Source organism: Carassius carassius, chromosome 21 (genome assembly GCF_963082965.1).
Source record: "Carassius carassius chromosome 21, fCarCar2.1, whole genome shotgun sequence".
Lineage (NCBI taxonomy): Eukaryota > Metazoa > Chordata > Actinopteri > Cypriniformes > Cyprinidae > Carassius > Carassius carassius.
In genome coordinates this window covers 12,315,107-12,366,013 of record NC_081775.1, presented here as the reverse complement: position 1 = coordinate 12,366,013, position 50,907 = coordinate 12,315,107, and the positions used below count along the sequence as shown (strand labels likewise).

The 50,907-nt window shown below is 40.3% G+C and overlaps 3 protein-coding genes across 6 annotated transcripts in view; 1 reads left to right on the top strand and 2 right to left on the bottom strand.

Annotated features, from left to right (window-relative positions):
• Positions 1–4,211: 4,211 nt before the first annotated feature.
• On the bottom strand, positions 4,212–25,023 carry LOC132097552 (calcium-binding protein 1-like). 2 transcript variants are annotated; one of them, XM_059503338.1, is made up of 7 exons: positions 24,123–25,023; positions 9,145–9,175; positions 8,817–8,960; positions 8,623–8,732; positions 8,476–8,550; positions 5,323–5,395; positions 4,212–5,220 (listed from the first exon to the last, which is right to left on the bottom strand). In XM_059503338.1, exons 1-7 carry the CDS (start codon positions 24,783–24,785, stop codon positions 5,195–5,197), a joined length of 1,122 nt encoding a protein of 373 aa, XP_059359321.1. In that variant the 5' UTR covers positions 24,786–25,023; the 3' UTR covers positions 4,212–5,194. The 2 variants fall into 2 exon arrangements, with proteins under 2 accessions (XP_059359321.1, XP_059359322.1); XM_059503339.1 differs by lacking the exon at positions 24,123–25,023 and adding an exon at positions 9,271–9,636.
• Positions 25,024–29,461: 4,438 nt separating this feature from the next.
• Positions 29,462–35,946, bottom strand: LOC132097553 (aspartate beta-hydroxylase domain-containing protein 2-like). Of its 3 annotated transcripts, none has more exons than XM_059503343.1 (4): positions 35,865–35,946; positions 33,543–34,768; positions 32,395–32,508; positions 29,462–30,649 (listed from the first exon to the last, which is right to left on the bottom strand). In XM_059503343.1, the coding sequence occupies exons 2-4, from the start codon at positions 34,435–34,437 to the stop codon at positions 30,540–30,542; spliced, it is 1,119 nt and encodes a 372-aa protein (XP_059359326.1). In that variant the 5' UTR covers positions 34,438–34,768; positions 35,865–35,946; the 3' UTR covers positions 29,462–30,539. The 3 variants fall into 3 exon arrangements, with proteins under 3 accessions (XP_059359326.1, XP_059359324.1, XP_059359325.1); XM_059503341.1 differs by lacking the exon at positions 35,865–35,946 and adding an exon at positions 35,439–35,690; XM_059503342.1 differs by lacking the exon at positions 35,865–35,946 and having other exon boundaries at positions 33,543–35,690.
• Positions 35,947–47,196: 11,250 nt separating this feature from the next.
• The window catches only part of LOC132098258 (glutathione hydrolase 5 proenzyme-like), an 11,200-nt gene continuing 7,489 nt past the window's right edge, over positions 47,197–50,907 (top strand). The window contains exon 1 of the mRNA XM_059504430.1: positions 47,197–47,201. Coding sequence (XP_059360413.1) covers positions 47,197–47,201 — 5 coding nt within the window. The remainder of the gene's footprint in view (positions 47,202–50,907) is intronic.

Sequence of the window (50,907 nt, the reverse complement as noted above, 5' to 3'; positions counted from 1 at the left end):
TTTCACAGAGCCCGGTGCAAACTCCATGCACGAAGGTGAGACAGAGAGAGCCTGTAAATCCCCAACTCTCTTGAGGGAGGATAAAGCCATGAGAAGAGGTGTCTTCAGAGTCAGGATCTTATACGATACAGTTTCCAGGGGCACAAATGGATGCCCTGACAAACCCAGTAACACAATGGATAAATCCCATGAAGGATCTCGCACAGGGCGGAAAGGTCTCAACCGTCGCGCACCCTGTATGAAGCGAGAAACCAGTGGATGACGACCCACTGAGACACCACCTATATACTCATGGTAAGCTGAGATAGCTGCCACATAAACCTTCAGGGTGGCTGGTGTCATTCCATCCGAAAAACGGTCCTGAAGAAACTCCAGTACTGAAGCCACAGGGCAGTAAACTGGATCCATATTATGAGTTTCGCACCATGTCGTAAACAGTCTCCACTTGAAAGCATATAAGCGTCTCGTAGAAACTGCTCTAGAATTTAGTATAGTCTCGGTGGTTTCAGCAGAAAGACCGGGACATATCAACTCACTCCGCTCAGAGGCCACGCCCACAGATTCCACAGATCTGGCCTCGGATGCCAGATCCGTCCCTGTGCTTGCGATAATAAATCCCGTCTGAGGGGAATCTCCCACGGAGAGCCAAACCAAGGCTGTGTGTGCCATCGCGGAGCCACCAGCAGCAGCTGTCCCACTCTGTCCCGCCGTATTCTGCATAATACTGCTGGAATCAGACGAATCGGGAGAGAAACGCATACAAACTGGTCCTGGGCCAGCTGTGAGCTAGCGCATCCAGACCCAGGGGTGATGGAGGGCATAGGGAGAACCATAGCGGGCAATGCGTAGTCGTGCTCGACGCGAATAAATCCACTTTCGCTTCCCCGAAAATCCGCCATAGGTGATTCACCGTTTGGGGGTGTAACCTCCATTCCCCCTGCTCCAGAGCCTGCCTGGATAGTAAATCCGCTCCAAAGTTCAGTCATCCGGGGATGTAAACAGCCCGGATCGACAGAAATCTGTCGTGAGACCAAAGAAGAATACGTCTCGCCAGCCTGCACAGGGGGCGAGAACGCAATCCTCCCTGATGGTTCAGGTAAGACACGACCGCAGTGTTGTCCGTTCTGAGAAGCACATAACGGCCGATCAGTAGACTCGAAAAATACTGGAGAGCCAGAAAGACCGCCAGTAATTCCAATTTGTTTATGTGCCAGCTGCGTTGTGCCGCTGTCCACACTCCGTGGGCTGGGCGCCCATGACAAACAGCTCCCCAACCGGTCAAAGACGCATCTGTCGTGACAGTCTCTCGGGAAGCACAAATTCCCAGCCGAACCCCGGTGAGGAGAAATTCGGCTGACATCCATCGTTTAAACGACATCACACACCTCCGTGTCACCGAGATCGTTCGATGCGGAAGACAACGGGGTGAAATATTCCGTCGTTTCGTCCACCACTGAAACGGGCGCATGTGAAGCAAACCCAGATGAATTACGGGAAGCGCCGCCGCCATTAGACCTAACAGTCTGAGGCACAGTCTCACTGTCACTGTGTGGCCCGCTCTGAAGTGCTGAACGCATGACGCAATCGACTGAGCCCGCGGGAGAGAAAGCTTTGCTGTCATCGCGTGAGAGTCCAATTCTATTCCCAGAAAAGTAATCCGTTGAGAGGGGACTAACACACTTTTCTGGAAATTCGTGCGTAAGCCCAGGCTGTGTAAATGATTCAGCACAAGATCCCGATGAGAGTGTGCTTGAGTCTTGCGCTAACACCAGCCAATTGTCCAGATAGTTCAACACACGGACGCCCCGGAGCCGCAACGGGGCCAGAGCTGCGTCCATGCATTTTGAGAACGTACGGGGAGCTAGCGCTAAGCCAAAGGGAAGAACGCGGTACTGATACGCTTTGCCCTCTAAAGCGAATCTGAGGAACTTCCGGTGTCTCTTGATGATCTGAATATGAAAATATGCATCCTTCAGATCGATCGTGACAAACCAGTCGTTTGGTTGAATCTGAGACAAAATAGACTTTACCGTCAACATCTTGAATTTGCTCGACCTGAGTGCAAGATTCAGACAGCGTAAATCCAGAATGGGTCGTAATCCGCCGTCTTTTTTTGTTACCACAAAATAACGCCTGTAGAACCCTGACTCCATCTGAGAGGGGTGTACTTCTTCTATAGCCCCTTTGCTCAGTAGAGCTGACATCTCCTGTCTCAGCACCGCTATATCCATCGGTTTCACCACCGTGGAGAGAATTCCGCGGAAAGGGGGTGGGCCTTTCCGAAACTGAATGGTGTATCCGTGACAAACTGTGCATAACACCCATTGAGAAATGCCGGGCAAGCGTTCCCACGCGGCCCGAAACAATATTAGCGGTCTCAGAATGTCCGTTTCCTGCAATGCTGTCGCACACATAGAGATGTCCGGGCACGAAAAACTCATGGTGTTCTGAATCCTGAAACGTGTCCACGGCAGGAATTAGGCCAACAGATTAAGCATCGGGCTCTGCCGCTAGCGAAATAGCGGCGGCTGTACGAGCCGTCATGACGGGCCGTTCGAGAAAGACCCTTTGAAGCGCCCCTCGAGCTCTGAAAACTGGATCGTGCAGAGTGTCTGAGGGAGCGTTTGGTGTTACAGTTCGCTCCAATGCTGTTCGAGGCGCTGATTGCGGCGAAACAGTCAGGGTTTGAGCGTGGGGACTGCAATGAGAGTGTTGGATGCGCGAAAGCGGTCCAACAGCACTCTCTAGCGGAGGGCACAGTCCCTGGCAGGCAGCAAAAAAATCACGAGCTGCTGTTCGGTGCCCGAGAACGAGAGGCATTGGCCGTCGAACTCAGGTTCAACCTTTTTGCGGGCGCGGGCGCCTGTCGGCGTTCAACCTCTCTGGGTCTGCGGGGAATCAGCTGGCGGAAAGCGGCTGATTGCTGTTTCGCTGCTCTGAATTTCTCCACCACTGAAGTGACAGCCTCTGAATCCTGAATCCTGAAACGTGTCCACGGCAGGAATTAGGCCAACAGATTGAGCATCGGGCTCTGCCGCTAGCGAAATAGCGGCGGCTGTACGAGCGGCTGTAAGGACAGCCCCAAACCGTCCTTAGACACAGGGGTGTCCATGAGAAAAGATTTATCCTTCTCCTTTATGTCGGTGAGATTAAGCCAGAGGTGGTGCTCAACCGTGATTAATCCAGCCATGGAACGGCCCACTGCTCGAGCAGTATGTTTGGTAGCGCGAAGCGCCAAATCAGTTGCTCGCCGTAATTCCTTAACCGCCTCAGGTGTAATACCCTCCCCTTCATCCAATCCTTTTAACAGCTCCGCTTGGTAGGCCTGAAGAATGGAGCGAAGCAGCCGCTTGGCCAGCGGCCATATAGGATTTCCCCACTAAACTAGACGTGACTCCACACGCCTTCGAGGGAAGGAGGGGGCGAGACTTCCACGCCGCGGCCGAATTAGGCGCAAGATGCTCGGCGAGGGTCTCTTCCACTGGCGGCATCGCTGCATAGCCATATCAGAAATGGTGGCGAAATCCGCAGCTGCAGTGTTCGTGATCCGCGCCGAAAACGGCTGTTTCCAGGACCTCGAAACCTCCTGGTGGAGATCCGGGAAAAAGGGTAAAGGCCTCCGGGGCTGCGCAGGTGTCCGACTAGTTAAGAAACGGTCGTCCAGCTTCGAAGAAGGTTGCGTACGCATGCATGGGCGGTGCCACGCGCTATTTGGCCAATAGGATTGGCGGGATGGTATAGGGCTTCAGACATTCATCACACCGAAGGTGTTCCCATACGTGGTGACGTCACCGCAGCATCGAAGTGACCTATGAAAGGGAACTACATGTACATGGTTAAAACTGAAATGGACACGTTTAATAAAAACACCATCATGATGTCGTTAGCCTGTTTTGACCACACGGTGGCGATAGGTCTCGGTCGCTCTGTCTGAATTCACAATGAACAGCAGGAAAATTCCCGTTCTGTCCCGTTTTGGTCCGGTGGAAAAGCTCGTTACCATGACAACACGAACAGTCTGTTCCAACCGCTGGGAAAGTGATGTTCGCTGCTGAATGATTTGGAGAACAGCAGAACAGACACCAGTAAAAGTACTGCTTTTAATGTATACAAATAGCATTTCTTCAGAGGAGGTGAAGGCAAACCTGAACAATGGAGGACATAATAGTCCTAATAGACATAATAGAGTAATGAAGCTTACACAAACGTGGTGATGAAAAATATATGCTATTACTAGACACACTTTTATTTGCTTATCTTGTTACAATGTATTAAAACCACTATATAACATATGAAGGTCTTCTGGCATGCAAGAATCTGGTCAGACAAGAATTAAGACTACAGATCTGACACTGGTCACACAAACATGGACAGAATCAATTCAAATACATCAATATGTTTCTTTAGGTTATAGGGATCGGGTTTTGAATGTTTGTAATATCTGGGTATTGTGCATGGATTCATATAAGCCTGTGTTGAGTGAAACTCTGTGCTCTTGAAATTAGTTTCCTGACAAGTATGTCAAAATAACTAAAAAGAGTGAATCGAACATTTCTAAAGTTAGAAACCACTTTTTTAAAACTAGAGGCTAAAGTTAACCCAGCAACAAGATTTGGTTCTGTTTTTGCACAGTGGTTTATATATGTTTTAAAGGCATGCACTGTGAATTAAGAACAGTAACAGGCGAATTGTTTGACAAAGACAAACAAATGGAGTTAGGTAGCTGAGCTTGACTTACAGTATATAACATATTATCTGGAAGTCAATGAATTTACGCCGTCACATTACTGCAAACAAAAGAAAAACTTTCAGACATCATTTTCTTCACCTACCTTATTACAAAGAGATACATATATACGGGTCAACAGGGACAACACTTAATGTATTATTGCCATGATCAAGCATGGTACTCTCCTTCAAATGTGCATGTAAAAAATATATATTGTTTGGTCTTGCATGGTTGAAAGTGCAGAGACTCTTGGCTACAGTATAAGTGTATACTTTTTTGTTTGTGTGTGTGCATGTGTTTTGTTTATTTTTTTCTCCACAAAGTCCAGTTTTCAGTTTTTATACCATGCACTGGCTCAGCAAGGCTTTTCTTGCAGTAGTCTAATAGTCTGTCCGCTTTGACCAGCAGGAAGCAGTACAGAATCTCACTTTCTTCTGTTGGAGAAACCATATGAATGCTGCCCTCTCAGCGGGACACCATTCGCACAAACTCTGAAAGGGACAGACAGAAAAATACACAGACTTTAACTGAAAACGATTGTACATCTGTATCCTGCTTTTGCTTTTTTATTATTATTATGTAGTGCTACTTACCTTCAAAATCTACGTGTCCATCTCCATTTAAGTCAATGTCTCTCAGTATGTCCTCTAGGTCTCGATGACCAACCTAACATAAACAGTAATGTGATGTTAACAATCAGGTGTCTGGATCCACTGACACAAAAATTAAAATTCTGAACCCCAAAATGTTTTACCGTATATGAAAGAATCATTCTAATGAGCCTTCTCCTTTCTGGTTGATTTGATTCAGTAATTCGAATGACTGATTCAGTTTTTTACCTCAAACAAATTTATTGTAACACTTCAATATATTTGTAACAGTGCACAAGTCATATGGACCATTTTAATGCCGCTTTTATTTTTGGTTTTAAGACATGGTCATTATAGACTTTAGAAGATCCATTTTGGATTACTCAAAGAACCTTTAAGTGAACATTATAATTTTAGTGTGAAGAACGTTTTTTAAAGAACCTTTTCCACCATAATGAAACTTTTGTGGAATGGAAATGTTCCATGAATATTAAAGGTTCCTCATGGAACTATTGATGCCACTGTCAAACCTTTGCTTTTAAGAAAGTAGAAATTCAATAAAAGAACCATCTAAAGAACTGGTTTTCCACTGTAAAAATTCCTATGGAATGGAAAGCCTCCATGGATATTAAAGGCTGGTCATAGAACCACCAATGCCAATGAAGAATCTTTATTTGTTTATGGAAAAGAATTGTATGCAGATTCATTCAGAATTCTTCTTAGAAACAGCATTACAGGTTTGGGAGAACATAAGGGTGAATAAAGGCCTTAATATACTTCAAGCAAAATAAAATAATGAACTGGTCTGATGTCACTTTGAACAAAATCATGCCAAATCGAAGTTTGTTTTGAGTTCGAAACAGGTCAAAACTAACTTTCCATAAATGTTTGTTCTGGTTGGTAAACACCTTCAAACTACCTCAGGTCAATGCGATTAGGTAACCAGTAAGAACATGAGTAAAAACATGAACACACTGGAGACATGCTTTGAAGTATTAGTTGTAATTCTAATGAATAAAAGCAACACTCAATAAATTAGAATGTCATGGGAAAGTTAATTTATTTCAATAATTCAACTCAAATTGTGAAACTCGTGTATTAAATAAATTCAATGCACACAGATTGAAGTAGTTTAAGTCTATGGTTCTTTTAATTGTGATGATTTTGGCTCACATTTAGAAAACCCACCAATTTACTATTTCAACAAATTAGAATATAGTGACATGCCAATCAGCTAATCAACTCAAAACACCTGCAAATGTTTTCTGAGCCTTCAAAATGGTCTCTCAGTTTGGTTCACTAGGTTACGCAATCATGGGGAAGACTGCTGATCTGACAGTTGTCCAGAAGACAATCATCGACACCCTTCACAAGGAGGGTCAGCCACAGCATTCATTGCCAAAGAATCTGGATGTTCACAGAGTGCTGTATCTAAGCATGTTAACAGAAAGTTGAGTGGAAGGAAAAAGCATGGAAGAAAAAGATGCACAACCAACCGAGAGAACCGCAGCCTTAAGAGGATTGGCAAGCAAAATCAATTCAAGAATTTGAGTGAACTCCACAAGGAATGGACTAAGGCCGGGGACAAGGCATCAAGAGCCACCACACACAGACGTTCAAGAAATATGCTGAACCACAGACAACGTCAGAGGCGTCTTGGGCTAAGGAGAAGAAGAAGAACTGGACTGTTGCCCAGTGGTCCAAAGTCCTCTTGTCAGATGAGAGCAAGTTTTGTATTTCATTTGGAAACCGAGGTCCTAGAGTCTGGATGAAAGGTGGAGAAGCTCATAGCCCAAGTTGTTTGAAGTCTAATGTTAAGTTCCCACAGTCTGTGATGATTTGGGGAGCAATGTCATCTGCTGGTGTTGGTCCATTGTGTTTTTTGAAAACCAAAGTCACTGCACCCATTTACCAAGAAATATTGGAGCACTTCATGCTTCCTTCTGCTGACCAGCTTTTTGAAGATCCTGATTTCATTTTCCAGTAGGATTTGGCACCTGCCCACACTGCCAAAAGCACCAAAAGTTGGTTCAATGACCATGGTGTTGGTGTGCTTGACTGGCCAGCAAACTCACCAGACCTAAACCCCAGAGAAAATCTATGGGCTATTGTCAAGAGGAAAATGAGAAACAAGAGACCAAAAAATGCAGATGAGCTGAAGGCCACTGTCAAAGAAACCTGGGCTTCCATACCACCTCAGCAGTGCAAAACACTGATCACCTCCATGCCACGCAAAACTGAGGCAGTAATTAAAGCAAAAGGAGCCCCTAAGTATTGAGTACATGTACAGTAAACATGTACATACTTTCCAGAAGGCCAACAATTCACTAAAATTTTTTATTTTTTTTTATTGGTCTTATGAAGTATTCTACTTTGTTGAGATATTAAAAAGGGTCTCTAACACTAGCTTTCTTTATTCTTTTTCTATTTTATCTAATTTTCTTTTTGTTATTTATGTATGTGTATGTATGTATATATACACACACACACACACATACACATCACTATGATCAAATGCATTCTTAACTGCTGTTTTCCCACCACAGGCATGTTTGTTTAATTTATTATCAAGTGCATTTACATATTCATCTAAATGCCACCCTTGGGTGAGTAGCATTGGGATGTTTTTTAACAGTAAACAGCTTGTGTATTTTTAATTTCTTTATATCCCCAAAGGAAGAATACAAAAGAACTTTACAGTGAAATCAGGGCATTTAGTAATTACAGATGTCTATCCCTTTAAAGCTGCAGTGAAATAGATATTTTCTTCTGTATTGTGACATACATTTGACTGAATCAAATGATAAAAAATAATGTAGGACAATGTCTTGATTTTATTATTAAGTTGTTGATTGGATGGAGGCAGGGCATAATGCAAGCTTCCAATCAACTGTAAAAAAAAGAGGCGATGTTTAGATGTTAGGTGACAGTTAAAGGGTTAAGCGGACATAATGATCCTGCACATGTGACCAGAGAAAAGTCATTTCACAGAATGTCATAACACTTGGATTAAACATCATGAGATTGAAATTAAAAAAAAAATTTACGCATGGATGAATCACTCACAATGAGATCACTAACATGCATTTAGAAAATATTAATGTCACTTTTATGTCACCTCAAGCACATTGTCACAAATGTTCCAAAAGCACGAACCTGTTGTCCCAGCAGCTTCCTCATAGCTTCCCTTAGCTCTCCTGTGCTTATTTCACCATCTCCATTTGTGTCAAACTGGAATACATAATATATATTTTATATGTATTTAATATTTTTATATTACAATCTTTTCAAATCTTCACTCACCTCTTTGAAGGCATTTCTCAGCTCCTTAATGCCGATCATGTCTGCTGTCTCTGCTAGGAGTTTAGGTCCCATCAACCCTACAAAGTCCTCAAAATCTACATGGCCACCTACTAAGAAAAACCAACTGATGTCAATATTTCGTAACAAAAAGACGTGGCAGATAAGATAATGGCTGTGTGCACACAGAAGCTTACAGTTCATGTTGATTTGTTGGCTCAGTTCTATTAGTTCCATCTCAGTGGGCATGTAGCCCATGGTTCTCATGCAGTTCCCCAGGTCTTTACAGCTGATAAAGCCATCTTTATCTTTATCAAACTCCTTAAAGGCTTCTCGTAACTCTTTACTCATCAAGACAAACCAAACACATGAACGGCATACAGTTAACACACAGTAATAAAATTCAAGCTAAATAAACCATCTAGGAATGTTTTAATTATTGTAGTTTCAGCTTATACAGGTTTAAAGAAATTAAACAAACTATTAACTTTATGTCATCTATAAATTACAGATTGAAAAACTTACCATCAATCTCTTCAGGTCTCAACTCTCGATTCTGTAACAAAAAAGATGGGTAAGGAAAATAGTCAAAACAACACCAGCAAAGGTTGAATTTTAAAGACAGAGCACCCAAAAATCTTAGTTCCTCACAAAAAAATACAGGCCATCCAGGAAATTAAGCTCTTCTGGAGATGGATCCATTACCAGAAAACCTTTAACCAATGGAGCTTCAAAACCAGTCATAGTGGCCATTGCTTTACTAGACTAGTTGCTCAGAGTCACTCAACGTTGTGTTTAGGACTTGTTTTATAGCGTTAAGAAAGAGCAATAGCACGTTACAAAAAGGTGAGGTGGTCCTGGTCACGTGACAATGGCATTTCTCCAGCGTCACAGCTAAGTGAACAAATCCCAGCAAGTGTGACAGAGAAAAAACCTAACAGTGACAACCTTTAAAGGAGATGGAGGAAAGAGAGGGAGAACGATGGAGAACAGAAGCTGTAGCATTCACCACTGGGGGAAGAAAGGAGTATAAACATCCAGGCTTTACTGACGTAAGACCATGATATTCACGCACACACATACACACTTGCAAAAACATGCAATCTAAATTGTAGACCAAAACAAAGGAGCAGCAATTTATGTGACGTAAATATGTACACCTACACGGCACCATGCAGAATAAGACAAGCTAAATTGCTTATGTAAGTAGCATTAAACATTCCAGGGCAAAGCCACACAGAAGCAAGTCTTTTGTGGACTGTATTTACAGTAAAGCATCATTCACAACGTGCAAGCCATTGCAGTAGGTCTGTGTTCGTGAGATTGCACATTCATTCAATATAATTTAGATGTAACGTATTACTGTGATTTCAAAGCTGAATTTTCAGCAGTCATTAATCCAGTCTTCAGTGACACATGATCTTTCAGAAATCATATATACTAATATACTGATTTGCGTATAGAATAGCTTTTTTAGCATCTGTTGTAACAATTCAAAAGTCTTTACTGTCACTTTTAAGCAATTTTATGCAACAATGATGAAAAACAGAAGTTATTCATTTCTAGCCTATGACAAAAAAATATATATATATAGGATATTACCCAAAATATATGATATCGATAACTGGTAAAACACATATGCATTAAAGGGTTAAAAGACTTGCAATGATATACATATTTTTTATGTATTTTATATACATTTAAGAGAACCTGGTTTTCTAGTCATTTAATTTAAGATAAAATATGTCTGTGCTTCGATTCCATGTACCAGAAAGACTCAAAAATATGTTATGGCCATTGCCCCCAAAATGTCCCTCCTTCCTCTTTCTACCTAACCTCTCTGTGTAAAAATATCAGAGAATAGCTCATGATGTGTTAGATCAGGAGCTTATAACAGCCTCACTGACAGAAACACTTTGTTTAATGAGGTTCCTAGAAACATTTAAGAGGAACATGTTCATATAAGCACACGTATCACAATAATAAGGATATGTTAACATCTAATTCAGCATTATTCTCACTTTTCTCTGCATTGGGTGTCACAGATAAATCTTATACACAAAACCATCCATTAAGAACACAAAGTCAAGTCTGTATATTAATTTCAACATTGTTCTTAACCATAACACAAACGCATGAACTCACAAAGAATTGTTTATTTTATTTATGCCTATTTATTCACACAGCCATATGTGTTTTGAATGTCTCAGAGAAAGGACTGTATGTCTATGTATGAATTTGTATGTGTGAGAAAGACAGATAGAGAAAGAAAGCATTTCCATTAATAAAAATAAGCAATCCAGTCAACATTTTCCATTCATTCATCATAACAGTTTACTGAACACATTGTGTTGACTGGCTCTTTAGATCTATACACTCTTACAGTGACTATAAACAGAGAGGAAGGGAAAGCGAGAGTGAGACAGATAAAGAAAGGGAAAATAAAAACACCAAAGAAATAGAAAAGACTTTATCTGGTTTAATAGCATTGGGAAACAAATCATTCAGCTAATGCACTCAGTCTCACTGTGTAAGCCACGATGGGACAAATTTATTGCAGTTTGGGAAAAGTAAGTCAGAAATGTGTTTCCTCAAAAAAATAAAATAAAACAACACTGTTCATAGATTAAGATAGAGACAAACTAAACTATATCAACTTTATGAGTTTTAGAACTAGAGAACTATGAAAAATATGTAAGTATTATATATAAAATATATTTTTTTCTGTAGTCAGTTTTAGATATGTCAGGAATTTTGGACTGATCTGCGCTGTGTTCCCTTATTTGGTCATGTTCCTGTCCTTGTTTAGTTAATTAGTCATTCTGTGCACCTGTGTTTGGTAATCATCCTGTGTTTAGTAATCAAGTCCTAGTGCAGTCGGTCTCTGTTGGGTCTACAAGTGATGTATGTGTGTCAATCTCCTGTTCCCTGTGTTGGATACAATTAAAGTCTTTTTTTTTTTTTTTTTTTTGATTGTCCATGGCTATGTCTTCTTTCTGGCAGCATAACGTAACAAGATGTTTATGACACTGTAAAAAGTGATAACCTGCAAATGTCACCTTAAAGAAACATTTTTAAAGATAGATTTTTGTCTGATGTAACCAACTTTTAACAATTTTTTTTATTATTATTAGTTACACTCTTTAAATTATTATTATTTTAAGTTTAAAGTTTTTTTTTAAATGCTACTGCCATATAAGAACCATTTTGAGGTCTTTGCACACTGAGTTTCTAATTTGTCATCCTTTCCTATTAAAATGCTTGCTACGGATGCAAAAATGCCGTATTTGACAATGGTGGTATTTATTTATTTTTAATGTGCAAAAACTTTAGACGAGGATTTTGAACTCTGTGTGCAAAGACCTTAGGTTCGCCAAAGAACCTTTCAATTAATAGTTCCTAAAAAAATTTTTTTTTCTTTGCGTGAAGAATATTTTAATCTAAAGAACCTTTTTCCACAATGAAAAAAAACAACAACCTTTAGTGCAATGGAACCATTCCATCATTATTAAATGAACCTTAAATCATAAATGGCAATAAAGAAATGCATAAATGCATTTATATGATATTAGATTGACACATATCAAAAGCCTTATGTTGCTATGTGGTTGCTAGGTAATTCTGACTGTTAAGAAATCAAAAGAGCAAGTCAAGATCTTGATTTTATTTTATTTTTATTTTTTTTTATCTTCTGTCGTGAAATTTGGGTAACACTTTAGATTATGGAACAAACTAGAGTTACAATTTTACATGTGTGTATATATATATATATATATATGTGACTTATAGTCAGGTGCGGCTTATTTATCAAAATTAATTTGACATGAACCGAGAAAAATGAACCAATAGAAAACATTACCGTCTACAGCCGCGAGAGGGCGCTATATGCTGCTCAGTACTCCTGTAGTCTACAACAGTGCAGCATAGAGCGCCCTCTCGTGGCTGTAGACGGTAATGTTTTCTCTTGGTTCTTGGTTCTAAATGAATGCGACTTATATTCCAGTGCGCCTTATATATGTTTTTTTCCTCATCATGACGTATTTTTGGACTGATGCGACTTATACTCAGGTGCGACTTATAGTCCGAAAAATACGATATACACACACACACACACACACACATATAGTTAGTCGCTGCCTATTGATAGTAAGGTAGTTATTGTAGTTGTGATTAGGTATTGGTTATGGTTATGGTAGGGATATGGTCATGTCTGAAGAAAAATACATTACTATGCTTTATAATTATTCATAAATAGTCAATATGATATAGAAATATACATGCTTATAAGCAACTTAATTGTGTTCCTAAATCTGAAGTGTTTTTGAAAATTCTAAGTCAGGTCACTAATATCACAACACAAGCCGCATTTTGATCATTAATATCGTGCAGCACTAAGAGAACCATTACACCAGGAAACCGACGAGAACCAAGACATATGTAAATGAGAATAACTGGGACACCTTTCAAAATGCAAATTCACTCCCCTCCTTTGTTTTACGAGCAAAATAAAATTCCCAGGCCTCCACAGTCATTATGTTGTGTTAGTCAGCATTCATGGAGGCTTTGAGATTATTCAAAGATTTCCCTACAAAGACCGTATACACAGATAGTACACAAATGTGATGCTCTTTACTGATAATTAAATCTAAAACTAGGTCACTCCATGATATAGCAACAGAAAAATGGGACACAAGAAAATGGGGCTTGGATCTCAAACACATTGGGAGAAAACATCATGAAACAAGAATTTTTAAACTATTTGCTAAAAATGTTTCTCCCATTAGTGTAGAATGAAGGGTTATTTCTGTAAATTTCAGTGTTGAATCAATTTTATCAATCTTATATGCACAGATGACCGGCAGTGGTTTAAGATAAATAAATTATAATATGATAATATTTAGAGGAGAGTGGGTCTCGTTCAGACATGCATATTAGCATTCTCACAGCTGGAGGCCTGGTTTCTAATCCAAACAATCTATTATACAGACAGCTAAACATACCACACACTCACACATTTAACTTCAGATTGTGCACACTTTGTTTCAGTCCTGCATTGACAGCCTTCATTGTATGTGTTTTGAAGTACCTTATAGGTCTGTGATTCTCTGCTCGTTTTCTTCCCACTTTAAAAAGTCCTTAATATAGAATGGGCTTAAAGGAAAACTGACAATACATTTTTTAGGTGGTTTGTATGTCATGCTTTCAGCTGTAGATCTACCTATACTGATTTTGTATTACTGATACTGAATGAATGCTTTATTGCATTTGTTATGATAGGAGGACAAAGAGGAAATCACAGAAGAGGAGATTTGTTCCTGGAAAGTCCCGTAAAATTGGAACTCAAACTTACAAAAACCAAGAAGCAGAACCTGTTTTTAGCTGTTTTATTTTTGGTTACACAATAATAAACTCATCAATAGAATATGACAATGATAACTCTTTAGTATAGGGACCAGTTCTCTTTATTAACTAGTTGTTTATTAGTATGCTTATTATTACCATATTGCCATGCATTGATAAGAGAGTAAATATAAGGGACAAAATATTGGTCAAAACAACTCTATTTCTTGGCAGTCAATAAGTAACCATTCAAAATGGTCAGCAAACTCAGCAAAAACCATGCTTATCCTTGCTTTAAGTCAGCTTGTTTTTAACGAAGCCTGGTTTGTATCTTTTTTGATCCTGAAAAGTTGTGTTGACTGTTCCTTAGAACACAAGTTGACATTCTCTTTTTGAACACACTGTTAATAAAGAACAAAGATTATTGGAGTATAGGAATATACTGGAGTATATTTCTTTACAAGAAAATTCATTCTTTTTTACTTCAAAAATGTGTTTAATTCTATGTGTTACTTGCTGTTGTAATTCTGTATAATTGTTTTAAGTAGAAAGACTAAAATAGTGATTTCTTTACAAATGGACTCCAGTAATCCTACTACTGCAACTAAAAACCATAGTACATGAATATGGTAATTGTATCAAAGTTACACAATTTGTACAACCCGAATTCCGGAAAAGTTGGGACGTTTTTTTTTATTTTAATAAAATGAAAACTAAAGGAATTTCAAATCACATGAGCCAATATTTTATTCACAATAGAACATAGATAACGTAGCAAATGTTTAAACTGAGAAATTTTACACTTTTATTCACTTAATTAGCTCATTTAAAATTTAATGCCTGCTACAGGTCTCAAAAAAGTTGGCACGGGGGCAACAAATGGCTAAAAAAACAAGCAGTTTTGAAAAGATTCAGCTGGGAGAACATCTAGTGATTAATTAAGTTAATTGATATCAGGTCTGTAACATGATTAGCTATAAAAGCTTTGTCTTAGAGAAGCAGAGTCTCTCAGAAGTAAAGATGGGCAGAGGCTCTCCAATCTGTGAAAGACTGCGTAAAAAAATTGTGGAAAACTTTAAAAACAATGTTCCTCAACGTCAAATTGCAAAGGCTTTGCAAATCTCATCATCTACAGTGCATAACATCATCAAAAGATTCAGAGAAACTGGAGAAATCTCTGTGCGTAAGGGACAAGGCCGGAGACCTTTATTGGATGCCCGTGGTCTTCGGGCTCTCAGACGACACTACATCACTCATCGGCATGATTGTGTCAATCACATTACTAAATGGGCCCAGGAATACTTTCAGAAACCACTGTCGGTAAACACAATCTGCCGTGCCATCAGCAGATGCCAACTAAAGCTCTATCATGCAAAAAGGAAGCCATATGTGAACATGGTCCAGAAGCGCCGTCGTGTCCTGTGGGCCAAGGCTCATTTAAAATGGACTATTTCAAAGTGGAATAGTGTTTTATGGTCAGACGAGTCCAAATTTGACATTCTTGTTGGAAATCACGGACACCGTGTCCTCCGGGCTAAAGAGGAGGGAGACCTTCCAGCATGTTATCAGCATTCAGTTCAAAAGCCAGCATTTCTGATGGTATGGGGGTGCATAAGTGCATACGGTATGGGCAGCTTGCATGTTTTGGAAGGCTCTGTGAATGCTGAAAGGTATATAAAGGTTTTAGAGCAACATATGCTTCCCTCCAAACAACGTCTATTTCAGGGAAGGCCTTGTTTATTTCAGCAGGACAATGCAAAACCACATACTGCAGCTATAACAACAGCATGGCTTCGTCGTAGAAGAGTCCGGGTGCTAACCTGGCCTGCCTGCAGTCCAGATCTTTCACCTATAGAGAACATTTGGCGCATCATTAAACAAAAAATACGTCAAAGACGACCACGAACTCTTCAGCAGCTGGAAATCTATATAAGGCAAGAATGGGACCAAATTCCAACAGCAAAACTCCAGCAACTCATAGCCTCAATGCCCAGACGTCTTCAAACTGTCTTGAAAAGAAAAGGAGATGCTACACCATGGTAAACATGCCCCGTCCCAACTATTTTGAGACCTGTAGCAGAAATCAAAATTGAAATGAGCTCATTTTGTGCATAAAATTGTAAACTTTCTCAGTTTAAACATTTGCTATGTTATCTATGTTCTATTGTGAATAAAATATTGGCTCATGTGATTTGAAAGTCTTTTAGTTTTCATTTTATTAAAATTTGAAAAACGTCCCAACTTTTCTGGAATTCGGGTTGTATTATTGCAGGATGCTATTGTGCAACTGACCTTGTCCTTTATTGTTTATTGCTTAAAAGTATTCATAAACCTTTCAGGAATGCCATAGCCATGCTTTTATATGCCAGCCATGACTATTACATCAAAGCTTATTGAGTGGATACAGAGGCCAATTAATGATGCTTCTGTTTATGCTGCTCGAATATCTGTGACACAAAGATACATTTTATTTTCTGGTTCATTTTGTTCCTTACGAGTCTCTTTTCTCACACACATGTGAATCTTTTTATCTGTCATCTTCCATCCATCTCTATTTTCCTCTCATTTTTCTCCATGAGATGATTCATCCCAAGAAACAGATTCGGGGCAGAAGCCCTTCTCTGCCTCTTCTCCTCTGATATGTTGGTTTTTATTTATCCCTCCATCCCCTTTTCAAGCTCACTGTGAATTTCAATGTGCAGCATACTTTTAACTGTCACCTCTCATCCTGTCAGCAGACACAGTCACAAGATCACCATGCACTTAAACACACACCCACTGCAATGCACTGCATATTATCACACAATATCTTTCAGAATCCTTGAATGTACACCTGTTTCCACTAATACACATACACAAATATGCATAGGCAAAAAATTCAACAGCAAAAGCAGTTTCTAAGGTCATAATATTCTGCATTATTGTAACAGGATAAGACTTGGGAAAGAGGATTACTTTAAAGCACTGATTTCCAAGCAGGGGGCCCTTAAGCAGTTTCTAGGGGGTATTCATTGGAAATATTTAGATTTTTTTTCTTTGCTAAACAATATCGACTGTAATATCATTTGTTATGAAAGGATATTTTAGCCTTACAGATGGGGCTGACAAAGACACAAAGGTTGGGAAACACTGTTTTAAAGAACACATGCTCTAAAATAAGAAATGAGAACATGAGAAAGAAGAATTAAAATGGTGAGGGAGACCTGTGAAAGTGTGAAGAGATAAAGGCATTTAATTAACCTATAAACACTTATTGACTGAGTGAATGAGCTAATTTATCATTGTAAGTCAACTAATGATGTACTATCAATACACAATATGAACCTAAAGAGCTTTGCCCACATAATAAAATCTAATCATGTTTAAAGCTGTTTCATTTTGTAGAGCTGTAATTACAGAATGTTGAAAAACAGTAAAAAATGACAGGTTAAAGGGATAGTTCACTCAAAAAGAAAAATGCTGTCATCATTTACTCACCTTCATTTAGTTCCAAACCCGTATGAGTTGCTTTCTTACGTTGAACATAAAATAAGATATTTTGAAGATTGCTGGTAATCAAACAGTTGGTGGTTGCCATTGACTTCCATAGTAGAAAAAAAAATATTATGGGAGCCAATGGCAACAACCAACAGTTTGATTACCAGGAATCTACAAAATATCTTCTTTTATGTTCAAGATAAGAAAGCAAAATTCTTCAATACTTCAAGCTTGCATTTAGAAATGCTTCTATTTGTCCAATTTGTTAATAATATGAAGGCTAATTGTCACACAGAAGCACTCCATCCGTTTAGATCCAGCGGTATGTCTTCATGTTTCCTCCCCAGCCAGTATGGTGGAGCGGAGGGCTAAATATTTAAAATTAACTACCTTCCGCCAAGAGGGCAATGAGGTGGGTGCCATGGCACAGGTGTTCTGGTCCCTGGCCGAGGGCATGGGATATAATGATGCGGCCCTAAAGGACTATTTTAATACCGGGCTGGATGACCCGGTTCCTCAAGGTGAAATGGCTCAGTTGGACACATTTGGGTTCTGGGAATTCGTGTGCTACTTGCAGCATCGGATTCCGTGGGATGCCCCAGCCACTCCTGTCTCTTCCGGTGGGATGGCTGCCAGCTCAGCGCCACTGCACAAGAAGTCTGCCAACCCAGCGTCACAGCACAAGGTGGTTGTCAGCCCAACGCCACTGCCCATGATGGCCGCAAGTCCAGCGCCATTGCACAAGATGGCCACCAACCCAGCACCACGAGGCAAGATGGACGCCAGCCCAGCACCTCAGCACAAGGTGGTCGCCAGCCCAGCGCCACGAAGCAAGATGGCCACCAGCCCAGCGTCACGACGCAAGATGGCCACCAGCCCAGTGCCACAGCACAAGGTGGTCGCCAGCCTAGCGCCACAATGCAAGATGACCACTGGTCCAGAGCCACGGCCCAAGATGGCCGCCAGCCAAGCGCCTATGCCCAAGATGGCCCAAGATGGCCGCCTGTCCAGAGTCATGGCACAAGATGGCTGCTTGTCCAGCGCCTCTGCACAGAATGACAGCCACAGTTGACTCTCCAGAGTCAAGTCAGGTTCCCGTTGACCCTCCAGAGTTGAGTCAGGTTCCCGTTGACCCTCCAGAGTCGAGTCAGGTTCCCGTTGACCCTCCAGAGTCGAGTCAGGTTCCCGTTGACCCTCCAGAGTCGAGTCAGGTGCTCAGTGACCCTCCAGAGTCAGGGTTAGTCACCGATGACCTTCTAAAGTCAGGGCTAGTCACCGATGACCTTCCAGAGTCAGGGCTAGTCACCGCTGACACTCCGGAGTCACGTCAAGTCCCCGGTGAAATTCATGGACAAGGGCAAGTCACCAATGAAATTCACGGGCAAAGTCCAGACACCAGTATTCTTCATGAGCAAGGTCAAGTCACCGACTATCTTCATGGGCAAAGGCAAGTTACCATTGATCTTCATGAACAAATGCAAGTCACCAATGGTCTTCATGAACAAGTGCAAGTCACCAATGATCCTAAGGAGCAGAGTTAGGCCACCAATCTTCATGAGCAGAGTCAAGTCAGCATTGATCTTCTGGAATCCAGTCTAAACACCATGGGATTACCAGAGTCACTCCACGTCTCTGTGGAACTACCAGAGCCTCCCCACGTCTCTGCTGATCTAACAGAGCCTTTCCACGCCTCTGCTGAACTATCAGAGCCTCTCCACTTCTCTGCTGAACTACTAGAGTATCTCCTCGTCTCGGCTGAACTACCAGAGCCTCTCCTCACCTCTGCGGAACTTCCAGAGCCTCGTCACGTCTCAGCCGAACTCTCTGAGTGCCCGACTGATCCTGTCGTGGCCACGGAGGCTACCCCTAACTTGTTCATGTTCTCTGTTTCAGACTTGCCTAATCAGACTTGCTCTCCTGTTTATTCAATCCCACTGTGGTGGTCTTCTGCGCTGCCTGGGTGGGCTTCTGTCCCGACCGCACGGATGTGGTGTTCTTTTGCTCCGCCAGGGTGGGCTTCTGTCTCGACCGCACGGATGTGGTGGTCTTCTGCGCTGCCCTGGTGGGCTTCTGTCTCGACCACACTGATGTGGTGGTCATCTGCGCCGCCCTGGGGGGCTTCTGTCTCGACCACACGGATGTGGTGGTCTTCTGCTCCGCCGTGGTGGGCTTCTGTCTTGACCAGACGGATGTGGTGGTCTTCTGCTCCGCCCTGGTGGTCTTCTGTCTCGACCACACGGATGTTGTGGGCTTCACGTTATGCCCTTTCTGGACTTGTGTTTTGTTGTTGTTTTGTTTTTGTTCTCTCCTGTCTGTTTCCATCTATGGACCTGGCCCTCCATCCCTCCCCCGATCCTCCGCCAGTCCACCTCCCTCCTGGACTCCTTGTTTTTGTCTCTGTTTCCCAATTTTACCTGGTACTCTTGTCTCCGTTTCCCTATTTTACCTGGCCCTCCGTCCCTTCCCCTTGTCCTCCGCTGCTCCACCTCCCTTCTGGTCTCTTTGTGTCTTTGGTCTCTTCTTGGGTTCGGGTGGAGCATCTGGCAGCTGCTCCGTGGAGGAGGGGGTAATGTCACGCTGTCTAGTCTCTGTTTCCCTGGGTGTCCACTAGTGGGCTCACTTCCCCTTAGGCACTTCACCGTAGGCACTACAATTCCCACTAGCCTTGTCTCTTCATCACAGTAATTGCACTCCTGCTAATTGCACCAGGTGCCTTCACTTAATTGTCATTAGCCTCCCTATATTTACCAGTCCTTTCCTGTTGTCTGTATGGAGTCCTTTCCTTTCGTATCCAGTCTTATTGTGATCCGAGATTCCTTGTATTCCGAGTTCCCGTTCCTGTTCCCTTTCCTGTTCCTTCTTTGTTTGTTTTTGGACTGCATTCTGGTTTTGACCCTGGCTTGTTTTGACTACGATTTGGATTACCCCAATAAAGCATACCAGCAATTGGATCTCTCTCTCTCCCTGTGTTTTACTGGATCGCGATCGTCACACTAATAAGCAACTAGTTAATATTGAGAATTGGTCACTATAGTTCAGTGTTACAGGGATTACTCTGGTGCAATATTAATCTCCTTTCAAAGTATTTCTTCATTTTACCCAAACTCAGTGTTAACATGAATAACTGAATGACAAGTCTGTCATAGTGATAAATATTTACGGCAAATTAGCACTTATTCCAGCATCTTGGGCTGTAGACAAGGAAACACACTGGATGGATGGCTAGTGAATCACAAATTTTTGTAATATTATATGAATTAAAATAGCCCGCAAAACAAAGATAATTTGTTGCACATTCATCACACCGGCTACAATATTGACTTTTTATTCCTCCTTCTTTTCATCTTCAAGTATCTGGTTTTTGATCTCCCAGAAGAGCATGGCAAGGTCACTGTAACCTCAAAAAACACATGAGTAAGAGAAAAGAAGGAAGGGCGTGTTTGACAGTAGACACAAAAACATCAGAGGAACGACACAGATGACACAGATGACACAAAGAGGTGTGAGACTAAAAATAGCACGAAAGAGAAGTGTAGCTCATATCTGGTTTAACATCTACAAGGTTTATGGAGGGAATGGGTCGGATTGTCACCCAAGGACATTTTTGTCAGTCTTATTTCAACACCCCTGTCAAGGCAAGTGTTGGGAATTTAGACAGACCGATAGGGAATGTGTCACCCCTGTGATCGGAGCCTATTACTCTGCATTTCTGGTAAACTGTGTTTACCCACACACACACCCATCGAGAGACTGTAAGCCAACCTCACTGATTCATACAGCGTCTGAAGCTGACAGCCTAAACAACATACTTGCAAACAGAAGGTTTCTCCCAGTAATGTGAGATTCCCCCATGAATACCAATGAAATACTCCAACATTTTAGGCAATAAGGGTGACTTTAAGTTTAAGGCAGCAAATTAGGTAAAAAAAAAAACATGTATAATGATTGTATTTAGGGGCTTTGAGACGAAAAAAAAAAAACACTGAGGCACATGTAAATGGTCCATCACAGTATATAAACAATGACAGGTGGAGGGTTACAGTGAAAAATGCTCAGACCTTGAAGGCGAATATAATTGGTCTCATTTGCCCATGTTTTCTAACTAGCCGGCAGTTAATTTTACCCTTTGATCTAACAAGTAGTGCTTTTTACTATTTGTACATTACATTGAGAATAGCTCATGACCATGAATGGGTTTAATCTATGTTTATGACTAACCCTCCAGTTCATTTCTACTGTCAAAAAGGGGTTTATCTTATTAACCAGGGTTCTAAAATGTGGTGATATATCAGTTTTAAAAGCTTCCTGCATAACAATAATAGTACGACCCACATTAGTGTAGCCGCAAATGAATGTGTGTGTTTGTGTGTGTTGTTTTCGAACCGCAGCGCAGCATCAAATCATTGTGGCGGTGCCATCATACAGCTTTTAATCATTTATACGCAGAATCTCACGGAATCGGATATGCCTAAAAAAGATTTGCATTTCACATACAGACATTGTATTCTTTATCTATTCAAGCCTTTCAATGTCTAAGCAACAAAGGAGCACCATCCCGCCCGGAGCTCATCCTTCCAGCCAAGATTCCTTTATTATTAATGCAATTGATTTTCAAAGTTCTGTGATATGGGTTCTGAAGGCAAGCTTCCTTGACGTTCTAGACCTCCAGTCCTCTGAGGAGCACATTTAATCAGTGGCAGCTCACAGCTGTTTCAGGAATAAAACTCTGGGACACATTGTGAATATAAATTCAAATTCATTTTGATAATATTCCTTATAATTAAAAAACATCTCAGTCAAATAAATGTGCCGATTCAGGTACATGGGACAGAGAAACTGTTGCATAAAATGGTATCAAATGCCAAACTATTGTGTGTGAGATATCATAACACTGGTCTTTTTAGATTAGGGCATATAGAGTTGAATGATAAACAAGTCTTTGCCATATTTTTGTAATTCCCAGTACAAATCATGCAGCAATGTAGTATTTTTCAGAATGGCTCAGATAGGTGTGGTCACATTTAATATTGCTTTGTAGTTTTTCATGGACAAACTCAAGTGATTTCAATACAAATGATCGGGATTTTCACATCCACATTGCACCACACATTTTGTGAAAGAGTTGCCCACAAAGATTTTTGCTAAAGGTTCAAGTCCTGCAAATTGGCCGCATTGCTCAACAAAAAGCTGTTTGGTTTGAAAGTGACTTGTGTGTGAGCTGTACACATTACTATACTATTGATAATAAACTAGGGATCTTTTTGGCATGCAAAATTTCATATGAAATTTAACAGAAATGTTGCTAATGTGACTGCATCTTAATGAAGGACTAGACAACTAGGAGTCATGATTTTGGCCATATGAGCAGGTTTACCATCTCTGGCCTGTCTCTGATAAAATGCAATATTGCTAAGTCAACCACATTGCTTTTTGAATTTTGTGGAAAACAACAACAACAACAACAACAACAAAAAACACACACAGAAACAATGCTATGGCTGCGCCTGAATTTGCATTGTGTCTATTCGCGACCATAAAAAAGTATGTTCTATATGAATATGGGTAGCATGCATGAAATGCAGACATACCACATCCAGTTTATTATTAATATGTGACCTGCACAGTAGCATTACTTCAGTGTCATTCACAGCTCGTCTCTTGTGGCCTCGTGGGAAAGTAAAGTGTCGACTGAATGCACACAGAATCTCGACGGAACTATTGGTCATTCAGTTTTTTTCGCTATTATTATTATTTTCTTTTTTTCAAATATTATATATACATACTATACTGATGGAATAAGACTTATTCAGAAAAACACAGCATATGAAAACTTCAATATGTAAAAGCCACTAAGTGCTGTCTGAAATTTTTCTAAAAGGAGCATTTTTATCAGGCTCTATGTATTTAGGTACAGTGATTTCACTTTATTTTCAGTTAAGTGAAATAACTGAACATAAACATGGAGCCTGATAAAAATGCTTATTTAAGAGGAAAATTTCCAATGACACTTAGAGGATTTCACATATGAAGTCTTCATATGCATATGAAAAAACTTAGAAAGTTCAGTGATCAGCACCAGCTTAAAAAATAAATAAATAAATAAAAATAACCTACATTGATAAATATGTTTGAAAGTTTATGATTAATATTGCCCTCTTTTGATTTATTTGATTATATGGAATTATAACGTCTGTTTTCTAGACAAATGTCATTGTCTGTCCATCATTCTGAATTCAATTGAAAACCTTTTTGAACTCCTACAGTTAATAAAAATTTCAACAAATTTGGGTCTTTATTAAACTGTTCTCATGGAACACATGAAATCCAATATACCCCACATAGTTCTAAATTTAACTCAAATATCCCTTCCTCTAAACACACAGTAGGCTTCAATAACTCTGACTTTATAGTAAGCAACTCTCGCAACACCTTTATCAAGCTTTTTGAGTATTTACACAAAACTTTTTGTCATTATAGCACAATGCTCAATACCATATAAAGTTGGTGTGTGAACTGTAAGCGTTTGTGTTACACGCAATTTTAAGCCTTTCTAAAATCAAGCCTGTCTACTATTGATATTTACTCGTAGCATAAAGTTTATGTCATTGACCCTATAAAAGCAGCTTACAATATTTAAATGAGACCCATTATAAAACTCGTATTTTCAGTGTGTGTTCAGGCCTTACCTGTCCGAACACGGAGCTGAGGAACGGCCGCAGGTTGAAGTCCGCTTCAGAAGATGCTGCGCTGGACCTCCTCGATCTGCGGGAGGAGCGGCTGGAGGATGCGGGCACCGGCGAGGATGAGGCGGTGGAGGCTGGACACGCCTCTCTGCTCGATGAAGAAGACCCCGGTCGAGCCAGTTGAGGTGACTCAAAAAACAGAGCCCTTTCGTCCCTGGACTCGGAGAAAGACTGAGTTCTGGTGGGCATGCGAGCGGCGTGAGAGTGCTCGGGTCGGGGCTCCTGAGGCAGGTCGTCCCGGGTGGACCGGTGGCGGTGATGTTGATGGTGGCGGTTGTGGTGATGATGAGGTCGTCTGGCTGTCTTGTGCTCTCTTCCATCTGGAAGCTCCGACAGGTCCTCCTGACTGTGAGTCGTGGAAAAAGCGTGTCGATGGGAGTGTTGTGGGTGGCTCTTCTCTGCGCTATTTTGGGTACCGACCAGTGAGGGGTGACAAAGGGGTCTCCGCGAGCTCGCATCGCAATCCGCCGTCTCCGCTCCAGATGCCGCTGCCGCAGCGGCGCGCTGATGGTGTATCCGCCGGGCTCCGGGATGATCGCTCCTGACCGGTGCGGAGGATCTCAATAAGGAAGTCGTCGATTCGCTTTTGGGGAGCGTGAAACTCATCCTCAGCCTTGTAAAATGCCCTTGAAGGTAAAGGCTGACCTTTGAGATGTCACATTATTGTCATTTGAATATAATAGCCCGGTGTAGAGTGCTGAGAGTACATCGGCACCTCCTCGATGGCATTTTGGGTTTGAAATGATGCTATCGAGATCTTCTCCTCTTGGAGTTGGTGCCACCTGATTGCTCCGTTAGGTGGTAAGCACTAGGCTACTCTGGTAGGACGCGTAGGTAAGGGAAGATGGGCTAGAGGATAAACCGAAAAAGATTCAGAGAGAGAGAGAGAGAGAGAGAGAGAGAGAGAGCGAGTGAGAGAGAGAGAGAGAGAGAGAGAGAGAGAGAGAGAGAGAGAGAGAGAGAGAGTGAGAGAGAGGACACGCGGAACGTATGGTGTGCATCATCAGATGCCTGTGGGTGACACAACATAACATGCAATGTATGGACCAAAACATAGAAATAATCTCTCTCATTGTTTAAGCTTCAGTGTTTTTTGGAAACTTCAGTATAAAGAGTATACTCTTTATACTGAAGATAAAGAGTATGATACAAAAGTGTAATTAATGTTGACCAATATCTACCTCCATATGGACATAAAGACTTTCCTGGACATTTAGTAAATTATGTAAATTGAATATTATTCTGGTACATGAAAGCAAGCAAAGCATTTATTTATATAAAAAACGTTGAGCTAACATGTCATTATACAGGTTTATCAAATAAAATATACACAAAATATAATGCATGTTTAAGGAACACTTGTATTTAATATTTAATTATATACGTAAAATTCTGAGCTAACAGGTTTATCGGATAAAATATAAATAAAATAATAGTTTACAATGTATGTTATGAAAACATATTTAATACTTAATTAGGCCCTATGTAAAAGTCGCAGCTAACAGGTTTATCATATATCGATAAAATAGTCAGTAATGCATGTTTAATGTAAAACACATCTTTAATAATTAATTATGTTCTATGTAAACTTTTGAGGTAGCAGGTTTATCTGACAAAATATACATACATTATTGTGTTTAATGAAAAACGAATATTTAGCCTAATTATGTCCTTTAAATGTGCTATTCTGAGGTTTATCAAATAGGATATAAATAAAATAATACTTTACAATGTATGTTTAAAGAAAACATGCATTTAACATTTATGTAAAATTCTGAGCTAACAGGCTTTATCAGATCAAATATACGTTAAATAATAGTTTACAATGCATGTTTAATGTATTAATATTTAATTATGTCCATGTTTTCATTTATAATTGTAGAGTTACTATCTATAATAACCAAAGTAAAAGAAATCATAAAATATTGATCCCCTGGTGTCAGCTTCATTCTCATATCGTAAAATTTTATATTTTATTTTTAAACCTTCCACTAATGAGTAATCAATATTTTGTGACTAAATGTCAACATGTACTTCTGCTAAGAAAATCTCAAATAAAATAAAAATAAAACACAGGAAAATGTAAAATCAGAATAAGCAATTATATGCTAAGTTTAAGAAGCTTGCAAGAACCAGAATAAGATCAATAAAGTGCTGTAACCACAGTTAGTATTAATCAAAAACGTGGTTGACTAATATTGTTTTTTCAGTGCTTAGTTCTTAAAAATGTATATTCACGCTTCCCCGGTCTTATGTGCTTGGTTACATCATTGCCATACATGACGAAACATATTTTCATTAACTCTAATAAAACCTCCCCATCCACCCAGGGTTTTCAACCATCTTGAATGTGTTCTGTGTCCCCAGGGTGATAAAGTTTTCAGAACGCATCATGTTGAGGAGTTCTCTTCTCTCGCCCACAGATTTTCACTTGATTAAACACAGCATCCTATTGTGCTGCATATTCAGGACATCCCAGCCCCAGGCTACTCCATGGTCCATTTATTCCTCATGAACCAGAATGAGACAACCTGCATAAAACATGACATTTAGACCCAAAATTCCATCTCTGCCTTGCTCATTCCAAGTCTTGTTTTTAAAAGCCATCTTCAAAAGAGGTATGCAAACATGCACAACATTAAGCCAAAGGATAATGCAATAGTTTAATCTATAGTGTCAAAGTAAGGTTTGGAGCATATAGGCGGAGCGTGTGTGGCCACGGGGAGTTGGGGACAAATGCAACTAAATTGGACAAAAATGCCCCTGCACAAGCAAATTAAATCTATTATGTCTGTTGCTAACAAAGTGAATATGAAGTGTCCATTGCGGCATTAAATTAAGATCTGCTCATGTTGCACCGTATTTCGTTTTAGGCGTTTTTACATTGTTGCACATTTTAACCAATCACACACAATTCTGTTGAGCTTAGTAATAAATTGACCAATTCAGATGAGTCATCGCTGAAACTCGTCACTTTTGTTGAGTGCGTGCGCGTTCAAGACTCTTGTGAATTCTCTCATCATAAACAACAAATCGCATATGTAGCGATGATGTAGATAATAGTTAAATTGTAATCACATTGAATACAATTAATTCCCATTAATCATGTTTTATAGCTCACATGACACCCATGTCTGATTCTTGCCTAAAAAGAAGAGTTAATGATGTTTATTTGGCTGCTTTTGGCCTTACCCTGGAGTGGGTTCACCCTCCGCCTATGGTTAGGAGCCTGAAATATTATAGTTGCCTTCTGAAATTGTGCAATACATCATAAAAGAGAAAGAGTATTAATATATAATATGATAGTATAAATACTAAAATGCTGACTGTGTTGTAAGGGAAATTTTGATGATCATTCAGACTAAAATGAACCTATTTATCAGTCAAAGTGCATCAGTTCTGAAAACTGACTTCGGTTTTCTTTTGTTTAAACAGGTTTGATCATTTGGATGTATATCTTTTATTTTTTAGCAAAGGGCCTTTGATGATATCTAAACAGAGGGTTAAACTGTTCTAAATATTCATGAATGATGAATAAATGTTGCCAAAATAAATGCATTATAAAAAAAAAAACATTTGATATTATTCAGCATACTTTTCTCTGATTCTTTTGAATTCAGCAATGAAGGTTTCTAAGGGAAATGGCTGTAGTGTGTGTGTGTGTGTGTGTGTGTGGCACAGACTGAGAGCATGTCTGCTGTAGTGTTCAGGGAATGTGTCCTGTCCCTGTCTGCTTCAGAATGTCCCTCCAGTATGTTGCCGACCTCCAACATTCTTCAGTTTTCTCTTTCAGACACTGCTATTGGTAAAAGGTGCCCTTTTGTGCTGATAACAAGCCTTGCGCATCCAATTAAAAATCTTAACCTTCACCTTTAGCAGATGAGTGGAAACATTCGTCCAGACTCGTTATTAGCTGCTGTACACTCGCCCCGTCATGTCCACTGAGAAATGACTGTCTAGCTCCACCCTGCGTCAATGATGCTATATTGCAATATGTAAGTTTCTGTGCTGGTACACTCACTCAGAGAACCAGTTATTTTAACCGAAATGAAGCGTTTTTGAACGCCGTGTCACTTGAGACGCGAGCGCAACGGTCAAACATATAACGTGTGTTTAAAAAAAAAAGTTGAAAATCAGCGCAATGTATGTAAAGTCTTCTTTTATATACATTTGAATAGTTAAAGTGAACTTTGCCAAAATCTATATGGCTACCCCGGTGCCAAATTATTACAAACCGGGCGCTTGGGAAAATACATTTTCACTTTTTTAAAACATTATTATACAGTATACAGTACACATTATCCATCATAAAGATGTGAAAGCTGTGTCTGCCAATGTAGGCTACATGTGGATTCAAAGTACATTAATATTTATATTAATATAAGAAAAGCCTTTATGATGATATAAGTGCTGCTTGTAATGCTATTCTAATGATTTTCTGCAATTATTAAATAATTTTGAACACTAACTGAATATTATTAGTTCTGCAACCTCTGCAAAATGCCAACCAACAGATATGGCCCGTAGGTGGATTACATCTGCCTTTCATCTGCCGTTCATTCATCTACTATTTATCTCTCTCCCCCTGTGTTAGCAAAAGAGGTTAGTTATGTAAATCTCCAGCGCTGCATCTGATAATGGCAGCACTACCCTTCTTTCTGCCACCCCCATAGAAAATCCTCCAAACATCCAGCATGCTGGGTTCATGTTTGTCAAAATAGCAGGTATGTTTCTGAGAAGAAGCTAATTTTGTTGTCTCTTTTCCAAAAACACTCACAGGTCATTTGCATTAATACAAAAGACAAAGGTGTGTAATGCTATTTTTGATCTTGTTTAAAGCAAGCATTTGCCACACATTACACAAATCCAGATATTAACCCTCACGTTGTGTTCCAGTCATTTTGACCCAGAGAACTTCCCCCCAATTTTAATTTTAATTTTTTGTACTTTTTAAAGGTTATTTTTCCCCACCTTGTTAGACTTGTGGCGTTTTCCGTCAATGACAAAATGACAGGCCTACAAAATAATTGCTTGTAAATCTCTTATTATGCTATATTATCACCAGATACTGGATTGAATGTTCTCAAACTGAGGTCCACAATTAGGCTGATGATCGATCAATCCCAAAAAGAAATACAAAACCTCTGCTAACTGAAAGAAACAAGTCGACAAAAGAAAGTCTAAATTCCAGATTTGCTGGTGATAAAGCATAATGAGAGATATACATTTTTTTTTAATTTTCACACCAAATAAGGTAAAGGATTCTCAGCACAGCACAAGGGTTAAATTAATTCTTTATTAAATCTACAGAATTACTCATCCATTGCAAAGTGAGTCCATGGCACACAATTTGGAAACATGGAAGTAGGAACGTTGTCATAAAATTGATCTGCAACTCCGAAGGTCTCACAATGATATAAAATGTCACTTCTCACGTCTCAAAACTCTCTGTCATCTTACAAAAGGAATGTACCAATATTGATGCGACAACCACGAAAGCTCTGCTTACAAGCAGTACGACAAAGCACAATAGGGTAGAACCTAGCACATATTAACAGCCAGAATGTTGTTGTTCAAAAACAATAAGCGTCGTGTCCCTCTTTAAGTTTCACAGAGATACAAAGCGATTGATAACGCGTTTCGATTTGATTTGAAAATTCAGGGTAGGAAAGAGTAAAGAGGAAAGCAGGCTGATTTGATGTGCTCGTATTCTTCCCCATCGAAGCGCTCCGACCCTGACTTAGGAGTGGCGGCAAAATAACTTGCCACTAGTGCGTTAAATGGAGGTCATTTTACACAATAGCTGGTAGTGCTTCAGTTCACTTCGCATAACATCTCTGCCATATATCCACATTCCTTCGAGGTAAATGTCAAATCCCCAGTCATTGCAGCATATGTCGTTTTACGACTGTTTAGCTTAGCTTCTGTAAGCCTAACCTCAGTAAAAATGTACAGACCAAACAATGTACTGTGCTTCCTATACAATCCTACCTGGCTGTAGTGACCAGGCTTGGCAAAAAGTGCATTTCCATGTGCGGTTGACTGTCAATGCTTTAGGTGAAATGATACTATGACACTCACTGGGTATAAATGTGACCCTGCAGCTAAATTGTAGGAACAACATGAACGCGAGGGCTTCGTCTCAAGCACAGTTCACCAGCAGGTTTTTGAGTTCTGTAAACACTGATAATGTACTATAGTGATGGTACATTGAAGTCTAGGCATAGGGAAAGTGAGAGTAAAGGTTGGTATACTAGAGGAAGAGACTTGTGTTCTCAACACTCTTTCTTTCCCTTTGCACTCATCTCATACTGTTAACACAATGGAAATCATTGACCCTTTTCTCCTCACAGCTCTCTCTCAGCGCCCAGGGGTGAAGATGTAGTCCAGTGCCTGTCTCTCGGCTGCGGCCACGTTTGGATGCCACAGGTCCACCATGAATACCACTCTCGGGCCATCTTCTGGAGAACCTGAGCACACAGATATGGAAAACCTGATGGAAGGGGTAAATACTAACACTGGGTTATGAGGATGGCACACTTGGCATTGCTTGAGGATCTTGCTGCATGTCTGTCTCTCAGACAAGAGCCCGTTTTTTGAGAGAATCATATAGTCAAAAAGAATATAAAGGAAAGCCTGTCTGAAAAACCCCTTATTGAGATGGTTTGGGTGTGTTTAACGCAATTTTCTCTTTTAGTATATTGAATGAATGAATGAGGCATCTATAAAGAGCTTTCACTATGTATTGCTGCACACCCGAAGTGCTTTACAATCATATGAGGGCATCTCTCTTCAACCACCACCAGTGTGCAGCATCCACCTGGATGATGTGACAGCATCCACTGCACTCACCACACACCAGCTACAGGTGAAGAGGAGAGAGAGCGATAGAGCCAATTCAGTGATTGACAAGGGCCAGTGGAGGGGATCCGGCCAGGACACAGGGGTTAAACCCCTACTCTTTACGAGAAGTGCCATGGGATTTTTAATGACCACAGAGAGTCAGGATCTCAGTTTAATCATCCGAAAAATGCTGCTTTTTGACAGTATAGTGTCCCTGTCACTATACTGTGGCGTTAGGACCCACACAGACCCTGCTGGTCTCACTAACGCCTCTTCCAGCAGCAACCTAGTTTCCCAGGAGGTCTCCATCCAGGTACTGACCAAGCTCAACCCTGCTTAGCTTGAGTAGGCAACCAGTCTTGGGGTGCAGGGTGATATGGCTTTGTCATATTCCAAATTCAGTAACATTAGAATGAAAATTATGTAAACTCCTCTTAATTACATAGGGGCTCCTTACAACTGATTAAATGCAGATGCATTGGAGCTCCCATTCTCCAGCTTCATTAGTTTATCATTTGTCTTAAACAGTTATGTCTAATAATTGAAAGCTATGTACTATAAACGGTTTCAATCTGCGCACGCGCCTGGCCCTAAGTTAACTTCCGGTCTGTTGTGTATATCTGTCTGGCTGCGGTGCCGTCTACAAACGCAGTTAAAGTTAAGGTGATGAGTAGACTGAAGTTGGGCTCAGGTGGTTGTGATGTGGGATGTGTTTTCCATACATTTATTTATTTTGGGAGACTCGCCACGATTTTAAGACTAAACGATTTTCCAAAAGCCTTCGTTGAATAAACATGAGCACATACTGCACGTTTAATAATAATAATACATTACATTTATATGTACTGTCGGCATTCAGAAAATATGAATTTTAAAGAAGTTTTTGAATATCTAATGAGCATTAATGGCAGGAACATTGCAAACTGCATCAGCTGTTGGACCTTCTAGTGAGCACGGCCTGTATAAAAATGCAAGTAGTCAAGTAGAGTGGGTGCTGACAGGTGCGTTCTGTTGTTATTAGATACTCACAAACGAACAATTAGAACTCCTTAATTTCAAACTATGCTTCACATTAGCTGGTTTTTATTTGAGAAATATCCCAGTGTGCACAAATTTAGCAGTTTACTGTTGGTTACAGTGTTTAATTGCTTTTATGTTCAATATTAAAATGTTTAAATCTTTATATCTTAAATTAAACAGTGTGATATCATATATAGATTTATATCAACCACACTGCTTTTGAAACAATATATTGGGCATCAAAAATCCACTAAATATCTATTGCACACTTAGTTTTCTACTTAATACTGAATAGATGCCTTATGCACTACAATTTATTATATATTCTCTACACATTATTTCTGGTTCTCACCATCATGGAACGCAGTGTGAAGAAAAGAGTCATCGAACAGCAGACAGCTTCCCTCAGACCAGCACTGCGGCTCTCCACCAACTACCAACTCACAACCAGAGGGCACCTTCAATCCTGTACACACACACACACACACACACACACACACACACACACACACACACACACACACACACACACACACACACACACACACAGAGAAAATGGCTTATACACCTTAATCAGCCACACAGATTGCTATATACTGTATATTGCTGCACTCACATATAATGCTTACATTACCAGTCAAACATTTGTATACGTTTGACTGAATTTATGTTTATCATGATTTCAAAAACCTTTGATGCAAATATAAACTGTGCCTACAAATGAAATTCACATTTACAAAACTAAACCATTCTTAAAAAAAAAAAAATTTGCATCCATGTATTTATAATACATGTGAACTCATTCAATACTGTTTAAAAAGCATCCCAGGATGCACCTGAAGTTGCTCGAGTGGTATGCAAATTAGAAAAGCTCAAATATAGGATGACAACAATTGATTTAAATACACTACCATTCAAAAGTTTGGGTTTTAATTTAATTGTATTTTTTTTTTCTATGACTTAAAATACACTAAAATCAAAATACTGTGCAATTTATTGCATTTCAAAAGGACTGTTTTTTTTGTTGTTGTTTTTTTGTCAGCCATTACTTCAGTTTTCAGTGTCACATGATCCTTCACAAATCATTGTAATATGCTGACTTGCTGCTCAAGAAAAAAATAATATTATTATGAATGTTGATTATTATGAAAACAATTATGCTAAATATTTTTGTGGAAACATTATAAAATTTGTAGGATTCTCTGATCAATAGATATTTCAAAAGAACAAAATTTGTTTCAAATTTAATTTTATGTAATATTATAAATGTCTTTACTGTCATTTCCAAAAAAAAAAAAAGAAGGCATCCTTGATGAATAATTTGTTTGTTTGTTTTAAAAAAAAAAAATTATACTCTTCTAAAAAATTAAAGATCTCTTGCACTGATCTGATCTGACTTTACTTTGATTCTAAAATGTGAAAAAAACTTGTTTTAATAAGTAGCTGTGCCCAAACTTTCGCCTGGTATTGTACATATATTCACATCCTTTGTCCTCTTACCAAGGTGGCAGCGCAGGCGTACGTTGGTTGGCCCGTAATGCTCAGTGATCATGGCTCCAGGACTGAGCACAGAGAAGCAGGCGTTTCCAAACACATTATTCGCAATAAAGGTACGGAGCTGTCCGAGCACCCTCCAGGCACGTGGACAGCGCCTAGCATTCAGCACCATCGGAGTACCCTGGTTCACCAGATAGAAGGTCCACCACTGGCCACGAGGTGTGCTGTTGGCCTTCCAGCCTAGTGGAAGTGAAGAGCCAGTCCGACTGGTTGGCAGCCGGTACACGCTCTCAAACTCAGCCAGGAGTGCCAGAAAACTTCTCTCCAGGAGCTCCACATCATGCTTCTGCGCCTCCCGTGAGAAGAAAGGAGCAGAGGAAAGGTCCGGCAGGAAGAAGACCTCAGGTTTTTGGATGGATGGGCGGTTGGAGAGCAGATATCGGCCTTGCTCACGTACACCTTTGTGCACACGGCCCATGCCAGCCCAGGTGTAGCGCTTGGCATACTCCTGCAGGCTATGGTAGAGCCGCTGGTTCAGGCCCTCACCGGGTTTGGCACAACGGAAGCACTCAGACGACTGACAGTAGGCAAAGCCGTTAAGTTCTTCCTCGCCGACTCCGCTTCCTCCAACCCTGCCGACCTGATGGAGTTTCAACGAGCCTCTGCGAGCCAAAAGGTCTGAGGCGAGAACTCCACCAGGAACCGCCCTGACACGTGGCTCGGGGCTGAAACCGCCACGGAGCGAAGGTGCGGAATGTTCACATCCAACACGGTAGCAGTACCAGATAAACAGAAGGGCAAGACAAAGAGTAGTGCCTAGAGCACTGGACTCACATTCTCGCACCGACTGCATGCCACCTGCCACCCATTCCCTTATTCGCTCTAAAGACCACTCCATCCCAGCATACGAACATACATACACACTCTATCCCAAACGCACACACTCAAACATACATGCAGATATGATTTAGAGATTCTTATTTGTTGGCTTGTGCATAGGAAGGCTTGATTTGGTGTTTAACTGAAGTGATACAGCCTTTGCCAGTCATCAAGGAGCTTTTTGTGCGGTCTAATTTGATCACGTGCGGATTGCTTTGGTTAATGCAAGCGTGCATTTAATTTCCTTTTCAATGCATTTGGAAATGTTGACAGTGTGCCACCGTGAGATAATACAGCTGCTTCTTGCCTCCTGATCCAGACCAACAGGGACACAGTGCATCCGAGGGCACCTGAGAGAGAGAAAAAAGCAGATATAGAGACATGTCATGATAAAGTGCAGCAGATTATCACTATGTCGACATTGCCGTCGAGGCAAACTGCATCACACCTGCCTTGATGGCCCGGTTGGACCACATGATCATTGCTATATACCACCCACACACATTTGGCTTCTTCTCCCCCTCCCCACACTCACGCACAGACTGAAGAGCAGCTTGATAGAGACCGCAGCACACACGGGTATGGCATTCGAAATTCAGTCTTTGCAACACCTCCACCCTGCACTTTTTAAAATCATGAGTCATGAGAGAATTCCAAGCATAGTGCAATTAAAGCATGCAGACAGTCAACACAAACCTGCATCAGGAGCCTAACTGCCTGACATAAAGACAAGAGAGAATTGTTGCATTACTGTTGCATTAGGATACCTCAGATGGAATGCAACCCGACAGGCTAGTAGAGATGAAAGAATAAAACAAACCTAAAATTTTAATGCAACATCTTACGACGGCTGTCAACACAGACAGATTGAGAGAGACAGCAGGGGAACGCGTACAAGAATACAGCACAAAGAAAAACAAACCCCAGCCACCTAATGCAACATTTAAATTATTTGATTAAGCATGCAAAGACTGTAACGAGTCAATGCGCAAATTGACAAACATTCAGTTGCATATTTACCGAGAGCTTCGCGACACTTCTTGTCTGTCAGATTCGCAGCGACTGTTCTTCCGCCCGGCGCTGCCAGTTATTCTGCCTCTACGCTTCCCTCTCAGACACCTCCCTGATGCTGTGTTTCATTGCAGTTTCTAGTACTGCCCTTATGTCCGTAAAGCGCTGTCAGGCGACGTCCATAATGCAGAGGACAATCAGGCAGAAAACAACATGACAGACGCCCGACGTCTCATCATTGAAATCTGGGCGTTTATATAACAAAGACGCATAACTGATTGACTGACTGGCTACTAAAACCATAACAAATGCTTCATTCTAATATTAATATCGATAGGCCTACGGCTCCTTTTTAACACATTATAATAATGGTAATAACAAGAATATTTAATGTTGTTATTTTTGTAAAATTTGATATTAGCTATTAAAACTTACGTGCAGGTTGTAAACCGCATAAGGGGGTGTCACGGGCAGTAGTGGGGGTTGATGTCGAATAATCCCAGTGAATCGAATCGTTATCCGTTCACCAAAAAGATTCACTTAATGACAAATTCAAAGTTAACATTTCAATAAAGGAGCGTGTACTACAATTACGAGCCATTCTATAAGGTGACATTTCAGCACTTGACAAACGGACAGCGACTCATAAGTAGCACTTAAAGCACAGCTACGCGTGCGATTGCTTTAAGTGCATTTTTTGAAAACGTAGCCTACGTGAAACAATAACGAACGATCGTAAAATTACTTGTAGAAAACGCTAAGGGCCGGGTTTCCCGATTGATCTTAGAGCTTTAATTCATAGCTGGTTTTCGTGCACTTCAGCAAGTCACTGACATATTTATTTTTCCCCAGTCTTCGAAGCATTTCCTACATTACTTCTTTTATTTTTTTTTTTATTGTTTATTGTTTTATTGTTATTTTTTTTCGGTCATTTGATTTGATTGTGTATTTCTATTTTTCTGCGCTTTTTAATTATTTCATTTATGAATTAATAATAGCAGTTAAAGGTTAACAATAGAGAGTTTATTATTCTTAACATATATACACCATATGAGTGTCAGCAGAATGAGAATGAATATTTGCATAGACTTGCTTTTATAAATTCTTTTATTCATTATAATCATTCCATGAGTGTATATGTGGTTGGTGACATGAATGCTGATCTTTCAGACAGAAGCTCAGCGTTTGCTAAACATATGTTACAGTTCTGTGAAGACAATAACCTTATATTATCCAGCCAATTGTTGTTACCTGCAGATATCTATTCTTACATAAGTGAAGCCTGGCATACAACATCATGGCTTGATCATTGTATTAGCACTGCAGATGCCCATGCTTGTTTGCGATCAATGAAAATCTTGTATGAAACGTCCATGTCTGATCATGTCCCGTTTGTTATGTTGCTTGATGTTGACAGTCTTCCTGAAATGACCAATGTGGGTAATAGTGCTTGTAAAGCTAAACTGGATTGGGCCAAGCTCTCAAATGAGGATGTTTTGTTATATTGTAGGAAAACAGATGTTCTTCTGAGTAGTGTATATTTGCCAAAAAGTGCAATTATGTGCTCTAATGTAAATTGTAATGACAATGCTCATTGTGAAGCTTTATGTGCAATGTATGATTCTATTGTGGATGCTATGTATGAGGCAAGTAGATCATACTTTACTTGCTCTGATAAGGCACATAACATCAAGCCAGGTTGGAATAAGTTTGTGGCTGCACATAGGGCGGAAGCCAAGGAGGCATTTAAAGCTTGGGTTCTGGCTGGTAGACCCAGACAGGGGCCTGTCCTGGACCTCAAAAAGATTACTAATGCTAGGTATAAATATGCAGTTCGTTATGTTAGCAAATACGAGCAAGTCATGAGACTGAAACAAGTTTTGAGGCTGAAAAGCTACTTTGTAATAATACCACTGACTTTTGGAGGTAGGTAAGAGCTCTAAACAAGGTTAATACTCTGCTACCATGCACTATAGAGGGAGTTTCTGGAGTCGATAATATAACGGAGTTGTGGAGGCAACATTACTCTGCTTTATTTAATTGCGTCAATAGTGATCCTTATAAAGTGGGCAATATTGCCAAAAGAGACATATTGGGAATCACAACTCATGAGGTTCATCAAGCAATTTCTCAGTCATCTGATAATAAAGCAAGTGGCTCAGATCAAATCACAGCAGAGCACCTTAAGTATGCAAGTCCAAAGGTTGCAGCTCTTCTTGCCTTTTGCTTTAATGCTTTTATGACCCATGGTATGTTACCAGACTCGATGTTAGCCGTTACTCTTGTGCCTGTAATTAAAGACAAGGCTGGCAAGGTTGGAAGCGTAGAGAATTATAGGCCAATCGCACTAGCCAGTGTGTTATCTAAAGTTTTAGAGAGGATTTTATTACATCGTTTGAGTGAGTATATTGAAACTACAGACAACCAGTTTGGCTTTAAGGCTAAACATGGTACTGATTTGTGTATATATGCCTTGAAAGAAGTAGTTGAAGTGTACAGGAGGCAAAACTCCTCTGTTCTAATTGGTTTTATAGATACCTCTAAAGCTTTTGACCGAGTCAATCATCGGAAGTTGTTCCTGAAAATGAAACTAAGGGGCGTGCCTGACAGCATGATAAGAATCTTGGCATACTGGTATGCCAACCAGAGTATGCAGGTCAGATGGGGAAATAGAGTCTCCCCTCCGTTTAGTGTTGGTAATGGAGTAAGACAAGGGGGGTTACTCTCCCCGGCCCTTTTCAACCTGTATATGAATGACTTATCAGAACAACTAAGAGGCGGCAAAACCGGTTGTATGATTGGTAACGTTTTAATAAATCATTTTATGTATGCCGATGATCTGGTTATTGTTTCCCCTAGCAGTGCTGGATTTCAACAGTTGTTGAATATATGTTCTGATTATGGGTTCAAATATGACGTGCAGTATAATGCTAAGAAGAGTGTTGTCATGATATGCAGAACAAAAGGGGATAAAGACCTCAACTTTCCAGTGTTTTATCTGGCAGGTAAAGTGATAGGTGTTTGTAATAAAACAAAATACCTGGGGCACTTCCTCACAGATCAATTGTCTGATGATGATGACATGTATAGGCAGTGTCGTATGCTTTATGCTCAAGCTAACATGTTAGCAAGAAAATTCTATATGTGTTCAGACAATGTTAAGATAAGGCTTTTTCAAGCCTACTGTACTCCTCTCTACACTGCCCCATTGTGGGCCAAGTTTAAAAAGACAACCATGCATAAGCTTCAGGTGGCTTATAATGACTGTATGTGAATATTGCTTCAAAAACCTAGGTGGTGTAGTGCAAGTGAATTGTTTTGCAAGGCAAGAGTCAACACTTTTCAGGCTTTATTGAGAAATCTGATGTACAAATTTATTGGCCGACTGGATGGTTCTCAGAATGGTATTATTAAGTTACTGGCAAATCCTAATGAAAGTGTCGTGCGATACCAGACACAGCTGTGGAGGCACTGGTATAACTGTCTTTTATAATTGGTAATTGTCTGTTTGTTGTTGTGTTGTACATGTGTGTTCCTGTAATGTTGTATGGTTTTCTAATGGACCCTGAGTCTGTCAATAAAGTTGAACTGAACTGAAAACTGAACTGAATAATGCCGCAGCATAACTGACTCCCTACTGCTCCGTGTGTGTGTGTGTGTGTGTGCAATTTGGATGGGCTAAATGCAGAGCATGAATTCTGAGTATAGGTCACCACACTTGACTGTCCTGTCACTTTCAAAGTATTAACCATTTGGTAGTGTGCTTAATGCGCACTTGAGAGTTTCATCCTTATCTATTTTTCTGGGCTATTTCAGAAGTTAGATTTCTTCGTAAATTCTAAACTAGTTGAAAAGGAGGAACCATTTTAAGGAGGCTGCAGATGTTTAGATAGCTAACTTGAAGCCAGTAGGTCTGTCGGTAAGAACAGATTCAGTCTTAGTCAAACAAGAGGTTTATTGTACGTCCAGGGATGTTTTGTGCATGTAGATATGCATGTGTGCGTATGGTTTCTATAAAGGGAACAGGTATACAAAGTTTCAGTTTACTAATAAACTGTCCTAAATAAGGTACAAAGCAACAACAATGTTCCATCAACTGCACATTAAATAACTAAAGCACATGACACAAAAACCTTAAAACACTAGAGATGCAGCGTTTCTTGTCTGCGAGGAAGTCTATTGTTTCAGTACAATACTATGTTGGTCACAATATTTTTGTCTCGTACACTGTATGCATAAAACAAATTATATTTTGGGCTTTACTGTTTAATGAGGCCAAGGGAGAGTTGTATGACTCCCCCCAAACTAGCTACCCAACCAAAATTTTGTCATGTAACTTGGAATCAGCAACAAACTAGGTAATCTACCCAGCTCTGACGACATAATAAATAACATGACATTGCCAACATAGAAAGAAGCAGGGCCGTGCACAGGGGGGTAGCCCGGTGGCTAGAGCCACTGCCCCTTTGCCCTCATCGGCTGAGGTGCCCCCTCACCAATCCTCCCATCTGCCCAGCTCAAAGCTGTCTGTTAAAGCTCCGCTAAAGATCTGCTGATCCGCTCCGTGTTTTCCCGCTCCGCGGCATCATTCACAATCTGTGCCTGCTCTCTGGAGAGTGGAGACCACAGTCCACAGTCCAGACTGTAGGAGCCATATAATTGGAAAGTCATGTGACCAACTGATAATGGGAGTGTCATTAATTAAGTGGGTTAAAACACCTGTTGTGTGTGTGCATTCACATGGAAGAATGGGGTGAGTGCTGGAGCACATATTTTGTTGACCGTACAAACCTGTACAAAATAAAACAACGTTTAAGCTTTCAAAGAAACGTGTCACAAATGTCATTCCTCCACTCAACTCCGTAACAGTCTTTGGATTGTTTATATGTGCCGCTACAAGTTAGTCAACAAAATTGTTTGTTTGAGAACGTATAAGCGTCTACGTTGGATTCCAAGAACAGGCCCTCACTCACGCTTTGACTGGAAGGAAAGGAAATGCAGGCTGCGCAGCGCTGACTAAAGGAGATTAGCACATTGGACTTTCAAAGCAACAAGACCGACGTCTTTGGATATGTTTGCTGCTAACAATCATCACACAATTGAACGTTCAAAGCAACAGGACCGATAAATTCGGATATGTTTGCTGCAGTTGAACTGGTAGGACATTGGGTTCTTACGAATTTGCTTGTGTTTGCGGATGATTCGAAATGGTTTGGCAGTTTGCAGTTCGTTTACAATTTATGCAGCGCGGTTGTTGTGTTAGATGAATCGTTGGTTAGATGAATCGTTGGTTAGATGAATCGTTGGTTTGATGAATCGTTGGTTTGATGAATCGTTGGTTAACGTTAGATGAATCGTTGGTTTGATGAATCGTTGGTTAGATGAATCGTTGGTTAGACTGCTGGGCTTTGCGAATCTATTGGAATTGAGGCATTCATTGCTATGCGTTGTTTTGTGTTGTGTTCGCTTGTTTTGGGAAGTGTCTAAGCGCATCGTATTTAGACGCGCTGTGTGCGTGATTCAGTCATGAGTGAAATTGAAACTGGTGCAGATGTTGAACTTGAACAGGACAAATGTAAAAGAAAAGTTCACCTCACAGCAAAGGCTTTGACTTATAAACTTCAACATGCAACTTCAAAAAGAACGAAAAAGAAATGTAAATGTGATTAAAAGTTTTATACCAGCCATCAAAGAACTGAGATCAGTTGACACAAGCCTCTGCAGCTCTATCAAAGCAGGTGCTCTGACCCCCTACCATGCTGAGTGGATGCTGAGGTGGATGATGGGATAGCTGAGATGTCAACTCTGGATCATACCTTGGTTGGAGGTCTATAGTTGTGTCAAAGTTTTTTAGGTGGAGCAGGTTTTCACATGACAGAGAAGATCTGGGTGTTCCTCTGGGATTGTGCTGTATAGACCCCCTCATAGTACTGGGTAATGATGAGAGTCACCCCTGCAGGGGCTCATGGGAAATGAGGTCCTGATGCTGAGGCGATTTGAAAAATGATAACGTTTCAGCCGTACAGTCTGAACTTGAAACTTTGGAGCAAACTTTTAAAGAGACAGTCAAGCTTCATGATACAGTGATCCCATTATTGCCAATTGACGAGCAAATCAAACAAAATGAGTGGTTTTCAAACATCTATAAACACAGTGATGAATTTATAAAAGAGACCAATAAATGGATAAATGGAATTGAGAAGTCAAGTGATGATAACCAGGATCAACAGTTGAAAACAGCGGAATCCACTTCGAATGATCCAAAAACCCAGAAAGTGCATCAAATTTCCATGCAGAATCAAGATGACATAAACCCAAGTGACAGTATTTCTAACGTTGGAAGTAAAGGATCAAGTCAACGTAGCGCTGCCACAAGACATTCAACCACATCAACAACAACTTCAGCTCGCATTAAGGCAGAGGCTGATATCGCAGCTTTGTTGGTACGTCAAAATTTAATGAAGGAAAAACACTCAATTGAGGAAAAGGAACAGAACTTAAGGAAACAGAAAGAGGATTTTGAATTGCGAATGGAGATTGCTGCAACTATGGCAAAAGTGAAAGTGCTTAAAGGTTCTAGTGTGCATCATGGTAAAAGCGCCATGACTCATCATTCTGATGGAATGAATTCCTACTTTGATAAAGGACAACAGGCAACACAGACACTCAATGCCGATGCAAATTCATTTACTCCTAGAGCTGAGACACAACAAATTGTTTCTTCTATGGGTGGTGGCAATGAAGGTGCCAAGCCAAAGGGGAATGTTTCTAACACAATTTATTCCCAGAAAATATCAAAATTAAGTAAAACAAATCCAAGTGGTTCTGTGAATACTGGTCGAGGAAATACTGATCAAGTTCTCCATATTTTGGATAAACAAAATGAAATAACATCGTTACTGATTCAACAGCAGTGTTTGTCATCTTTGCCTAAAAGGGAAATTCAAGTGTTTGATGGAAACCCTCTGCAATATCATGCCTTTATGAAATCCTTCGAAAGTTGTGTGGAGCGTAAAACTGAAAGTCCTAGCGATCGCTTATACTTTCTTGAACAATATACCAGGGGTCATCCAAAGGAGATTATAAAAAGTTGCCAGCATATGCCTGCCGACCGTGGGTATTTAAGAGCCAAAGGTTTACTACAAGAGCATTTTGGTGACCAGTATATAATTGCATCTACCTATATGGAAAAGGCTCTTTCATGGGCGAGTATCAAAAGTGAAGATGTCAGACTTTTACAGGATTATAGTCTGTTCTTAAGAAGCTGTTGTAACTCCATGGAAGATATTCAGTATTTTCACGAGTTGGATACAGCCACGAATATGTTGACAGTGGTGAAGAAATTACCATTCAAATTGAGGGAAAAATGGAGATCCGGAGTCTGTGAATTGCAAGAAGCTGTCCAACAAAGAGCTACCTTCGGCGACATTGTTAACTTCGTCGAAAGACAAGTAAAGATAATGACTTATCCAGTTTTCGGAGACATACAGGATGGTCCAGCATTTACAGGTAGTAAATTGTTGAACAAAAGCAAGCCTCAGTCTTATCTTAAATCTAAAAGAATCAGTTTTGCTACTACCGTTACAGCAATGGAAAGGAAATCAGAAATTGGAACCAACAAAAAAGAAATAGTTTCACCCAGCAACAAGAATTGTTTGTTTTGCAGATGTGGACATGCTCTGGAGTCGTGCCCTCTATTGGAAAAGAGGAGTCATAGTGAGAAGATTGCATTCTTAAAAGAGAATGGCGTTTGTTTTGGCTGTATGTGCACAGGGCACATCAGTAGAGATTGTAGAGATCGCCTTTCATGCAAAGTATGTAATCTAAAACACCCTAGTATACTTCACATTTACCCAAGAGCCAAGGAGACCGATTTAAAACCTGTCAGGAGACAAACAGACACTGTAATGGGCAGTGCTCCAGAATCTGTTGAGTCCAGTGGATTTATTGGGGCTGGTGAAGTTGAATGTAAACTTTCTATAGTTCCTGTGCAAGTGAAATCTAAAAAAGGCAATAAGACTGTGATTACTTACGCTTTTCTGGATCAAGGTAGCTCCGCAGTATTTTGTACACCTGCGTTGATGAATAGACTTGGTCTTTCAGGTAAAAAGACTAATATTCTCTTGCGTACTATGGGGCAGGAGAAAGTTACAACTACCCATGTTGTTTCTGGATTAGAGGTGTCTGGTTTGAACAAAGATGACTTTTGGGAGTTGCCCGATGCTTATACTCAAAATACTATGCCCGTGCACAGTGGAAACATCCCAAAACAAAAGGATCTGCAGGGATGGCCACATCTGAATTGTGTGTCTCTACCTGAAATCGACTCTGATGTTGAATTGCTTATAGGAATCAATGCCCCAAGGGTTATGGAGCCGATTCAAGTGATCTGCAGTGTCAACAACGGACCATATGCAATTAAAACCAGGTTGGGATGGACAGTAAATGGTCCACTAAGAGGAGATGGTGGTGTCCAGTCTGCCTTTGAGTGTCCTGACGTTACGGTCAACCGGATTTCTATTTCAAATTTGGGAGAGCTTTGGCAGCAACAATTCAAGGTTGATTTTCCTGAGTGTAACAAAAACGAACAAGTTGGGTTTTCAAGAGAAGATCACAAATTCATTGAGATGGTAACAAACTCATTAAAGCTTGTAAACGGTCATTATACTATTGGCTTACCTTTGAGGAAGAAAAACGTTTGTATGCCAGACAACAGGACCATTGCTGAACAGCGTGCTCTGAACCTAATGAAAAGGTTGAAAAAGGATGTTTCATTTTATTCTGAATATTCTGTTTTCATGAAAGACTTTATCTCTAAAGGTTATGCAGGAAGAGTGCCAAAGGAGGACTTAAGACGTAGCGACGGGAAGGTATGGTACATACCCCATCACGGTGTCCATCACCCACGAAAGGGAAATCTTCGCGTCGTCTTTAATTGTGGTGCTTCATTTCGAGGTATATCTTTAAATACCCAACTGTTACAGGGTCCGGATCTCACAAGTTCATTGATCGGAGTGATATCCAGATTCAGGAAGGAAAGAGTTGTGATCACAGCTGATATCGAAGCCATGTTTCATCAGGTGAGAGTGCCAAAAGATGATGCAGATATGCTGAGATTTCTTTGGTGGCCTGATGGTGACCTTACTAGAAATATGGTTGAGCATCGTATGGTTGGGCATCTCTTTGGAGCTACTTCATCACCCAGTTGTGCCAATTTTGCTCTCAGAAGGTGTGCCGAAGACAACAAAGATTTCAGCAAGGAAGTTACCGAAGCAATCTTGCATTGTTTTTATGTGGATGACTGTCTGTTGTCAGTAAAATCAGAGGAAGAGGCCGTTTCTCTTTATCACAACCTTGTTGCTATTTGTGCGAAAGGAGGGTTTTCATTGACAAAATGGATGAGTAATAATTGAAATGTTCTGGCAAAAATCCCAGAGGAATTCAGAGCAAAAAATGTGAAGGATTTGGACTTGGAACAAGATTTACTTCCAGTGGAAAGAGTCCTGGGAGTTCAATGGTGCATACAATCTAATGCCTTCAAGTTTAAGATTGTGCTGCAGCAAAGACCTCTGACCAAAAGAGGGATCCTGGCTACCATGAGTTCTGTCTATGATCCTTTAGGAATCCTGTCTCCTGTGATTTTATATGCAAAAAAGATCTTGCAAGATCTGTGCAGGAAGAAAATAGGCTGGGATGAAATTATTCCTGCTTCAAATGCTCAGGAGTGGATCAAGTGGTTGGATGGATTGCATGAATTGGAAAGCTTCAAAATCGATAGATGCTTTAAACCAATGGATTTCAGCGAGGTGGGCACAGCACAATTACACCACTTTTCACAACGTACTTCATCCAGTATTTCTCCTCGTGGATCCATTTGAAGAGGTCGGTGGCTTGGATCCTCAGATTTAAGCAATTGCTGTTCAATCTAAGTCAAAAGAGGAAAGCACTGAGTATGTCTTTAATACAATCTTGCATGGATGAAAACCAACAAAGACAACATTTGAAGGAGGAAATGGAGAAAATCAAGGCACAATGTGACAAAAGTGAGCTTTCTGTGGTAGAACTAAAGAGAGCTGAATTAGCGGTAATTCGTCAATGCCAAAGAAAGAAATACTCTGATGAACTCTCAAGCTTGCAAAAGGGAGAAAATGTGAAAAAGAACAGTCACATTTATAAGCTTAATCCTATCCTTGAAGATGGAGTTTTAAGAGTTGGCGGACGTTTGAGTAGGGCAGTTATGCCCGAAGAGACAAAACATCCCGCTATAATTGGTAAGGATTTTCACATCTCAGACATCATTCTTCGACACATACATCAAGAGGTGGGTCACGGTGGTCGAAACTACATGCTGTCAAGGTTGCATCAGAGGTACTGGATACCTGGTGCCAGTATAGCCATAAGGAAGATATTGTCCAAGTGTGTGATTTGCAAGCGTTTGCAAGCAGCTCCAGGGCTTCAACAGATGGCAAACCTACATTTGACTAGAGTTTCTCCAGATAAACCTCCATTTACGTTTGTCGGAGTCGACTGTTTTGGACCCTTTGAAATTAAGAGCAGGAGAAGTATTGTGAAGAGATACGGAGTTATCTTCACATGCTTAGCCATTCGTGCTATTCGTATTGAAGTTGTACAATCGTTGGATACTGATTCCTTTATTAATGCACTGCGACGATTTATCGCCAGACGCGGACAAGTCTTGGAAATGCAATCTGACAATGGTACAAATTTTCTTGGAGCGGAACGCGAGTTAAGGCAAGCTATTGAAGGCTGGAACCAATCTCGGATCAACAACATGCTTCTACAGAAGGGAATAAAGTGGATTTTTAATCCCCCAACCAGTTCCCATCATGGAGGCATATGGGAAAGAATGATTAAGTCTGTAAGAAAAGTACTTAATGCCACCTTAAGAACACAAAACCTTGATGAAGAAGGCCTTCATACAGTTCTATGTGAAGCTGAAGCCATTATTAATGGGCGTCCCATTACTAAGGAGTCTACTGACACCAATGATTTGGAAGCACTGACACCCAATCATTTGCTGCTGTTAAAGACTACTCCATCATTACCACCAGGGATCTTTCAAAAGGAGGATATATATGCTCGTCGTCGATGGAAACAGGTGCAATATATATCAGATCTGTTCTGGAAACGATGGACAAAGGAATACTTGCCTCAACTGCAAGAGCGGCAAAAATGGTCATCTCCATCTCGCAACTTCGTTCCAGGTGATATTGTGCTTTTGGTTGATGACTCAGCACCTCGTAACTCATGGATAACTGGAAAAGTGATTCAAACGTTTCCAGATAATCAAGGCTTTGTTCGTCAAGTGAGACTTCAGACCAAGACAAACCGCTTGATTAGACCAGTGACGAAAATCTGCCTTCTGCAAGAGGTGGATATTTGACTTTTAACACAGACATGGACTTATTACACGTATCACATACGCACCACATACTTCTCACCTTACATCGATGGTAAATTCACTCTGTGCTGACACTCTGCTATGGATTTTACAAGGACTCCGTATTGATGTATTGTAAATGTGCAAACATTTATGATTGATGTAAAAAATATTCTTTATATACTTGAGGATCTTGTATTTATAAATGTCTCCTATGTGTATTTAATATAATTATTGATTTATAATAATTAGGGGCTGGTATGTAGGAGCCATATAATTGGAAAGTCATGTGACCAACTGATAATGGGAGTGTCATTAATTAAGTGGGTTAAAACACCTGTTGTGTGTGTGCGTTCACATGGAAGAATGGGGTGAGTGCTGGAGCACATATTTTGTTGACCGTACAAACCTGTACAAAATAAAACAAAGTTTAAGCTTTCAAAGAAACGTGTCACAAATGTCATTCCTCCACTCAACTCCTTAGCGGTCTTTGGATTGTTTATATGTGCCGCTACACAGACCATATACATATACATATATATATATATATATATATATATATATATATATATATATTAGTGGTGGGCCGTTATCGGCGTTAACGTGCTGAGTTAACGTGAGACTCTTATCGAGCGATAAAAAAATATCGCTGTTAATCTATTCTCAAAGTTGGGTTGGGAGCTGGGTCTATACTAAGCAAGCTATGATGACTTTCATCTTGATATTTTATATAACCGACTGGCTGAGGCCAGCCTAAAAAGATGCTCAGGACAGTTGACGGGCCACTGCTGCGCGTCGTCACGAAAGCTTATCTTTTTCACGTGTTTTTAAGCCTTACCGATTGTCGATTTAAACATTAAAGCATCCAAACACAAGACGTGGAAAAGCTGAACAGAGTAGCTGGTTACTCGCGCGCTGTGTTCGGTGCGCACGAGAGAGAGAGAGCTGCGTATCACGGACAGCGAGACTGAACCGAGCTCTCCTCTGCGAAGTTCTCCTCGAAGTCCCTCCTGCACCTGAACAAACAAATACAAATCGCAGTTTGAACAAACAAAAAGATGCGAAAGAGCCCAATTCAGTACTTTCTGTGTTCTGGTGTTCAGGGCTCACGCAGAGAAAGGCGTCTCAAAACACTTAAACATCAAATTTGCTTATTTTTGCTCTGTGCCGACAAATACATACAAAATATGTCAAAATATCCACCTTGGAAATTATTCTCGAAAAAACGGTCAGTTATTTTTTTAAGTGAAAGTAAACAGTTGAGGAAAAAAATGGGATGTGTATTATATTGGATGCGTTCATCGTCTCTTAAAGTGACCGCACCTAATTTAGCTAATGTTAATCCAAGAAAATGAAAGAAAAATCACTTACTGCTCTTGACTGAATTACTTTGTAGTTTTAACAGTCAAACCAAAAATTATTCAGACACCAGATATAATTTTTGATATATAGCAAAACTGTAATAATGTGAGAATTGTTGAAGGTGTCTGAATAAATGTAGGTTTGATTGTATATTTAATTTTTACATTGAAGATTATCCAGTGCTATTTTACATTTAATTATTTGGTTTCTGTACCTTGACACCTACAAACTTGAAAAAAAAAAAACTTAAACATTGTGTAAATAGCAAAAATAAATAAAAATAAACGAACATACAAATTAAACATTTTCAAACAGGGCCCACTGGTACAACCTTCACCGGGTCCCCGCTGACCCCAGCTACAGCTCTGCTCACGCCTGTTTCACACATACTCCATCTGCAGTGCGTATGCAGTCCGTGTGCGTTATGTATGTGGTGCAGCACGTACTCAATGTGCTTTCACGCAGGACACGTTTGCAGTCCGCTATACTCGGTACGTAAACGATCCCTGCACTGCTGCAGACGCAACGCTCCTGGAATGCAACTGGAATCCTTTAACATGGGTGCTTAAAAAAATATGCAACGCATACGCACTGCAGAAGAAGTATGTGTGAAACAGGCGTAAGGTTGTTTGCTTCTTGTGCAATGTGGAATTACTTTACAGCTTTTTCAAGCACTTTGTGATGCATTTTGGAAACAGGAGATGAGCCCCTTTTCTAATGCACCACCTAGCTTGATAAACCCCTTCTCAAAGACTTACTCTTTGTCAATTTTATTTGGGTAACACACATATTCTGAATGCCTTCGGCAGAATTCGAATGAGCCATTTTAATCTAGATTAATCTAGATTAATTTCAAGATCACAGTGAGATTAATCTAGATTAAAAAAAAAATATCTATGCCCACCACTAATATATATATATATATATATACATACAGGTCCTTCTAAAGAAATTAGCATATTGTGATAAAGTTCATTATTTCCATAATGTAATGATAAAAATTAAACTTTCATATATTTTAGATTCATTGCACACCAACTGAAATATTTCAGGTCTTTTATTGTTTTAATACTGATGATTTTGGCATACAGCTCATGAAAACCCAAAATTCCTATCTCAAAAAATTAGCATATCATGAAAAGGTTCTTTAAACGAGCTATTAACCTAATCATCTGAATCAACTAATCAACTCTAAACACCTGCAAAAGATTCCTGAGGCTTTTAAAAACTCCCAGTCTGGTTCATTACTCAAAACCACAATCATGGGTAAGACTGCCGACCTGACTGCTGTCCAGAAGGCCATCATTGACACCCTCAAGCGAGAGGGTAAGACACAGAAAGAAACTTCTGAACGAATAGGCTGTTCCCAGAGTGCTGTATCAAGGCACCTCAGTGGGAAGTCTGTGGGAAGGAAAAAGTGTGGCAAAAAACGCTGCACAACGAGAAGAGGTGACCGGACCCTGAGGAAGATTGTGGAGAAGGACCGATTCCAGACCTTGGGGGACCTGCGGAAGCAGTGGACTGAGTCTGGAGTAGAAACATCCAGAGCCACCGTGCACAGGCGTGTGCAGGAAATGGGCTACAGAGAAGCTGCACTGGACTGTTGCTCAGTGGTCCAAAGTACTTTTTTTGGATGAAAGCAAATTTTGCATGTCATTCGGAAATCAAGGTGCCAGAGTCTGGAGGAAGACTGGGGAGAAGGAAATGCCAAATTGCCTGAAGTCCAGTGTCAAGTACCCACAGTCAGTGATGGTCTGGGGTGCAATGTCAGCTGCTGGTGTTGATCCACTGTGTTTTATCAAGGGCAGGGTCAATGCAGCTAGTTATCAGGAGATCTGCTGAAAAGCTTTATGGAGATGAAGATTTCGTTTTTCAGCACGACCTGGCACCTGCTCACAGTGCCAAAACCACTGGTAAATGGTTTACTGACCATGGTATTACTGTGCTCAATTGGCCTGCCAACTCCCCTGACCTGAACCCCATAGAGAATCTGTGGGATATTGTGAAGAGAAAGTTGAGAGACGCAAGACCCAACACTCTGGATGAGCTTAAGGCCGCTATCGAAGATACATTTTATTTTAACTTATCACCATTACAAGCAAGATGTGCATGTCTGATCTCAACTCTCATTGCCACAATAACAGTGTTTTACAACACACAAGTTACAGCAGCAAGAGACAAGCTAACACCAATAAAGAGCTGATGACACCTGAGCTCATTTAAGTTTGTCTTTCTTCGCCACAAAAACAGTGTTTTAAAATACACTGTTACAGCAGCAAAAGACAAGCTTACACAAGAAGTAACTGGACCAAGATCCAAACTAAACCAAACACTTTCCACCACAATGGTGACTTCAAATGTATAAAGTATCAACATTTAAACCTCTGTTAATTCTCAATAAGAGCTTCTCTAGATGTCTGACAGAAATAAAGTCACAGAAAACCTTGTAAGGAGGATCTGTGAACGTCTATATCGGACGTACAGAAGACATAAAAAACATTTTAAAAAAGACATCATAAACCATTCTGCCTCCTCAGTGGACATCTTTTCAACGTCTGCAAAGACATAAAAAGATGTCCACTGGACGTAACTTTGCCCAATGGATGGTTGATGTTAAAATACGCAAACATAGTAATTTTTTGTTAAGTTTACTCAAAAAAGCGCTAGCGATAAGTTGCCTTATTTTTTTAAGTTGACACAACTTTTTTTTTTTAC

Excerpts from the sequence above, each read along its gene's own strand:
- LOC132097552 (XM_059503338.1), bottom strand. The coding sequence starts at position 24,785 with ATGAGTTTCACGCTCCCCAAAAGCGAATCGACGACTTCCTTATTGAGA. Across the intron at positions 8,961-9,144 it reads GAGACCTGAAGAGATTGATG|AGTTACGAGAAGCCTTTAAG; the intron begins GTAAGTTTTTCA and ends TGATGAGTAAAG. Across the intron at positions 8,733-8,816 it reads CCAACAAATCAACATGAACT|TAGGTGGCCATGTAGATTTT; the intron begins GTAAGCTTCTGT and ends GGTTTTTCTTAG.
- LOC132097553 (XM_059503343.1), bottom strand. The coding sequence starts at position 34,437 with ATGGAGTGGTCTTTAGAGCGAATAAGGGAATGGGTGGCAGGTGGCATG. Across the intron at positions 32,509-33,542 it reads ACGCCTGCGCTGCCACCTTG|GATTGAAGGTGCCCTCTGGT; the intron begins GTAAGAGGACAA and ends GTGTGTGTACAG. Across the intron at positions 30,650-32,394 it reads TCACACTGCGTTCCATGATG|GTTCTCCAGAAGATGGCCCG; the intron begins GTGAGAACCAGA and ends CTGTGTGCTCAG.